A 72089-nucleotide genomic window follows, 5' to 3' on the forward strand; every position below is an offset into this window, starting at 1 on the left:
TCGGTATGGGTGTTTGAAGTTTGAGTGGGCCAGATGAATCTTCTTGCTTTAATGGGTTGAGTGGGCTTTTTTCAAATTGAAAAACCCTCCACATTCAAATTTCATGACCTTGAAAGGCTTGAAATACATCAAATTTCAATCGTCCACGTGGTCATAAAGGTTGCAACTTGCAGTCCTGGTGAGAATTTTGATTTGATAATATATATACATATATATATATATATATATGTATATATAGTTTTCTATATTAAATTTACTAGTTGTTTTTTTTTTAATATATTAGTTGTAATGTATATTTGGGGAATTTTTCATATTTGGGTTATTATTGAGGTCACTCAATTGAGTGGGGTGGCTATCATGTGATTTGGTGGTTTTAGGCTGCGTAAGGGGTGTCAGTAAATTCTGGTGGCTCATATCAGAGTGTAAAATTTTTAGTGGAGTTCTTGATGAAGGGGTGATCTAGTGTTTTGGTTGGTGCAAAGATTTGAATTTTTGCGCACTATATTAAAGATTCAAAATTGATGCCGGACAACCAATTCTCAAATATTTTTACAGAAAAATTGTCTAGAAAAAGAGAGATTACATTATAAATTGCATTTTCTAATTTTGCATAAAAATTAATTTAGTCTTATAATTTGAGTTTCATTCAATTCAGTTCTCTAACTTTTAATTTTCATCAATTTAGTTATTCTATCAACTTCCATTATAGGTTGCTGATAATCCCAAAATGATGTAATTTTTGTATTTTTGAAATTTTAAAATTTAGAAAAAATAATAAAAAATATCGATAAAAAATTAGATTATTTTTCTCTCAAATTAGGAAGAACATTTAGATTTCCCTAAATTTACATCAATATGAATTTTTGTATATATTCAACTTACTACTAAAATTAAAAAATATAGCCACCCAAATTCATCTCTTCTGAGCAACCAAACAAAGCCATAGCATCTAATCAACAAAAATCCTGAGTTAAAAACTTCCAAATTAACCTTAGAACCCACTAATAGCATCATCAACATGTAACTCACAACCCAAATTTGTGGAAACCCGATAACAAAAATTGTTTTTAGCTCTTGAAAATAGGAAGCTCTGGTTAACTCAATCGTATCACCCAAATACCCAACAGACCAACTACCATAAGCAAGATGAACCAAATGTGGGAAGGATCCATCGGCAAGAGCTCAACTAATGTCAGATGAGGTATAAGGCTTTTAGCAAGCCATCACGAAGCCGCGTCGAGGTAGGCCAGGGGGGCAACGACACCACAAGCTTTTTGAAAATTTCATTTACTACCTTAAAAACTTGAAAAATTTTATCTAAATTATCTATAAATTAACTTATTAGTCCCCCCTAGAATTTGATAATAATAATAAAAAAATGTTATGGACTTAGACTTTAGACTGTTTCCCACATATCTTAAAATTTGTTAAGAGAATCCCACAAAAAACCTGGTCTATTCCTTGGCCCATTAGCTCTTCCAAATAGCAAAAATAAAAATCTCTAATGTACATTGGTTGCCGCTGTTGCAGTCTTAACACTGCAACAACTCAACAATTGGCTTTGTTTCTTGTTGTCTTCTCCACTCCAACCTCCATTCGAGTGAATCAACAACCGGTGACCGACTACCTTTGAACCAGTGGTGTATCTCTCTCTCTCTCTCTCTCTCTCTCTCTCTCTATATATATATATATATATATATATATATATATATATATTCTGTTTTATCTATGCCCCTGATATCTCTCTCTATTTGGATAAAGGATCTCTCTAAAAGAAGTGTTCATTACTTTATTTGGCTTGTAAATGACGCTACTTCATTCACAACAACAGATTAGTGGCTTGTAGCTCTAGCACGTTTTTCTATTATTTTATATTATATTTAACGTTTCAGTATAGGTTACTAAACTAGAAATCAAATTTAGAAAATAAATATTGTTTTTAGTATGTGTAATTATAGACTATTGAAGCATTAAGATAAAAACAAATTTACAAAGTTGTTTGCTTTTATTTTTTTTTTTTTAACATAAACAATATTTTACAGTTTTTTTAAGTGAAAAGATTGGCTATATATATATATATTTTTTTTTTTTTTGGTAACCCAGATTGGCTATATAATTACTATATAAAATTCAATATTCAGGTTTTAATATGTGGGTAATTTAATGAGAAAACAATCGATAATTGATGCATATTTTAAGAGAAAAAATATTTAAGATTTGGAGACTACTACACAATTATCTATTTAGAATATTGAAATTTCAAATGTTGCACACCTATAATAGCTCAAAGATATGAATTTAAGGAATATTGCTTGATTTGAATCGTGATCTTAAGTTATAACGAATGATATTGGAATGAGTTTTTGAGTGGTTGTTTACTTGTTTAGTGGCGTGTGTGTGTATATAATATATATATATATATATATATATATATATATATATATATGTTGAAAAATTATTTCAAGATCAGTTATAAATAGTTTTTAAGGTGAGTTTGATTCAACTTTTTTATATTGTGTTATCTGAAACTAGCCTCATCACACGTGCTTCGCGTATGCGATGAGGCTTTTTTTTTTTTAGTGGTCCTATATTTTTTTTTTAAAAAAAAACTCTATTTAATTATTTTATATATATAATTTTTATTTTAAAATTTTAATTTATAAGTGAATAAATCAATTTGAAAATTAATGGGAGAGTTGTTCTATTTTTTAGGTAATGTTTTAGTGGGAGTTAAAGTTACATTTTTATCAGATTGTCCTTTAATCTACTTAAACATAGGATAGGTTGTTTAACTTATTTTTCTATTTAAAAAAAAAAACAATAAATGTATAGTTACTTTGAAGAAGTGGGTTAGTGGAAGAGTGTTCCTATTTTGTAGGCAATATTTTAGTGCAAGTTAGATATGTATTTTTACAAGATTGTCATTTAATTTTGTCTCTACTTAAACATAGGACTGTAGGAGCATTTTTGAACTAAAAAATGAAGAATCCAAATAGAGGAAGCCCCTTAAATAATAGTATAGATAAGATATTGATAGATAACTGGAGGTAAAGTAAAGTAACGTTAAAGACCTAAAGCAATGGAGCACATCTCCTCCTAAACTTATGGCCACGATGGCCGTACTCCTAAAACTAAGACACCACTAACACTAATAACACAATCCAAATACAAATCAAATACTAACAACTTCCTACTCGCACAAATCCCTATCTTAACAAATACCTATAAACATGATAATTCTCGATAAACATGAAACAACTAATAAATAAACATTAATATTATTTCCTAACAAATTAACATACATAACATTCCTTCACCACTGAAATCAGCCTTTGTCCTCAAGGGCTTAATCTAATATTTATTGTTTGATCTTTTCGGGTTGCTTCTCACACGCTACATAACTTCTTGGATGAGAAAAGTCGAGGTGGTACAACTTTTGGTTCAACAAAAATGTCTTCAACCTTATCAAAATATTGCTCCATGAAAACTAAAACTCCAACAATTAGTCTAATGGACCCACAATTCCAAATACATGTACATCTCATTCCTCCCCCCTTAGACTAGACCCTTGTCCATAAGTAATTGATCATTTATATTTTGATCATTAATCAAATTTTCAAAATTACATTTAAAAAGAAAAGGGAAAAAAAAAAAAGAGCTAACATGATACATATAAAAAAAAAATAGAACTCAAAGAAAGTCATTCATAAACTAAAGAAAAGAAAAGAAAAGAAAACAAAGAGGAATTTGCAAAAGATAGAACCTGAAAATTTATTGGAGCCTCTGACAATAAATGTCTTTAATCAAAGAAAATGAAAAGAGGATGTAGAGCTAAACTAAATATCTTCAATCTGAAGAAGAATGAGAGATAGAAAGTGAGATAGAAATTGTAAAATGTACGTGAGTTTGTGGGTTTTAAAGTGTAGGAGTTTTAATTTACATATTTATCCTCGTTAGTTAAAAACTTGTAAGTAGATATGATGAGGGTACTTTAAGTATCCAAAATGTAGAATCTAAATAGGGAAAGCCCCTTAAATAGTAGTATAGAAAATGACAATTTCAAAATGTGTGGTATTAAATTGAGATTTTTAAAAAAGAAGTCTTTTTTTTTTCTTTTTTTTTTTAAGTTGGGTGTTTGGCAATTTGTTAAAATTTCTGTTTGAAGTGTAAATTTCCAAAAAGTACAAGATATATTATTAATTTTATCTCTTCGTTCTTCCTGAATTAAACGTATTTTCTGATCAAACATCTAGACCAATCACAATACATCAAACACAACAACACCACTCTTTCAAGGACTTTGCTACTCAAACACAACCCATAAATCCAGATCTACTCAAGAAAAAAAAATTGCAATCCCAGATTCGCTCAAAAAGAAAAGAAAATGAAATGAAAAAAAATGGTGTGAAATGTGAATGAGTTGGAAGGTCTTTTGAGTGCCGAGATAGAGAGAGAGAGAGAGAGAGAGAGAGAGAGAGAGAGAGTGCTGGTGATGGAACAAAGAAAGGTGAGAGAGTGTTGGATTTAGTGTTTAGGGAAGAAGGGCAAAATTGGGTTTATTGAAAAAAAATGTACGGTTAATTAAAGGACACGATAGAATGTTTTTTGCTGTGCTTTTGTATTGCTTGGTTGTCCAATACGAAAAAGTGACCAAACGCAAAAATTGCAATCGTGCCTTTTGGGCCCAAAAAGCCCATCTATGGGCCTTTGAAGAGTTAAAGTTAACTTGTATAAGAATGTTTTTTTTTTCTTTTTTCTTTTTTAAGAATATGGTTATATCTCTTTTCTTCTTTTCCTCGAAAAAATAAAAGGAAAAAATAAAATGGGTATATTTAGTTTAGCTCCTGAAAAAATTCTTGGTTTCGCCACTATTAGTAAGGTTTTTTGAAATCAACACTAAAATTGCGTTTGGAATTAGAGTTTGAAGTTAGCTTATTTTATTATTTAGTTTATTTTTGCTACTACTCATGGGTCTCACAACACTTTTTTGTACTATTTATAAGTTTCACTGTACTATTTCAGCTAGTTTTTACTTTTATCTACAGTACTTTCAACAAAAAAATTTTCAGTTTCAGCTATGTTGGGTTCTAAGACTTTAGGTTTAAATGTATTAGAACTTCAATTTGTAATGTTGGCAAACCATAATCAAAACGTTTAGTCTTATTTTAGACTTGCTCAAAGTATGTTTAAGTGTAAAGTTGGAATCGAGTGTACTGCAAGATTTACTGTGTAAATCTGCTTAGCTCGATCGATCAAAAATTAGACTCAATCAATCGAACCTCGTGCAGATTTTTTTGCAGAATTTTCTAACTCAGCCCAAGCCCGTTTGACGTGTAGCGTTTTATGTTTTGTCTTAAGTATAAAAGGGAAAACCCCTAACCACGTTTTATGGTTGCTCTTTATGCTGTGTGTGTGAATCTCTTGTGAGATCTGAAGGTATTTGCCTTCACATACACTTAGGGTTATCAAGATCTAGATTGATGTCAAAAGCTTGGTGATCAATTTAGCTGCAGATTCAAGAGCTTAAAGATATACAAGCGGGAGTGCTTGTGCTTGCTGGGAATCCAAGAAAGAAGTGATCCGTGAACTCAGAGCTATCACGTGATCATGGTAGTAAGTTTCCTATTCGAGGTAATAATAGGATGTCAGTGGTCTAAGTCGCTTGGCTTTCCTTGTGTAAACTTCAATTCTTTCATAGTGGATTTATTTTACCTTGAGGATAGCTAAGTTAAATCCTCTCTAAGTTTTTTACCGGCTTGGCTTTCCTGAGTTATCATATCGTTGTGTTCTTTATTTTCTGCACTTTACAATGATATGATATATTTGTGTTAACCTAGATTTAAATAATTTACCTAAGTTAATCACTTACCTAAATAACTAGGTTAATCTGGTTGTGTTTAAGGGGTCTAAAAATGTAAAAACTAAATAAGTTATTCCCAAATGGACTCTAAGCTTCTTTTTTTTTTTTTTTTTGAGAAAAAAATTCAACACTAAGCAATAGAAAATTTAGGAATTCTAGGATTTCTTAAATTGACTCCAGATTATTATTGTTATAAAAAAAATTCTAATAAATCTTTTTTTTTTTTTGGGTAAAATGGACTAATGCTCCTTTCTCCTTCAACTAATATTTTAACCAATTTCATACACAAAAGTTGCGTTTGGTATTGGCTTAAAAAATCAGTATTTAGCTTATTTTTGCTACTATTCAGCTTATTTTTGTTACTATTCAACTTATTTTTGCTATTATTTCATGAGTCTTATTTACAGTACTTTCAGCAAAAAGATTTCAATTTTAACTATATAAACTACTCTCTAATGGACTCGAAATATTCATAAATGGCTACGACAAAAATTTTTAATGTACAAGCTAGCGCTTCCATGCTTGACTTGCTCTTCCCTATACCCACCTACATGCTATCTTCCAAAGTTAAGATCCAGCGAATGCAAACTACTTACCTCAAACTCTATCATTTTTGTACGTACCAGTCCATGATTGTTGACCTCAATGATCTCGCTTGCACTACTACTCTCTTCCTCAATCTCACTCACGCTGCTATGTGTTAAACTGCTTTGTATTCCTGGAAGTTGTAGATGTACTAGCTTCATAACTAAATGTTTGCTTACAAAGCAGTATAAAAGTCTTTTGGACATACGGAACTTGTTAGCTCATTTGGTGTTTAATTATTTCTCTTGTTATTTTATGTTTTGGACACATATTTGGTTATTTTGGGAGAAGAAAATGTATGATTTTTATCTTATGCACATAAATATATTTATTAAGTTAATTATATCTGTGGATATATATAAGGATGATATATATATGTGGGGATGTATAAAAGAGGACCCGAATGGCTAATAGGTAATCTATTCATAAAGATTTAATGGCTCATAAAGTACTCATATAAGGATTACCATATATTATAATACATAGAAGGAAGTACTCATTATAATTAAGGGTATTACCGCTATTATTCATGTATTGGATTTTTTATTTAAATGAGAGCATTTCACAACTAGTTGACATGGGTAATATCATTGCCATATTAAATGAATATCACTTATCAAATTATTTAAATGTCTCATGGGCCAAGTGTGAGAATATAAGATTTTGTGGCCCTAATTTAAGTGAAAAATGAAAACTCATGTCATAAGAATTTTATTTGTGAAAGACGTTATGGTAAATAACAATTTCTAGGTAAATCTCAATTGGTATAACACCTTTAGTTAATAAACACCTTGAAATTACAAGTTTTAAACTCCTTGATGGAAGAATAGTAATGAAACAAATCTTAATCTAAAAGAGCCCCTAATTTGGCTTATATATATAGCTTGTGTCTCCATCAAATGGATATATATATATATATAGAGAGAGAGAGAGAGAGAGAGAGAGAGGGAGAGAGAGAGGGAGAGAGAGAGCTTGAAATTGAGGTATATTTTATTGAACAATGAAGCAGTACGTATATTTTATTTAGCAACTCTAGATTTATCTTACAAATTGAGGTACAAGAATTTTAGCAAGGTTGCTTGAAATCAACACTAAGTTGAATAGAAAACATAAGGAATTATGGGATTTCTTGAATTGACCCTAGATTATTATTCTTTTTTATATAAAAAAATTCCAATAATTATTTTTTGGGTAAAATGGACTAACACCATTAAACTTTAAGGAGGTTGCATTTAGCACTCCCCTCCCCTTCAACTATTCATAAATGGCTGTGATAGATTAAAAAACAAAAGGGAAAAAAATATATACCTATAAATGGCCAAAAAATTCTTCTCTCATCCTTGTTTCCAAATAATTAATGACAACCAGGGGTGGAGCTACATTTTATAGCCGGAAAAAAATAGGTTCTACCACCCCCCCTACCCCATGTGTCCTTGACTTCTTGTTTCTTTTTTTGCTGAATGACTTCTTGTATCATTCAAATATACTTAATTACTTTGACCTTTTTTCCCCAACACGTCGACAAGCCCACAACTTTCATAAGTTTTACGATTTTAATAACTTTTACAAAAAAAAACTACTTTCATCTTTTCAATATGTATTTAATGTTGTACTTTCTGGCCACCTTCCAAGAGCCCTCATCACTTATATAAAGTTGTGATTTACAACTATTTTGTATTGGCTTTAATTTCGTACTAAATTTAATTGTAATTTTGTTCAATTTTATGTACCCTGTATTTTATGTGGGATTTCTTTGTATGAGTTGTGTGTGAGAGAGAGTGTGAAAACTCAAGGCAACATTAAAGATCAAAGAAGTTTTCGCGGGTAGCTCAAGAGAAGCCTTCCCGCAAAGTGAAGCCATGTGCTCAACACATGACTGAAATGCAAAGAGTCATGACAGATGGTGACAACTGGTTTTTGCAAGTATTTTGCGGGTAAGACCTTCCCGCGAGATACCTGCAAAACATTCTGTTTTGCTATTTTGTCATATCTGATACACCATGTCTCTACCCACACTATATATACCCACATTATTCACATATTGTGAGGAGTGCTTTTCAAAGAGAAAACCATAGTCACAATCCTTGAGATATAGAAATTGCCATACCCACAACCCTCTACACAATCCATTGTGGTTTTCCTCAACTCCTACCTCTTCATATCCACATCCTTGAGAGGTTGATAGCCCAAACACTTACCACACCCATTCTAAGTGTCAAATGAGGTTTTGGTGCTACTAAGAAGCATTGGAAGAAGCCAACCTTTGGCGGATGCAATCGGGCACATTGCGAGATCTAGAAAGCTAGACAAGACACTGTTCCAAGAAGCCTTGTTGGAGTAGGAGCTTGGAGGGCTTAGATGTACTGGTTAGATTAAGCTTGGAGGGTCTTTTGATATTCGTGTATCACAACTTATTATTTAGTGGATCGATTTATCGTTTGGAGGGTGGCAGAGAGGTTTTTTGCTGAGTTCTTTAGTTTCATCTTCGATAACACATTGGCGTGTTATCTTATGTTTGCATTTCTCTTCCCTACTCTTTTAACTTTCATTTTATTGCTATGATTTGATAAATATGGCTTAGAGTAGTTTTATTGTTTGTTTGCTCGCATTTACTTTATTCCGCACTTAGTTTAAGTTAGTAAAATCAACCAAGCCGTAATATTTTAATTTAGGGGTCTAAACAAGGTCTTCTGTTTCACACAAATCCGAGTTTTCAACTTATGCAAATGTTCTCATAGTCTTACCGTTACTGTCTTCAATCTTTTCACAATTCTGTTTCTTCATCTCTTTTTTCATTTCTATTTTACTTCCAACTTCTATCCATTTCAATCAAACTTGAATTTCTATTTATTTATTTTGAGGTTGATGATTTTTTTCATTTATTTATAAAACTAATTGATAGTCTATATTCATTATTTTAATCTAGTATGTCATTCTAACATACCCAAACAACCAGATTTAGGTAGAATTTGGTTTGATAAACACATCTAGTGCTATTTGTCTTTATGTTTGACATTTGGAGAAGCAAATCTTAAAATTGATGTTTGAAAATTCAATAGTGGAGGTCATACATTTATGTAATAGAGACACACATATTTTTTATGAATAAATATGATCATTTAGTCTTGACCGGCCCCTAAAGACAATTTTCTAACTCTGTTCCCTGATGACAAGACAACCAATTTGGAAAATTTTGATGATGTTCCTAATTCCAATTCTTCTGTGTCCTAATTTGGCTTTTTTTTAAAAAAAAAATTTATGATTTTTTATATGTGCACAATTATTTTTCATTAATCTTTACTTCTTGTGCATTGTGCATGTCATATATTCTTTAAAACGCACGAAATGAACATGCTTAAAAAATAGATGTGGTGCTGTAGTTAAATTGAAGATGCACAAAATATGAGCTGAATAGATTAAATTTCAGTTTCTAAGAAAATACAAAGTTGGGTCAGTTAGAAATCTAAAGTTGATTGATCCACAGTGTTCAAACACTTTACAACTAGATTGATGATGAAACCAATGACAAAAGTGATTTGTGAATTAGCATTGGTTATTTGCTATGAGGTAGGATTTTTGTGGGGGCTCACATGTGAGTTAGAGGGATGTCTTATATACCTGCATATGAAAATTTCTCCATTGTGAGTAGCAGTACTGGTCTTTGAGTTTTGTTGTCGGTCGGAGGGTGTTTGGCTAAAAATGTGAGGTTGATGATGTTTTTGAAAGAAGATGATAATTCTTGAAAGAAAATTCTAGATGAGAGAGAGAGAGAGAGAGAGAGAGAGAAATAGAAGAAATGAATATTGCATATCTCATAGATTACATCAGGTACAAGTATATATAAGCTAGCTAATCATAACTGAATTATGGCGCCAAACCATCCTAACAGATTTGGATGAAGTCTAATAGAGTAACAGAATACACACACGTGTATAATTGTAACTAACCAATACTTCAAGCACTTAACTATAACTACATACAGTTTTACACTAGACTAAACTATAGGTCATTTAGGCAGATTATGCAGCTGTGCTTTTCTATGAACTGATGCTATGCTAGCTAAACTTCTTGAGGCAACACCATCATCCTTTACATCCCCCCTCAAACTAAGGGGAGGAAGTCCCATGAGTTTGACAAAAAAAGCATGAAAATGAGGAGAAGGCAAGCTCTTGGCAAATAAATCAGCCAATTGATCCAAGGTAGAAATATATTTGAGAACTAAATCTCTATTCAAAACCTTCTCACAAACATAGTGGTAATCGACTTCAATATGCTTAGTGTGGGCATGAAAAATAGGATTAGAAGCTAAGGCAAGAGCTGAGACATTGTCACACCACAAAATGGGAGGATGATACAAATAAATCCCTAAGTCCTTGAGAAGCATCCTTAACCAATAGACCTCAGCAGTGGTAATAGCAAGGGATCTGTACTCAGCCTTAGTAGAAGATCGAGACACAACAGCTTGTTTCTTGGCAGACTAGGTAATAGGTGAAGAACCCAAGAAAACAACCATGTCAGTAATGGATCTCCTATCTAAATGATCCCTAGCCCAATCAACATCACAATAGGCTGAAAGGGAGAGAGGACCAGGCTTGAAGTGAATTCCCAAATGAAGAGTACTTGTTAGGTATCTCAAGATCCTCTTAGTAGCAATGAGGTGATGTTAAGAAGGCTTGCTCATGAACTGACAAGCTTGCTGGACTGCATAAGACAGATCTGGCCTGGTAAAGGTCGAGTATTGTAAAGCCCCAACAAGGCTTCTATAAGCAGTGGGATCTGAGAGTAGAGGACTGACAAAAGCATGAGAATGAGTAGAAGCACATGGATTAGAAGCAGGCTTACAATCCAACATGTGAAATCTAGACAATAGGTCTTTGGCATACTTAGATTGATGCACAAACAGACCAGCAGCAGTATACTCAACTTGCAGCCCTAAGAAGTAACCCAAAGGACCTAAATCCTTAAGGGCAAAGGAAACACCAAGCTGTTTGATAATCTCAGCAACAAAGGCACCATTATTGCCAGTTATAATAATGTCATCCACATACAAAAGGAGGTAAACAACATAAGCTGAATGAATAAGGATGAATAGATTACTGTCAGCACAAGAAGCATGAAACCCCAAGTGAAAATTTGAGATGTAAAGCTATCAAACCAAGCATGAGGGGCCTGTTTAAGGCCATAGATTGCCTTGTGTAACAAACAAACATGATGAGGCTTAGACTTATCTCTATACCCAGGGGGCTGACTCATGTATACTTCCTCTTGCAAAACACCATGTAAAAATGCATTGGAAACATCCAATTGCCTAAAGGACCAACCAAAATGAACAGCCAAAGCAAGAATGATCCTCACAGTAGTAGGCTTCACCACTGGACTAAAGGTCTCAATATAGTCCAAACCATATTGCTGCAAGTAACCCTTGGCAACCAACCTGGCCTTAAACCTAGCAATACTCTTATCACTATGCCTCTTAACCTTATACACCCATTTACATCCCACAACATTCTTATCAAGAGGCAAAGGAACTAGAGTCCAAGTATGCTGCTGTTGCAAACTAGTAAATTCTGAATCCATAGCATCAACCCAATGAGAATACTTAAAAGCAACAGAATATGAAAGAGGCTCAGTACAGCTATAATCAGTTTGAACAGAAAAAGCTTTAGGCTTGAAAATACCATTCTTGGACCTGGTAAGCATAGATGAGCATTTGTGGTCAAAGGAAGAGTAGCTGAAGTGGAACTAGGAGAAATGGAAGGATCACTTGGAACAGACTGAACTGGCTCAATAGAAGAAGAAGCAGGCAAGACAGACTGGACAGGAACCAAAGAGCAAGAAGAAGAATCAAATTGGACAGAAGTAGAACTAGGAGTAGAGGCTAAAGTGATAGGATTAGAAGAATAACCTAAGCGAGATTGAGACACATGAAGCAGGGAAGAAAACCAAAGATCACAAGTAAAAGGAGAAGGAGTAGAGGCAGTGGAGAAAGAATCAGACTTAGGAATAGGAAAAATAGGAAAGATAGATTCATCAAACAAGCAAGGACAAGAGATATACACTCTACCAGTAACCACATCCATGCAAATGTAACCTTTGGATTGAGGAGGATACCTAAGGAATATACACTGACTAGACTTGGGATCAAACTTATGAGAAGCATAAGGTCTTAAGTAAGGGTAATAGGCACAGCCAAAAGTCCTCAAGGTATGAAGGGGTGGTCTATGACCATACAATTTTTCCCAAGGTGAGACAAAGTTCAAAACAAAAGAAGGAATCCTATTGAGAAGGTAAACAGCTATACTAAAAGCATATGACCAAAAAGAACGAGGAAGATTGGATTGATGAAGCATGGACAAACTACTCTCTACAATCTGCATGTACTTTCTCTCAGCAACACCATTCTATTGAGGAGAGTAGGGACAAGAAAACTGATGCTGAATGCCATGCTCTAAACAAAAGGATTTAAAGTTATTATTAACATACTCACCACCACCATTAGACCTCAAGGTTTGGATTTTAGCATTAAATTGAGTTGCAACCAAAGAATGGAAATGCAAGAAGACCTTAAACACATCATACTTTCTTTTCAACATAAATAACCAAGTAAAACGAGTAAAATCATCCACAAAGATCACATAGAATCTGTGTTCAAGAACAGAATTAACAGGAGCAGGACCCTAGACATCTGAATGCACTAATTGGAAAGGAAATTCAGTACATGATACATGTTTAGGAAAAGGAAATTTGTGCATTTTAGCACTTATACAAGAAGTACACTTGGAACAAATATCAGTAACAGAAGAAATCTATACAGAAGGAGAAAAAGACGTAGCTAAATGGAGAATCTTTGCATAAGGATGACTAAGCCTATTGTGCCAAAGTAGAGTCTGTGGAGAAAGGGCAGCAAAACCACCAGAAGTGACATGAGAAGAGGAGGAGGAGGAAGGCAGAGGGGCAAAGACAGGTATAGGGTAGACTCCATCCTTACTCAGCCCTCTATAAAGCACCTTCCTCGTAAGTAAATCCTGAATTAAGAATTGATAGGCATCAAAATAACAAAATGCATTATTTTGAAGACAAAGTTTGTGAACAAAAAGCAAGTTTGAAGCAATTTGAGGAACCCTAAGAATATTGTTCAAAGAAAAATTATGAGAAGGAGTAACAAGCTTACCATTACCAATATGTGTCACAGGTAAATCTTGCCCATTGCCAACTGTGATAGACTCACCTGCTGCAGGTTGTTGAGCAAGAGACAATTGAGACAAGTCTAAAGTGATATGATTAGAGGCACCAGTGTCAGTCAACCAATTCTGATTTTGATTAGCACTTGATGAAGCAACCATTGATCTTGCAGCCATGGTAGCAAGCTTGGCTGGAGCATGTCTTCCTTGGTAAGCAAAGTTCATGCGATGGTAACAATCTAAGGCAAAATGTCCATTCTTACCACAGATTTGACATGTGACCTTTTGCCCTTGAGAAGAAGAGGCCTTGGTTTGTGGAGAATAGGTGAATTGAGAATCAAACATCTGATTATTACCATGATGAAATTGATTACTTCCTCTACCATTACCACGACCCCCTCTATTATTATTACCATTACCATTCCTACCTCTTCCTCTACCTTGACTGTGATTGAACTGATTAAATTGGTTAGCTGCCACAGCTAAAGATAAGGAATCCCTAAGATCAGAAGCAATTGACCTCTTCTTGATTGATCTTTCTTCTGCATTCAAGAGAGTATTCAACTCTTCAAGTGTGATAACATCATTCCTGGTTCTAATTGCAGAGCAGAATGCATCATACTCTGAAGGCAGAGCTTCAAGAACCAGATGAATGAGCTCTTCTTCATCAGCACAGACTACTACAGCCCCAAGTTTATCCCTGACTTCTTTAATTCTTTGAAAGAATGAATCCATAGATTCTGAACCCTTCTTAATACTCATTAGTTCATCTCTAAGACTTAGGACATGAGAGCGTGATATTGATGCAAACATTTTCTCAAGCACCTTCCAAACACCTTGTCCAGACCTTTGGCCTACAGTGAGAGCCAAGATTGATGGAGAGATAGTTGAATTGAGGAAAGTGAACAAAGCTTGCTCACAACTCTTCCATTGGAAAAACTCTGGATTAGCTGCAGTTGTAAAATTTCCTGAGCTATCCTTAAGAAAAGGATCTAAAGCATGATCATCATCACTGATGAAATTGATCATTGAGTATGCTACCAGAATGACTTTAATCTGATGTCTCCACACCATATAATTGTTGTAATCAAGCTTCACGGTAACCATACTTGCCATATTTGACAAGTAATAGAGATGGATTGACACCAAGAGTGATTAATGAATTTGAAGTTGACCCTGTTGTTGCAGAGAACGAAGAGCTAGCAGAGGACGCCATTAATGTGGCTCTGATACCATGAAAGAAGATGATAATTCTTGAAAGAAAATTCTAGATGAGAGAGAGAGAAATAGAAGAAATGAATATTGCATATCTCATAAATTACATCAGGTACAAGTATAACTGAATTATGGCGCCAAACCATCCTAATAGATTTGGATGAAGTCTAACAGAGTAATAGAATACAGACACGTGTACAATTGTAACTAACCAATACTTCAAGCACTTAACTAAAACTACATACAGTTTTACACTAGATTAAACTACAGGTCTTTTAGGCAGATTATGCAGCTGTGCTTTTCTATTGAACTGATGTTGTGCTAGCTGAACTTCTTGAGGCAACACCATCATCCTTTACAGTTTTGTTATCAGTTTTGATTTTGGGAGTGCTTCCGTCAATTGTTTGGCTAAAAGAGTTTATAGTTATATTCTACCCATGAATAGTTTCGATACTAAATTGGGCACAAAAGTCATCAAATACCTAATTTTTCCAATAGGGCCAGAATTTTTTCTTTTGGGGGCCGACCTTTAGCTTTAGGACGACACGGGCATTTAAGACCAAAACACACATACACATGGTGGTACTGGTACATAGTTATGTATGTATTTGCTATTTACTAGAAAGTATGAGTAACTTAATAAATTAAGAATTTTAAATGTGTAACATTGTATTAGAATCACTTCAGAATTTTCATGTATTTTTTTTTTACAAAAGTAATGAATTTAGGGGGCGGGGGACTTTTATAAAATTTGTATAATCTATTTGTAGTCTTGTTATTTTTTAATTGAATTAGAAACACTCAATATTTTTTTTTTTTTTTTTGTGGTGAATCTAGACTTAATGAAATGGAAAAATTGCCTTTTGTATCACTCATGAACAGATTTTTTTTTTGTTGGACAAAGTATGGGTATGGAAATTTTACTACCAACTAGAATTTCGTGTCTATAGATAAAGATTTATTACCAAAAAAAAAAAGACTATATAATACAAAATAACCTAAAGTCCTCTATACATAAAAAAAGTCAAGTACATTATCGTAAGAAATTTCCAATAGCCGAAATCTTTGAGCAACTTGTTTCCCCCAAATGATACCCTTCGGTTTGGACTAATGCAAAGTCTCTCACATAATATTCACAAAAACATAAATATCTAATATAATAGTGTAAATACTGTGCGAAACATTAATTTAATCTATCTTTTTAAGGTCTAAAGGAAAATAAAAATAGCTGATGTTTTTTTAATAATTTAAAAAGAAAAAGAAAAACACACGGATTGAAAAATCAACTTTGACTTTGACTTCTCTTTTTCTATCTCATTTTGGACTATCCTCTTCTGTGTACGAGTCTGCTAGAATTTCATTTACTCTCTAAAATAGATTAATGAAAATTAAATATTGTATCTAACATTAATTATTAATCAATAAATTTAGAAATACACTCAATCTTGTTGTAAAAAAAAAAAAAAAACCTTAAGAAAGAAACTAGACTGAAAGAAACTGGGCTATTATTGAAACAAAAACCTTAAGAAACATCAGCACTTACCAATGGGACAATGTCCTCCGGAATATCTTTAATAACGTGTCTCTATTTGTTAGAAAAATTGTATATGACTTCTAGCCATAATATAAGCTCATAAATTAAAATCAATCTTTCTAATTAATTCAAACAATATACTCTAAACAATTTAGGTATTAATCATCAATATAGATTTATGCATGCATAGAAATTTTTGGTCACTATATTTATTTACTTATTTATGGGGAAAGTTAATCAAGTAGTACGTAATAATGTTGGAGTTTTTTTCAAAAAACAAATTCCAAACTTAAATATATAGTCTAGCTCAAAGTTATTCTCAAAATAATAATAAAAAAAGCTAGTTTGAAGGCAAGTGCATCCCGTTCTCCATGGTTTAGTTTTGATTTTTGCTCAAAAACTAAAATAAAATAAAATAATCTTAATGATTTAATACTCAAATTGATTCAACTCAATTATTACAAAACAAATTTTGATGGTTTATAGTATTCGATTTTCATAGTTGTTTTGCCCCATTAACATCAAATCAAGATTTCCAAGTTTGGTATACATATGGTTTTACCCAAAAAAACCCTTTCTAGTCTACCAAACTAACAAAGTATAGCTCCTATAAACATCCTAAAATGCAAGTCCACAATTTTCTGTTTTGTATGCACCCAGGTATTTGGCTAATTATAAAATTTAGGAGGAGATTCAGGGTTGAAAATTTCTAAAAAATTCAACAAACATCATAATAATATGTAAGTATTCAGCTTGTTCTTTTCAAAACATAGAAAATCATTCAGATTTACATTTTTTTTTAACAAAAAACTCCTAATTATTTAATGAATTTATAGGATAACCTGAAAATTTGTAGAGATTCATTATTTGTGATACCAGTCGGAAAACTTATTGTTTGGGAATTATTATGGAAAAGTTGTGAGCTTATTTATAAATCTTTGTGGAATATTGACAGTATTTTGTTTGAAACCACTCAACAATATGTTGTGCAGTTTAATTATTTTAAACCTATATATAAGCTCTTTATGTTTTATCCTTCTGTGAGATGTTTGTGATTACCCAGCTTGCATGGAACCCTAATCTTTCTGACATTGGTATCTAAGCACCCATCTGTATGACTATTATTGAGTTTTTTTTATGAGATGACTATTAAGTTTCATATATGTGATGTTTATTTTGTCCATGTGGGGGCTAATAAGTTCTATCTGTGTGACAGCAATTGACAAGACCTTGGGTTGGATTATTTTCCTGTTTAGGTTGATGTTGTCGTTGTGATTCACATGTACTATGTAATTTCATGACTTTTATCTAAAAATGCTTTATGCAGTATTATTTTAATTATTTTTGCCACATTATCAATGAAAATTGTTAAGCAAAACTTACCTAGAGAATCCAAATTGTAACATATTTTATAAAAACACAACTAGAAAAATATTTTTTCAAGTCAAGAGCATTGCTTTGTATATATTAATCAATAGTTAGTGGTGGGAGATTTGAACACGGCACGCATGTCTCTATTGAAAATATAAAAAAATGTCAATTAGTTAAGTTACAAGACTCTTATCAAGTTGAGCGCATTGCCGAGCAAGCTAGAGAGAGTCTATTTGTCTTCAATCTCAGGCATGATTAGTGGATGCGAATTAGCGGATCTAGATGGTCTGAAACAACGTAAAGTCTTCAATTACGAAGTCAAGGTGCGTTGTTAGAAGAAATTTGCTATGGCCAAAATTTTCGTGCAACTTTCTTTCCAGACAAAGAATAGAATAATTTAAGATAAGTTTCAAGTCTTCATGGATGACTTCTATTCAAAGATTAATGGTCTATTGAATAAATAGTATATACAAAAAAAATTTGACATCATTTTTCACAGAGTTGATCTACTATTGTTAATTCTAAATTAAGTTACTAATATTACTTTTTTATTTACTATTAACCCTCTATCTCATTAACAATAGTCTTTTTTTTTTTTTGGTCTAAATCAAAAGGACGGTCTTTTTATTATTTTTATATATTTTCAAGTTCAAGTTAGCTGCCAATTTCTAACCATGACAATTTTTTGTTTTTTGTTTAGAAAAATTCTAACAGTAACTTGGCCCTTCCAACACGGCTCACTCGGTCCCTCTCACATTTCCCTCCTTTCTTGGGTTCAAAAAATGTAAAAAAGACCTTACCTTTGAACATCAACACTGCCAGAATTCAAACCCACCTCTCTCTCTCTCTCTCTCTCTCTCTCTCTCAATCTCAAATGGTTCGGCTGATATATCTCTTTACCTTCATTTTCTCCTTCCTAACTCTTTCATATGCCGATGACGCTGCAGCCATGGCCAAGATCCTAGCCTCCTTCGTCCCCGCCCCAAGCGGCTGGTCCGCCACCACATACTGCTGCAAGTGGAAAAACGTTAACTGCGACGGAAGCAACCGTGTCACCTCCATCAACTTAGCTTCTCAGTCTGTCACAGGCACTCTTCCTTCCGATCTTGGCACTATCACCCAACTCACCACTCTCTCTCCAAGGCAACTCTCTCTCTGGACCTCTTCCCTCCCTTGCCAACCTCACTTCTCTCCAAAAACTCTACCTTGACAACAACAATTTCACCTCCATTCCTTCAGGTTTCTTCCAAGGACTCACAAGCTTACAAATCTTAACCTTGAGCCAAAACCTTTATCTTGCACCTTGGACCATCCCCACCGAGTTGAATCAGGCCACTAGTTTAGTCACTTTCTAGGCTAGCAATGCAAACATTATTGGGTCTTTACCAGATTTCTTTGGTTCCTTCCCAAGACTTCAGGATCTCCGACTTTCTTACAATAATCTTAATGGCATTTTACCTAAATCCTTCGGAGGATCCAGGATTCAAATCCTCTGGCTCAACAATCAGCAAAATGGCTTGTCTGGTACCATCGACGTGTTATCTTCGATGACACAGTTGTCCCAAGTGTGGCTAATGAGGAACCAGTTCACTGGTCCCATCCCAGACTTGTCAAACTGTACAAGTTTGTTTGATCTTCAGCTCAGAGTCAACCAATTTACAGGCCTCATCCCAGCCTCACTGATGTCAATTCCCTCACTGAGAAACGTTTCCTTGGATGACAATGACCTCCAAGGGCCTTACCCACAGTTCCCATCTAGCGTGACTACTCACACTCATGGTATCAATAGCTTCTGTAAAAACACCCCAGGTCCTTGTGATCCCCAAGTGACCACATTGCTCGAAATCGCTGCGGCATTTGGGTATCCAATCAAACTAGCCAATACTTGGAAAGGTAACAACGCCTGCACTGACTGGACTTCCATTATCTGCGATTCACAGGGTAATATTACCACTATCAATTTTGCTAAGCAGCAATTCGTTGGGACGATCTCTCCTGTCTTTGCAAAACTCACATCGTTGAGGAATTTGCATCTGAATGATAACAATTTGACGGGTTCCATTCCGGATGCTTTCACCAACATGACAAGCCTTCAGGTTCTTGACGTCTCGAACAATAACCTTACTGGGTTGATACCAAAATTTGGAGATTCAGTGAAGCTAAATACGACCTGTAATCCTTTGATTGGGAAGAATACTCCGAGCTCTGGAAGTGGAGGGAGTGCTCCGCCAGGTTCGAATGGCACATCGCCTAGTGGCAATCCGGCTGGAATGGGGTCAAGTGGTACTTCCATCTTGCCTGGTATGATTGCTAGTATAGTTATTGCTGTGATCATATTTGTTGTGGTCATGTTATTTGTCTCGATTAAATGTTATATTAGTAGAAGGCACAGGCGACCAACAATTTCAGTGAAGATTGAAGTAGTGGAGAATCCTGAAAGTAGAAGTACAAGTGTACGGAATATTGAAATTTCGATCGAAGTTCTAAAACAGGCGACCAACAATTTCAATGAAGATAACATTTTGGGTAGGGGAGGTTTTGGAGTTGTCTACAAAGGAGAATACCATGATGGGACCAAGGTTGCTGTGAAAAGGATGGAATCTGCTGCAATGGGTAGCAAAGGAATCAATGAATTTCAGGCGGAAATTTCAGTCCTTAATAAAGTGAGGCATAGACATTTGGTTTCTCTTTTAGGATGTTGTATCAATGAGAAAGAGAGACTTTTGGTATATGAGTATATGCCACAGGGGTCGTTAACACAACATTTGTTTGATTTGGGTGAGAATGTGTGTTCTCCTCTTACTTGGAAGCAAAGGATTCAGATAGCAATGGATGTGGCACGCGGAATGGAATACTTATATAGTTTAGCACCACAAATTTTCATTCACAGAGATTTAAAACCTTCCAACATACTTCTTGGGAGTGATATGAGGGCCAAGGTTGCAGATTTTGGTTTGGTTAAAATTGCGCCTGACGGAAAGAACTCTGTATGGACGCGATTAGCTGGGACGTTTGGTTATCTTGCGCCAGAATATGGAGGTAATTAAAGCCTAAGATTTTATGTTCTTGTGTCTTAGTTGAATTTGATAAGAGTATAGTGATTAAATGGCCATTCAAAACTTGGACAATCTCCCAAATTACCTGCACAATTAAAGCAAATCACATCACTGAGGTAGTATCAATATGATGTCGGACGAAGCTTTCTAATACTGAAGTCAGTCAACTTTCTTATTTGTGTATACAAATAATATTGTAAATAATCTCTCATACCTGTCATTGACGGAGTGTTATTAGTATTTTAGTATAGCCTTCATATTGCTCCAATTGCTCCTTGATTTTTGTCATTTTATAGAATCAAGGGTGTTATGGGAATGATCGGGCCGCAAGTCCACATTAGTCCACTCTTTTATGTCATTTCCATATCAATCCCCATGCTTCTTAAATCTGCTTATTCTTTTACAACAGTCTATGATCTTCACTTTAATGCATTAGACACCATGCGAGTCTCTTTATTTCATGTTCCTAATCTAAACAAGTTTATAAATATTATTTTCTCCATCCTTACTACCCAACTTGCTATATAAGTTATTGTAGGTCTTAAATTTGACCTTTGGTTTTCGTCATAAACTCAAAATTTAAATAATTAGATAAACAGAGAAACAAATATTGAATTCTATAATTTTTTTTTTGAAGCAATCAATCACTTAGTATGTAACTTTCTAGGCATATTGTTATGTTTTTAACACCAATTTATTTTGACTAATCAAATTATTGAAAAAAACTATATCATGAAGAAATTTCAAAAATATGAACACACATAGAGCAACTAAGTAAATTAATCTAGTGGTAAAATCTTCAATGGTTGTATAAGAGATTTAGGGTTTAATCTCCACCTACACCAAAAACTAATTGGTGTCTTGTTCTAATAATAAAAAGCTATTATCAGGAGTGGAGCCATAGGTTGAAACTCTCTAAAAAAAAAAAAAGTAAATTAATCTAGGAATGAAAAATAAATTACATTTTGCGTTTATATTTTATTTCGTATGATAGTTGCATTATTATACATATTTATGACTCATACATATTAATATTTTTATGATTAATTCTAATAATGTTTTTTAATTTCCTCCAACCTCCCAATTGAAATTTTGACTCTACCACTATATATATATATATATATATATATATATATATATATATATATATATATATATATATGTATAGTCGACCTTGACTAATTTATTAAGAATCTATGAACGACTCAATAATTTGAGACTAGGACTTTGTTATTGTTGTACGTATATAATCTTTTATCTTCATGTGCTTGTGTCATACCAAGTATGTTGACACCAATGTTCACCATGAATAATTAGTTTTTAGTTAGATGTCACTAGTTGAACCATTGCAGGCAAGGTTGTCAAAATCGGGATCTTACGTAGGATCATGGGAGGTAGGTAGGATCGGAGATCGTAGGATCGGATCGTGGATCGTAAAATCCTACTGATTTTCATATTTTAAGCAAAAAACCTATTGATAGTGACTTTGTATATTATATAATCACTTAAAATATGAATCCATCCATTTAAAAAAAAAAAATTGTATCATAAAATGTAATTTGCACGCACTATATCGTTCTTATGTCATTCTAACGAAGCAAAATATATTTAACTTTTGACATAATGTATCTAAAAAGTTCAATACATGTTTAATTAGCAACTAAGTACCAAAATATTATCTACACATATGGAAAATGTTTTCCAAATTCTAAGTTCCAAATCCAAAATAAGTTAGGCTAGTTAGCATATAAAAACTAGCTAACTACAATTTTACAATATGTAATCCAAAAGAGAATTTTCAATCTAAGGTAAACTAGCTAATTAAATAATGAAGATCCTATTTCATAATTTTTCAAATTTTACTTAATTTAGTTAAAAAAATAGAAAAATAAAAACCTTAAAAGTTTTGTCAAAATCATATACACAACACAACAATATGGAATCAAGCTATCAAAGTACAAATAAATGATAAACTACTAATACTAACTACCAAAGCAAATTACCAAAAAGCTTAAAGGCAGCGATGGCTCATGGCAACATCATTGAGATGGTTGAGAGGTGCTGGGTTTTTGACAGAGGAGTGAGGAGGTGTAGGATTAAGGTGCTGGGTTTTTTATTGGGTTTTTTTTTTTTTTTAAATGTTAAAGTTAAATTAAGAAAGCTTAAAGGCAGTGATGGCTCACCATTAATAGGGTTGAGAGGTGCTGGGTTTTTGACAGAGGGCTGAGGAGGTGCGGGACAGAGGTGCGTGCTGGAGCTTTGTGTTTCTAAATAGTTTAGGTTTTGTTTTTGAAAACTTTAAACTTATACCATAGGTTTTTTTTTGAGATTTTATGTTGACATAAGAGCAAATTTGGGACTTCAATTCATTATTGGGCTTCTAAAACCCGTTGGGCTTGTGGGTTTAGGTTTACCCAAATGAATCCCACTTAAAAAAAAAAAAAAATTCAAGCCAAATGGTAGGATCGGTAGGATCCCATACGATCCTACGATCCTACACGATCCTACCTACGATCCTAACATTTTTGCGATCCTACTACGATTTTAAACTTTTTGCTGAGGTGGGATCGTAAAATCGTGCGATTTTACGATCCGGATCGCGATTTTGACAACCATGATTGCAGGTCATCTTGATGAGTTCTTTTCCTTGTCAATAGCTACAGGAAGAGTGACCACCAAAGCGGATGTATATGCATTTGGAGTGGTTTTGATGCAGCTAATTACCAGTAGAAAAGCAGTAGATGATACTCTGCCAGATGAGAACCCTCATCTAGTTACATGGTTTTGTGAGATTCTAAACAATAAGGAGCACTTCCCCATGGCCATTGATCAAACTATTAACCCTGATGAGGAGACCATGGAGAGCATATACAGAGTAGTTGAGCTTGCAGGACATTGCACTACTCACAAACCATACCAAAGGCCAAATATGGAGCATGTAGTCAACATCTTAAGCCCTCTTATAGGGCAGTGGAAACCAACATCTCATAAATTAGAGCACAAATTTCCCACTTTTCATGGAGTAGAGGACATCTCTATGGCTTTGACCAACACATGAGCCTTCCTTTGCAAAGATGGCGAACGATGTAGAACCAACAACTCTAGGATCTAAGCATCTATAAACATGTTAAATTCTTTGTGAAAGAGCCAAATATATGTTTTTCTTTGTGTTTTTAATCTTTGTGAAAGTAATTTTTACACATGGAGAGTGAATTATTATATAGTATCTCTGTGAGAGCTGAGAATTCAAACTTTTATATTTTGCATTGCATGCATTTTCATTAGACGCTCGGCCAATAGAGGTCATACAAAATGTCTTGATAGACACTTGGTCAATTGAGATTCTCAGACATGTTTAAAACATGTATTTTAACGATTTGGTCTTAATTTGCTTTCACTTAGTCATCTGAAACTAAACCCTTTCTCTTCCACACTCTATCAAATTTCAGTTAAACCAAAACTTTTGATTCCAACATCTTTCCCTTATCAATTCAAGGTAATCTCATAATATTTTATTGTAGACTCATATCTAAGTTTAGGAATTGGGTTATTTACAAGTTTTGATATTGAGCTCAAGTTTTTATTTTATTTTATTTTTTTAAGTTCTTTTTGTCAAATGTTTGTACATAATGGGGTTGTTCCCCTTTGGTTTTAAATTTCTTTTTGGACATATTTATGGGTAATCTTTCACTTTATCCATGGCTTTTTTCATATTGCACTCCATGTTTTCAATAAAATGTGTGAGTTAGTATCAAAAAAAAAAAAAAAAACAAAATGTGTGAGTGACATTTTATTGTGTAACGTGTGTCGATCCACTTTTCTTATTTCTTTTATGATCATGGCTTCTAAGGGGCCTCGAACTAGTTCCTCTTCCTTTTGTTTTGATAAGAATAATTTAGGAGCAAGGACTCTGCTAAATCGTTTCATGAATGTCTCGATCATCTCCATATGCACCCCAAGAGACCTACTGACTTTATTTCTTTATTGCACTCCCCTATTGTCGCTTAGATACAACATGAAGCTAAGATTCCAATAGAAATTTTATTCATCATAAGCTTATACCCATTGAAGTAGAATAACACACCGATATAGACCAATAAGATTAAACCTAAATCTAATTGACTAGGGCTAAAGGCCAATTATTAAATTATGAAAATTATATTGACTCAAAGAAATTAACTAACCTATAAAAAAATTAAATAAAATACTAATATGGATTTAGTTAATAAGACCAAATATAAAATCCAAAGTACCAATAGTAAAAACATAATAATAAAAAAATAAAATCAAAACAAAAAAAATCGTTTATTTTGGTATTTTTAAAATTGATGAAGGACAATCAATTCTCAAATATTTTTGCAGAAAAATTGACAAAAAAAAAAAGAAAGAAGAGAGGCTAAATTTTAAATTGCATCTTCTAATTTTGTCTAAAACTCTATTTAGTTCTGTAATTTTAATTCCATTCAATTAAGTTCTCTAACTTTTAAATTTATTCAATTCAGTTATTCTGTCAACTTCCATTAGAAGGGTTACCGATAAATGTCCTAAAAAGACGTTTTGGTATTTTTAAAATTCTAAAACTAAAAATATATTTTAAAAAATTCATAAAATAAAAAGCCAACCATTAGGAAGAACATTTAGATTTCCAAAAATTTAAATCAATACAATTTTTATACAAATTCAACAAAATACTCATTCAAATAAAATGCCAACCAAAAAAATTCATCACTCAACCAAAAAAAAAGGCCTAGATTTGTTTGGTTAAAAACTTCCAAATCAACCTAACATAAAAACTTCCAGATCAAAATTAAAACTCACTAATAGCATTATCAACACACAACTCATAACCTAGATTTGTGAAATTCCAACAACAAAAACAATACTTTGCTCTTGAAAATAGGAAGCTTCAGTTAACTCAATCATTTCACCCAAATACTCAACCCCCAAAGGCAAAAAGACCCAAATTGGCACATCCGATCTGGATAATGGGAAGGGTTCATTGGCAAGAGTCTTGACTAATGCCAATTGGGGAACTAGGGTTTTAGAAAGCTTGCTTGAAATCAACACTATGTCCGAATAGAAAATTTAGAATTTCTTGGAATTAACCCTAGATTATTATTATTATTTAAATATTTTTTGGGTAAAATGGACTAAAACCCTTTAACTTTAAGGAGGATCCATTTAACATCCTCTTCCCCCTCATTCAATTTTCAACGAATTTCATACACAAAACAAAACTATTCATAAAATGGCCTATAAATTCTTCTATTATCCTCGCCTCCAAATAATAAACGACAACATACCCAATTTGGAAATTTTTGATGATGTTCCTATCCCAATATGATCACTCTCTCTCGAACATCACCAGATGGAGCAGAAACAAAATAATTAAATTCAGAAATAGGTATGCATTTGTTTCTGTGTCTTACTTTGGCCTTTTTGCATGTTTGGTTCTATGCGGGTGATTGTTTTTCGTTAATTATCTATACTTCTTGTGCATTGTGCTTGTGATATTCTTCAGAATGCATGAAAACAATCAACTAACATGCTTTTAAAATAGATATGGTGTTGTAGTTAAATTGAAGATGCACGTACAAAATATGAGTTTAATAGATAAAATTTCAGTGTCTAAGAAATTAAAAGAGTTGGGTCAATTAGAAATCTAAATTCTAAAGTTGAGTTATCCACGGACCATGGTCGTACATAGTTTTGTATGTATTTGTTATTTACTTAAAAATGTGAGTAAATTATTAATGTTTTGGGAGGGATAACTAAAATAATGCGTGCAAAGAAATTTTTAATCTAATTTCTTTTCTTAGATTTTTTAATATCAAAATTTTTTTATATATATATTTTATATCATAAAAAATTGAATAAATCATATATAATTTAGTAATTGAAATATTTGCAAGTGTTATATAAAAAATTAAATTTAAATAAAGTATTTATGCGGTATTAGTCATATATTTTTAACTTCACTGAGATAATCTTTGCTTTATTAATAATTTTAACTTTTTTTTTTCTCTAAAAAAAAAATTCTACCTTTTAACCTTATGAAATTTTATTTAGAAAAAATCACTTAATTTACCACTTACGATACTAACAAACCTGAGGAATACACTAAATGGTTAACAATATGTAACAATATTATTTGACCGACAAGTAACAAAGCAGTACAGCAATGAAGAATCATTTGAGAAACTATCATTCTAATTGACATCTAAATAAAAGTAACAAAATACTATAAAATTAGAAAAATAATAATCAATTGAAGAAAAGAAAATGACTACTTAAGAAATTTTTTTTAAAAAAAACCTATGCATATTAAACACATATTTTGAAGTGATGAATTGTTGGAACTTAGTAGACAAAACTTAAAGTACTCCTTAGAGAATATTTATTACATATACCAAATAAGGGGGTGAATCTATACTTATACTTATTGTAATGAAAAGGAAAACTTGACTTCTATATCGGTCATTAGTGGATTTTTTTTTTTTTTTTTTTTTGACAAAGCATGGCTATGGAAATAACGATGCTGCTAGTCAGTCTTTTATAATTTTATTATTAAATAGAATTTCATTAGTTGATGGTGACTATAGATTTAGATTTATAACGAAAAAAAAAAAAACAGACTATATCGATCTAGATAATCCAAAATAACCTAAAGTCTTCTACACGTCAAGAAGTCAAGGACAATCTCCGAAGATTTTTCCAATGGTCGAAATCTTTGCGCAACTTTCAGCGAAAAAAAAAACAGAAAAAAAAATTGAGCAACTTGCTTCCCAACAAAGAATGGTAATATTCTTTCAAAAAAAAAAAAGTAATATTTCTATATATTAAAAAATAAAAAATAGAAAGATTTAAAGTTTCCAAGTCAAGCGTTTGTGTTGAGAGTTTAATGAAAGAGTATTTTGGGTAAGTACACTTTACTACCCTAAACTATATATCAAATTACACTCTGCACCATGCATGGTTAACACTCTAATTAAATTATAATTAACTCATGTTACACTTTGCACTCCACCGTCAATTCTGCTTATGACTTGGATAGAAAACCAAAGTTTAGAATGTAAAGTGTATTGGGAATACAGTTTAAGGCGGTAAGTATAATTTCTCTTTTGTTTTTAAGGAATTGAGAGAATGGGTAATTGTGTCTTTTCATGTGACGTTGTGTTTTTCCGTCCAAGTTAATAGCTCAGTTGACGACATGATGCAAAGTGTAACATGAGTTATAATTTAAAGTTCTAATTGTACATTCTGAAAGGCCAAGGTGTAAAGTATAATTTGAGGAATAGTTTATATATAATGGTAAGTGTAATTTTTCACAATGTATAGGATACATATATATGGGATGAGACCTACATATGTCGTAAGAAGAAGTATCATGAGACTGTCTCATAAAATACTTTTTTTTTTTCAACTTAAACAACACTCAAGTTCGGTCAATATGACCAAGGGCTAGCTTATAGCTTAATTAGTATTTTCTTATGCACAAAATGCTTGGAGTTTAGGGAGAAAATGATTTGAGCTGCACAATTAGTAATATATTATAACTATTTCAAAAAGAAAATTTTGGTCAATATGAGCATGATCTTGATTTGATTTTTATTTTTTTTATGAATAGAAATTCTCTACTGTATTTTGAGTGTTTCACTTCATGTTTTACAAGCTACAATATTCTGTGTCTAATTTTTTATAAGAATTTATTTGGTTTAAAAGAAAAAGAAAAAGAAAAAAAAAGGTAGTCAGCTGGCATATTTTTCTTCATTTTTATATATGTTCATGTTTCATGTTCAGCTCAGCTGCCATTAAACTTGGGTTCATATCAAAATGATGGTGACTTCAAAGATAAAAAAAAGTTTGGTACATATTTATCAAAAAAGAAAGTTTGGTACATATCAAATTGATGGTGACTTAAAAAAAATTATTAATATATCAAAAAGACCGTGACTTAAAAAATAAAAAGTCACCATCATTTTTATTCTTACCAAACTTTAATAGTGGTTAAGCTGACAATGATGGTGCTTCGCTGTTCAACATTTTAAGTATAGAGACGAATGAGGAAAAAAAAAAAAAAATGACACACATTCCATTTGCATCCATTTTTCCTTCGCGTTTTCAAGCTGGTGGTGGTGGGAGTAGACCAAACGTTTTCCTATAAAAATCCACATTCCAGCTCTCCATTCTAAGCAGACATAGATATTTCTTCTCATTAAGAACTATGGGTTGCTTAATAATATGCCTCTCTCAACTCGCTTTCCTCGTTTTTCTCTTGCATTCTCAACCTACTTCATCGTCATCTTTCTCCTCTTCTTCTACACTATTGTGTTCCCAAGAGCAGAGCTCAGTGATGAAGCAGTATCTTGTTGATTTGCTTGGATTCGTCCAGATGGCTCCTAGAAGTACTCTGACGAGCCTCCGGGAGCAGGAATTTACTCAAGTGGTCACCGGTGTGGTGCCTGCCACAACACCTCCGATGATAAAGTCAGTATCGAAGAAGATAATAATTGAAATACCAAAAAAATGATTCAGGTGGTGATGTTTATATGTACCTTGTATTGGTGTTGTGAGGGTTTTATATACCCTTGGGGATTGTAGCCGTTGGAGTGTTAATGACTCCCTGATAACGTCTATGGTGGAGTTATGGATTTTAATGCGTTCCCATCGGTTCGTCCAGCTGGTCTTGTAACGGTTGGAGCTTTATTGGCAGCATTGAATGTCATTAATTCTTTTTGATGACGCGGATACTGGTCATGTTCGTCCGTGAAGGCAGCTTCGTCTATACTTATCTTCGTCAGTTCCGTATTCGTCAGTACCATCAGATGCCCCCGGGCTTTATGGTTGTCAGTGACGATCGTGGAAACCGAACAGTTTTTTTTTTTTTTTGTCCTTTAGGATTTCGTGCCGCATTGAATGTGTTATGGCGGCGTTACGTGGGTTGTGGCCACGTGGCGTGATGTGGTTGGAAAGGGACTGACCCTTGGGTTTCCCGCCGATTTTCGGTTTTCACTTCTATTTGGCTTTTAAACTCCTTTCTCTGCACTTTACTTTTTCATTTCCTTCCAAACTCCAGTTCTTCTCCTCTAAGCATCCCCCCCGTACGTTTCTTTGCTCCTTTTTGGTTGTTTGCTTGGCTATTGGGCTTCTTGCTTTCTTCGAGGTAAGCTTCTTCATCCTCTCTCTTTTTTCTTTTTTTTTTCTTTGCAAGTATCTGATTTTTGTTTTTCTTTTTTTGTGGTTCTCCCTGTTTGTTTCTCCCTTCTTTCTGTGGGAATTTTAGTATTCTTCTTTTTAGACTGGAAGTTCATGGTCAGTAATTTAGAGGTTAGGGAAACCTGTCCTTCAATTTCTTTTCTCTTTGCTCGCTTAGGGGGGTCATTAGGTGCTTTTCCCAATTTGAGGGGTTTTGTTTCTGAGGGTAGCAGTTTAGGTGTTGTTTTGGGTGATTTATTCCCATTGCTCCGAGAGTCCGTCGATTGGTTTGAAGGTTTGGTGAAGAAGCTTCAGTTGATGTCAGAGGTTAGGTCTAGTGACCTCGATACTGGGTTGTCGTCTAGCGACGATCCTATGGAGGGGGATACGGCCGTCTCGACTTTTAGAGAGGTTAGGGCTTTTCATGCCCTCGTGGAGCCGTGCGGGTTAGATTCCGACGCCGTCAGTCGGTTTAGGGATAGGTTTCAATTCCCAGAGCGGGTCCGTGTTCGTCGCCCCACTGACGACGACAGGGCTTGCTCGTTTTTCCCCGGTGAAGTGTGTTTCTACGAGGCCGCTTTCACTTGTGGACTTAGGCTTCCCGTCCACCCGTTTGTGATGGAGCTCCTGGCATATCTGGGGATTGCCCCCGGGCAGCTTATGCCCAATTCGTGGAGAATAGTGGTCAACTGTATGGAAATATGGTTGGCCGCTAACGGGGATATGATTAAGGTAAATGAGCTCGTATATTTATACCGTCTAAAAGAGTCCAAAGAGTACGGGTATTACGAGCTAGTACCTTGGGAGAGAAGAACCAGGATCGTCAAGGGCTTACCTTCGTCCTTCAGGTACTGGAAGTCCAGATTTGTGTTTGTGTCTTGGGACAATTTTGAGACTCCCTCTAGCCAGGACTGGGGTGAGATCCCCAGGTTGCTTCGTTGGTGGGGAACCCCGACCTTAGGTGCGTCAGTCTTCTTTCTCGCCCTTTTTTTTTTTTTTTTTTACATATATATATATTTTTGGGTGATTGTTGCTAATTTCCTTCGTTCTCGTGCAGCTAAACGAAGACCGAAGTTGAAAAGCAGGTACAAGGAGCGCGTCGAGGCGGCCATCACTTATTCCCAGTCCATTGAAAATTGGGACGACTTGGTAGACCCGAGGACACTCGCTTTCTACAACCTCGGCCCCGATCCGTCTCCCTACGTCTTACGGAGCCTTGATATCGAGGGAAAGAAGAGTAAGCTTCTGAGTTCGTCGGTCTCGACCCTGAGGCTGTACTTGTTTAATTTACTCTTTCTCTTACAAAATCTTTCCCTTTTGCAGAGATGACGACGAAATTCAACAAGGGCATGTATGAGAAAATGAGGTCCAAGAAAGACGAACCCTTGTCGAACCTCGGGAAGAAGGTGGTTCGAGTGAAAGGCAAGGTTGCTTCCGTTACTCCGACGGTCTCGACCACACCCGTGGTTTCGGGTGCCGAGACGACGAGGACGGCTTCTCCGGCCACTTCGGTAGAAGAAATCCCGACACCTGCTTCCAAGAGGCCTCGCACATCGAATAAAGGAAAGGAGGCCGCCGGCTCGTCCACTATTTGGGATGACGAGAGGTTGGCAACGGATCGGGCTCATGGGGTCGTGAATGCTGAGGACCTGAAGGTGCTTTCAGGTTTGACTCCAGTTGAGTTGATGGGTCGTCATATCCATAAACTCGTCCAGGTAAATCGTTTGTTTCTCATGACGCCTTTGCATAAATGCCCCTCTCTTTCTTATTTATTCTTTTGCATGCCCCTTTTTTCTTTTTTTTTAGGTGTTGGGGGAAGCCGTCCATTTTTCAGCGGAGTATCAAGCTCAGGAGGCCAAGGTCGAGTCTTCGCTTTCTCGGATCAAAGTCCTGGAGATGGAGAACTCGAGGCTGAAGAGGGATCTAACAACCGCGATGGAGGATGTTCACCAATACAAGGACGAGGTCAAAAAGCTGGGCGACGATCTTAAGGTTGAACAGCAGCTGGTTCTGGAAAAGGACGAGCAGCTCGCAGCCGCGAAGGAAAAAATCAAGGTCGTCGCCTCTAGGGCCATCGAGGGCTTCCAGCAGACTGAAGAGTACAACTCCGTGCTCTTCAGCTGGTACTTTAAGGGGTTTAAGCTCTTGAGGAGGTATTGCATCAAGCATCCTTCCGGGGTGGATTTGGAGGCGCTGGATATGGAGGAGGTCGACAAGGAGATCTCTGCTGACGAGGCTGCCCTAGCCGCCGCCGCCGAAGCTCCTGGGGACGTTCCTGATGCTCGCGTCATCGATGCCCCTGCCCTCGATGCCCCAGCTGAGGACGATGCCGATCCGGATGTCTGAACCTGTCATTAAGAAGTTTTTATTATATTTTTTTTTGAGGTGCTTGACATGTTTTTCAGGCTCAATTTCCTGGACAACTAGAAATTTTCATGTGTATTTTTAGCCCAGTGTTTATGGGTTTTTTTTTTTTTGAACAATGGCCTCTGGTTTTAGGCTTTTATAATATCACATCTACTTGGACATATTCTGCTATAAAAAAATTTTTTTTTTTTGTATCCGTCAGTAATGTTCGCCCACTTGATGGGAACGTTATCACTTAAGCCTTCTCCTATACTTAGGCGTTCTTTTTTTTTTTGCTTTGGTCTTCGTCAGTGATGTGCCTCCGTTTATGCGGAATCTCATTACTTAGACAAAAGTTCTTGGCTTTTGTATTCGTCAGTAATATACTTCCGTCTATGCGGAACCTTATTACTTAGACAAAAGTCCTTTGCTTTTGTCTTCGTCAGTAATGTACATCCGTCGATGCAGAATTTTATTACTTAGACAAAAGTTTTTTGCTTTTGTCTTCGTCAGTAATGTACATCCGTTGATGCGGAATCTTATTACTTAGACAAAAGTTCTTTGCTTTTGTCTTCGTCAGTAATGTACATCCGTCGATGCGGAATCTTATTACTTAGACAAAAGTTCTTTGCTTTTGTCTTCGTCAGTAATGTACATCCGTCGATGCGGAATCTTATTACTTAGACAAAAGTTCTTTGCTTTCGTCTTCGTCAGTAATGTACATCCGTCTGCGCGGAATCTTATTACTTAGACAAAAGTTCTTTGCTTTTGTCTTCGTTAGTAATGTACATCCGTCGATGCGGAATCTTATTACTTAGGAAAATATTTTTATTGTCTTCGTCAGTAATGTACATCCGTCGATGCGGAATCTTATTACTTAGACAAAAGTTCTTTGCTTTCATCTTCGTCAGTAATGTACATCCGTTTGCGCGGAATCTTATTACTTAGGAAAATATTTTTATGGCCTTCGTCAGTAATGTACATCCGTCGATGCGGAATCTTATTACTTAGGCATTTTTTTTTTCTAACTCTCCGATACTTGGTACCTGTATGAACACATCATTTGAACCATCATTTCATTAATTTTGAGTAATTAGTACATTCTTGATCTATATCTGTTGGTGGTACTTCTTCAAGTTTTCTATGTTCCAAGGTTGCGGGAGTTTTTGTCCGTCCAGGGTCTCCAAGTGATAGCTGCCTTGTCGGGAGTAGTGCACGACCTTGTAAGGTCCTTCCCATGTGGGGCCAAGTTTCCCGTGGGCGGAGTCTCTAGTTGCAGTCGTCACCTTACGTAAGATGAGATCGCCAATTTCTAGTCTTCTGAGCCTGACCCTTTTGTTGTAGTATTCAGTCATCTTCTGCTGGTACTTCATCGTCATGTTCGAGGCTTTGTCCCTTACCTCGTCTAAGCAATCCAGATTGATTCGAAGTTGGTCGTCGTTGTTCTCCTCGCGAAAAACTTCTCGCCTGGTGCTGGCCATACCCACCTCGACTGGGATTACTGCTTCAGTGCCATAAGTGAGCTTGAAAGGCGTCTCTCCCGTGGGGGTTCTTGCTGTCGTCATGTAGGCCCACAAGACATTGGGCAATTCTTCTGGCCACGCGCCCTTAGCTTCGTCTAGTCGTGCTTTTATGATCCTGAGCAGTGTTCGATTAGTTACCTCCGTTTGCCCGTTAGACTGTGGGTGCCCAGGCGACGAGAACTTATTCTTGATACCTAGCCCCGAGCAAAAGTCTCTAAATCCCTGGCTGTCGAACTGTCGGCCATTGTCTGAAATGATCGTTTGCGGAATCCCGAACCTGCAAATTATATTTCTCCACACGAAGCTACGAGTTCTCGCCTCTGTGATCGTTTCTATTGCTTCTGCTTCAACCCATTTAGTGAAGTAGTCGATAGCGACGAGCAAGAATCGTACCTGTCCTTTTCCCAGGGGTAATGGGCCGACGATATCGATCCCCCATTGTGCGAATGGCCAGGGGGAGGTAATCGTTGTCATCTTCTCTGCTGGCAGCCTCTGGACGTTCCCGAACCTTTGGCACTTATCGCACCTCTTGACGAGCTCCATAGCGTCTGCCTGCATAGTTGGCCAGAAATATCCTGCTCTAATAACCTTACTTACCAAGGATCTGGGCCCAGCGTGGTCCCCGCAAATCCCTTCGTGGATTTCGTGAAGGACGTACTTAGCTTCTTCCTCGTCGATACACTTCAAATAAGGGAAGGAGAACCCTCTTTTGTATAAGGTATCATTCAAAATTGTGAATCTGGCCGCCCTTGCTTTAATCTTCCTGGCCTCCATTGAGTCATGAGGGAGATGTCCGTCTTGAAGATATGAGACGATCGGTGCCATCCAACCACCTATGTTCTGGATGGGGAATACCGGGACTTCCTCGATGCTAGGGTATTTCTGAATCTCCATGAGAATCTCCTTGTTCGTTGGTTCTTCTATAGACGAGGCCATCTTGGCGACCTCGTCTGCCTCTGCATTCTGGCTTCTCGGGATCCTGACGAAATTCAACTTGTCGAACCCACGAGCTAGATGTCTGACCAACTTGAGGTACTTCTGCATCCTTTCTTCCTTCGCCTCATACTCTTCCCTGATCTGCCCTATCGCTAGTTTCGAGTCACTCTGAATGAGCAAGTTCTTAATCCCGAGAGCATTGCCAAGTCTTAGTCCCGTCAGTATGCCTTCGTATTCAGCCTCGTTGTTGGTTGCTGGGAATTTTAATTGGACTCCATATTGGAGTTTTTCTCCATTGGGGGTGTTTATAATGATCCCTACTCCTCCCCTCTTTTGGGCTGACGATCCGTCAGTCTGAATCGTCCACTGTTCCGCCTCGTCCATGCCGTCACCATCGTCTGGGAGGGTGAATTCTGCTATGAAGTCCGCTAGAGCTTGCGCCTTGATGGTCGTTCTGGGATGGTATTCGATGTCGAACTGGCTGAGTTCGATTGCCCACTGGACCATTCTCCCAGCTGCTTCAGGCTTGCTCATGGATTTCCTAATGGGTTGATCCGTCATTACAAGGATAGGGTGTGCTTCGAAGTATGGTCGTAGCTTTCGCGAAGCCACTATTAGGGCGAAGAAAATCTTCTCAATCCTGGGGTATTTGGCCTCTGCTCCTTGGAAGGCTTGACTGACATAATAAACTGGGAGCTGCTTCTTGTCTTCTTCTCGGATTAAGGCCGCACTGACGGCTGTGGATGAGGCTGCCAGGTATAAATAAAGGCTCTCTCCTGCTTTTGAGGGACTCAAGACGGGCGGGCTGCCTAGGTAGCGCTTGAGTTCTTGAAAAGCTGCCTCACACTCGTCAGTCCAGGCGAACGCTTGCTTCAACGTTTTGAAAAATGGGAGACATTTGTCCGTCGCTTTAGAGACGAACCTATTCAGTGCAGCTATTCTTCCCGTGAGCTTTTGGACTTCTTTGATGGTTTTGGGGGATGCCATGTCGAGTATCGCTTGCACCTTCTCCGGATTTGCTTCTATTCCCCTTTGGGATACCATGAACCCTAAGAATTTTTCCGAAGCTACCCCAAAAACACACTTACTAGGGTTGAGCTTCATCTGGTATTTTCGGAGGGTATTAAATGTCTCTCCCAGGTCGTCCAGGTGAGTCAACTCTTCTTTGCTCTTGACGAGCATATCGTCCACATACACTTCCATATTTCTTCCAATTTGCTTGCTGAACATCTTGTTCACCAATCTTTGGTACGTTGCCCCTGCATTCTTCAGTCCGAAGGGCATTACCTTATAGCAGTAGAGTCCTCGGCTTGTGATGAAAGCGGTTTTTTCCTGATCTTCCTCAGCCATCTTTATCTGGTTGTAACCTGAAAATGCATCCATGAATGTTAGTAATTTATGTCCAGCCGTAGAGTCTACCAACTGATCTATCCTCGGCAGGGGAAAACTATCTTTCGGGCAGGCTTTGTTTAGGTCCGTGAAGTCTACACACATTCTCCATTTTCCATTTGCTTTCTTCACTAACACGACGTTGGCCAGCCATTGGGGATAATAAACTTCTCGGATGAAGTCTGCCTGCAACAATCTGTTAACTTCTTCCATGATTGCTTGGTTTCGTTCGGGGGCAAAGACCCGTCGTTTCTGCTGGACGGGTTTCTTCTCAGGATCTGTCTTCAACTCGTGCTGGATTACCTTGCATGGTATGCCCGGCATATCTTCGTGACTCCATGCAAATACGTCCAAATTTCCTTTAAGGAAACGGACGAGTTCATTCCTCATCTTGGGGCTTATAGTTGTACCTATCCTCGTCACCTTCGAGCTTTCCCCCTCAACGAGTTCCACCGTTTCTAGGGCTTCCATGTTGTCTTCTTTTTCTCTTTCAATCGTCTATGTGTGGTTTTCTCCTGCAGCCAACACGGCTTGGTAGCATTCTCTAGCTAAGACTTGGTCTCCTTTTACCTCACCGACTCCGTCTTCAGTTGGGAATTTTATCTTTAGGCAGTAGGTGGACGTTGCTGCCCTCCATTGGTTGAGCGTGGGCCTCCCAATGATCACATTATACGAAGAGGGGCAGTCTACAACCAGGAAGTCCAGATGACGGGTCTGCTGCTTCGGGTAGGTGCCTATCGTGACTTTTAGTGTCACAATGCCCTTGGGGTATACCCGGTCATCGCTAAAGCTGACGAGGGGGGACTCAAACGGACGCAATCTACCAGGACCTAGTTTCAATTGTTGGAAGGCCGATAGGTACATAATGTCTGCAGAGCTACCGTTGTCGACGAGGATCCTTTTAGTATTGAACCCTTCAATTGTGAGTGCTATCACCAGAGGGTCGTTATGGGGCTGCCTGATTCCCCTCGCGTCCTCTTCGCTGAAGAATATATCTTGGTTCGTCCGTCTTTGTTTCAACGGGGGTTCCATATGGACACTGTTTACTTGTCTCTGGTATGCTTTCTTGAGGGACCTGTACGATCCCCCCATAAAAGGTCCTCCTGCTATCGTGCTTATCTCCCCGATTACTTCTTGTGGTTGAGATCGGCGATTCTCGTTTTTGGACGAGGGCTCTCGTTGGCTCGTGTCGCCCTCTCTGAACCTGCTGGAGTCCCCCTTCTTGACAAACTTCTGAAGTTTTCCTTTCTGTATCAGTTCTTCTATCTGTCCCTTCAGATCTCGGCAATCTTCTGTGTAATGGCCGTGGTCCTTGTGGAATCGGCAGTATTTGCTCTTGTCCCGTACACTTGGTGACGAGTGCAAGGGCCTTAGCCACTTTAGGTGGTGTTGATCCTGGATCTGTGTCAAAATTTTGTCAACAGGCATAATTAGGGGTGTGAATTTTACCGGTCGTGGAGCTTTCTCGTCTTTTCGTCTGTCGGTGTCACCTCCCCGACGGCTCGGACGCTCCCTCTTTTGTCCCCTGCGTTCGTCTTCCTTCCTTCCTTCCGTTTTTAGCTTCCCCTCGTCTACGATGGCTGCCAGTGCGTCCTCAGCATTCATGTACTTTTGAGCTTTCAACAACATCTCTGCCATCGTCCGGGGCGGATTCTTTGCTAACGAGACGACGAATTCTCTGGAATTAAGCCCTGCCTTAAATGTCGTCAGCTGGACCTTATCGTCTGCATCGTCCACCTCTAGAGTCTCCCGAGTGAAGCGTTTTACATACGATCGCAAGGTCTCCCTCTCTCCTTGCTTAATAGTGAGTAGGTGATCCGCTGGTCTTTTGGGACGTTGCCCCCCGACGAAATGGCGCAGGAAAGCACTACTTAACTGCTCAAAGTTGTCGATGGACGAAGTGGGCAATCTCGTGAACCATTCTCGTCCAGCTCCCTTCAGCGTAGTGGGGAATGAACGACACATGATCTCGTCAGGGGGCTGTTGAAGGCCTAAGGTCGTCTTAAAGGTGTTAAGGTGATCTTGGGGGTCCTTGAGCCCGTCAAAAGGCTCAAGCTGAGGTAGCCGAAATTTCGCTGGTACCGGTCGTTCTAGGACTGCCATGGTAAAAGGGGAGTCCGTCGCTCTGACCATTTTATCCAGGCTTCGATCAGTCTTCTCTTTGATGGCGTTTCTTAATTCATCCATCTCCTTCCTCATCTCTTGGAGGATGTCAGAATGCTGCTCTTCTGGGGTTACCGTTCTCCGTCGGTCACTCCTTCCATGGCTATCCCCTTCGTCTTCTTGAACAGCTCTTGACCGGTTCTCTTCTTGCTGTAACCTCTGTCTCATCTCTTGATTCTGTCTTGTAAGTTCTTCGACGGTGGCTGCGAGATTTCGGACTTGCTGTGCCAAGGCCGCTGAGTCCTGGTTGGATTCCATCTGGAGCTGGTAGGAACTGCGTTCTCGTTGTATGAGAAAGTCGAAATTCCCACAGACGGCGCCAAACTGATGAAGCAGTATCTCGTTGATTTGCTTGGATTCGTCCAGATGGCTCCTGGAAGTACTCTGACGAGTCTGCGGGAGCAGGAATTTACTCAAGTGGTCACCGGTGTAGTGCCTGCCACAACACCTCCGATGATAAAGTCAGTATCAAAGAAGATAATAATTGAAATACCAAAAAATGATTCAGGTGGTGATGTTTATATGTACCTTGTATTGGTGTTGTGAGGGTTTTATATACCCTTGGGGATTGTAGCCGTTGGAGTGTTAATGACTCCCTGATAACGTCTATGGTGGAGTTATGGACTTTAATGCGTTCCCATCGGTTCGTCCAGCTGGTCTTGTAACGGTTGGAGCTTTATTGGCAGCATTGAATGGCATTAATTCTTTTTGATGACGCGGATACTGGTCATGTTCGTCCGTGAAGGCAGCTTCGTCTATACTTATCTTCGTTAGTTCCGTATTCGTCAGTACCATCACTCAGCGTTGCTCAAATTTAAGCAACTTCATTCTGATCCAACTTCTTCTTCTTCTTCCAAATATTCTGATGACTGTGATCAAAAGAAAGAGTCTTGGAAAAAGGGCAGAGATTGTTGCTCATGGGGTGGGGTTACGTGTGATACAATGGGGAGAGACGTGATTAGCCTTGACCTTAGTTGTAGTGAGCTTCAAGGCACCATTCATTCCAATAGCAGCCTCTTTCTTCTCCCTAACTTGCAAGAGCTCAACCTTGCTTTCAACTGCTTCAATTCACCGATTTCATCTGGGTTTGGTCAGTTTGCTAAGTTGGAAAAACTTAATCTTTCTTCTTCCCAGTTTTCTGGTCTAGTCCCACATGAACTATCCAAACTCTCCAAACTGTCCTCACTAGATCTCTTTGGCAATAAACAAGTTAGTCTCAATACATCTGTTATGAGGAGGCTTGTTCAAAATCTGACCAAGCTTACAGAACTCCGTCTTGATGCTGTTCAGATGTCACTTGTTTCGCTTGATTCGTTGATGAATCTGTCCTCTTCTTTGACAGTCCTTGGTCTTAACGGTTGTGGATTGCATGGCAACTTACCATATAACATTTTCCGCCTACCAAACCTGAGGGAGCTCAGTTTAATTTGTAATCCTGAACTCAGAGGGGCTTTCCCAACGACAAATTGGAGCAATCCCTTGATGTTTTTGGATGTCTCTACCACAGGTTTCTCAGGTCCATTGCCGAATTCCATTGACAATCTAAAATTCTTAAAGCATTTGGGATTGTCTCAGTGCAATTTCAATGGGTCGGTACCTGCATCATTTGGTAACCTTACGCAAATTACTGAATTAGATTTATCAAGTAACAATTTTGTTGGTGAGTTGCCATCATCACTTTCAAACCTCAAGAAGCTGTCTTTCTTGAATCTCCGATGCAACAAGTTAAGTGGTAAGATCCCATCATCTCTTTCATGTGGGCAACATCCAATCTTTAAAATACTTTTGAATCTAATGGAATTGCAATTTTACAGGATCAATACCCGAGTCCTTTGGAAACCTCACGAAAGTTACTTATTGTCACCTTTCATCTAACAACTTCATTGGCCACATTCCATCATCACTCTCAAATCTAAAGGATCTCACTTTTCTGGACCTCGGAGGCAACAACTTTGAAGGTACACTTCCAGATTTTATGACCAAGCTCACAAAACTCACAAATTTGGACTTAAATTCTAACCACCTTATTGGTCAAATTGGTGAATTCCAACATGCCAAGTCATTGGAGATTCTTTTGTTATATAACAACAGGCTAAATGGCTCTATTCCAAAGTCAATCTCAAACCTTGTGAAACTTCAGAAGCTTGATATTTCTTCAAATAATCTGAGTGGCACTATAGAATTTGATATGTTCTCAAAGCTCAATGAAATCGATTTTCTAGACCTATCCTATAACAGTCTGTCTTTAAGCATCAACAACAATTTAAAGTATACCTTCCCCAAACTTAAATACTTGAAACTAGCATCTTGCAACATAACTAGATTTCCATACTTTTTAAGAACCTTAGAGTTCTTAGACACCTTAGACCTATCTAACAATAGGATCAAAGGCCAAGTCCCAAAATGGATGTTTAAAGTGCTAGGGAGTTTGAAATCATTAAATCTTTCTCATAACTCTCTGACAAGTATAGAGCAAATTCCAGGAAAGAACTTAGAAAATCTTGATCTTCATGCCAACTTTCTTCAAGGAACTTTTCCTGTTCCACCATCTTCCGTGGTTTTCTTTTCTATATCAAACAATAACTTGTCCGGGGAAATCCCTTGTTCAATTTGCAATCTTACATCCCTCCAAATCCTTGATATCTCCTTTAACAATCTAACTAGTACAATTCCACAATGTTTGGGATACTTGAGTGATTTTCTCTCGGTGATCGATTTGCGAACAAATAGATTCCATGGAACCATCCTTGAAATGTTTGCAAAGTGCAAAAGCTTGAGAACTCTTGTCTTTAATCACAATCAATTGGAAGGGTCATTACCACAATCTTTGGTCAACTGTAGAAAGTTGGAAGTTCTAGACTTTGGAAATAACAAAATAAATGATTCATTCCCCTATTGGTTGGAAGCGCTTCCAAAGCTACAGGTTCTTGTCTTGAGGTGCAATAGATTTTATGGTCAAATTGAAAATTTCAAGGCCATCTCATCTTTTGCTATGTTGCGAATAATTGATCTTTCTCAAAATAATTTTATGGGTCATTTAACTTCCAATTTTTTTGAAGGATTGAAAGCTATAAAAACAATCAATGAAAAAGTTCCATTGAAATATATTGGGGAAGACTATTACCAAGACTCAAGAATGGTGGTATGGAAAGGGCAGGAACTTAAGCTAGAGAGAATCTTAACCATCTTCACTACCATTGACCTCTCATGCAACAAGTTCCATGGGCAAATTCCAAAAGTACTTGGAACACTTCAGTTTCTTCGAGAGCTCAACCTCTCCCATAATAGCCTATCTGGCTATATCCCATCATCGTTGGGAAATTTGTTGGTACTTGAATCCTTAGACCTCTCTTCAAATATGCTCAATGGCTCCATTCCAATGCAATTGACAAGGTTAACATTTTTAGCTGTTTTAAACCTTTCGCAAAACAAACTTATAGGACCCATACCTCAAGGTCTACAATTTAATACTTTTCAAAACAACTCATACATTGGGAACAAATGATTGTGTGGATTTCCATTATCAAAGAAATGTATGATTGTTGAACCACCACCATCTGAAGAGGACAACGATTTAAAGTTTACAAGTGGATTTGGTTGGAGGGCTGTGATGATGGGGTATGGATGTGGATTTGTGTACGGGATAGCCATTGGATATCTTGTTTCCAAGTCTAGAAAACCTCAATGGCTTGTAAGCTTGGTTGGGATATCTTGTTTCCAAATCTAGAAAACTTCAATGGCTTGTAAGCTTGGTTAAAGGAGAATAGTATCTAAAGAAGAGAAGGGGGGTAATATTTAAACATCAAGAGGAAGATGAAATTAAAGCAATTAAGGGGTGGTTGATGTGTTTTGAAAAAAATTTCTCTAGAATATTATTGTACTATTGTTTTATATATGCTTGTCTTAGAAGTTGCACAATAATTTGTATGTATAGATGTTTACTTCTTCATAGAATAATTGTGTTCATATATGATGAACATATATATATATATATATATATATATATATATATATATATATATATATTTAATTTACCGGAATTCCATGTTTTGTTTGTTTTTTTAGATTGTGTGGCATGTTGGAATTTAGTTCTGGGATGGTCTTGTGCTGGCTACTAATATTTTCTTTGTATCAATGAATAATTGATTTTATATCAAAAGAAAAAAAATGGAATATTTCAAATCATAATCATAAAAATACTAGAATTCAAAATGAAAAAGGGTTTAGACATGGAAGTTAGATCTAGTCCTTGATCAGGCATGGAAAAGTGGAAAACACACCCTTATTCAAGGAAGGTCGAAGTTTTGTCAGCTGCCACCCTCCCCCACTCACCCCCCCCCCCCCCCACCCCCCCCCAAAAAACAAAAAGGAAAAGAAAAAGACCTACTCTGTAGAAACTTCCAAGGCCCATGAAGGCTTATTTACCTCTTCTTTGCCCAAATTCTCAAGGCCAATATAGTCTGATGTTGGAACTTCCAGCACATATAGAAGGTAGAGCACACAAGTGTGAGAGATTATCATTAGAGTGTGAGCTTTTCTTTCTCCTACCATGGTCATTGAAACCTATTAAAGCAAATATTTTAAAGGTATTTGGGATTATTTCTTAATGCGTTGTTTGAAAGACTTTATTGTTGTGATGGACCTGTTAAATATATTACTGGTAATGGACCTGTTAAATATTGTGTACATTGTTTATGCCTTCTATGTGTTTGATAATTTGTCTCTTATGATACAAAAAAAAAAAGTCATCTGTGAAATTGAAATCCATTAATAACTAAGATTCCATATTACATATGTTCTTAGCTTAGTCTTGATATTTCTTATCGGTAACTTCCATTAACTTTGAGTTGGTAAATCCATTCCTGGTTGACAATATTGATTAAGACTCTTACCAGGAAGTGGTTTGTTTAACCAACATTTTAGACACTTAAACAAATCATCATCCATTTTACCTTCTCAAAAATGTGGCATTTGGCGATCTGCCCACAGGTTTTTTTGTCTTTAGTATGGCTTTGATGTTTCTACAAGCTGTAAGTATCCTAATTTATCGCTAGGATGCCCTTCCTTCAAGTTATTTTTATAACCAATCTAGGCTATTACGTATGGAAACTTGGGTTGAATCTCATGGTGCATACATTGAAATTGAAGTGAGTTGTAGCGATTTTGAGCTATAATGACAAAGCCAGCAACTGACATTTGATATAAAATTAATGTAGGCTGCATTAGTTTTTCTAGCCCTTCTAAGTAACAAAAGAAAGGTGATCTCATGAGCTTTAAATATCAATTGTGTATTTTTACTTCATTTAAGCTACCCCACAATTTCTCTGACCATTTGCCTGGGGAGAGAGAGAATTCTTGCAAGTGACTGTATTTTCTATGTGTAGCCTACATATACTTATGCGTACAAGATTTGCAATTCATCTATATAATACCTAAAAGCTTAAGCATAGTATTTATTATTATTATTATGCTCATGTTGAAACACATCAACATAGCATTTCGGTCTACTTCAATCCAATTGGTACATTCGTTTTATTTCGATCCACTTCAGTCCATCCGGTCCACTTTAGTCCATACAATTTGGTCCACTTCTGACCAATTCGGTCCACGTTGGTCTATTTCAATCTATTTTAGTCCATTTTGGTCCATCGGTCCATTTTGGTCCACTCTAGTCCACTTCGGTACGTTCAATTTACCTCAGTCCATTTTGTCCTCTTTGATGATGTTTTAGGAGGAGAAGATTATGTTAAAAGAGGAGCTATTTAATTGACAATTATGTCAAATTTTTAGTGTAATATTGATAAGTATCTTGACAAAATTATATTTTCTTATGTTATTAAAGTTTTGTATTTTTTTTCCTAATATTATGTGATGGATTTGCTCATACATGCTTCCTTCTTTAGCCATTCAAGACATATAAAGGATGAATCATTTGTATGAAGTACTAGAAAAAAATCCAACCACACATTAATTTATTTACAAAATACCTCGCATTATATAATAATTGAATGTAAAATATATTATATTTTCTTTAAAAAATATACAAAATTTAAAACACTTTCTAATAACAAATATATAGATAGCTTAATTTACAAAATCTAATATATTGTATTGACTATACTTTATTAGAAAATAATTACTTCATTTTAAGAAGGGATTGAGACTAATACTTATAAGTCTCATATACTATTTTAATTTTTTAATTAACAGGAAAAAAAATCATCGAATATTTTTTTTTTAAATCATTAAATTTTTTTGGAGCATAGGGCAAATCTGCTATTAGTGTTTATAAAGCCTGCATGTAACAAAATTACAAAAATATTATTGAACCAGAATTCACTAACCACTTTTCTCAACAAAAAAAAAAATAATAATAATAATAATAATAAAAATCACTAAGCACTAAAAGTGTTTTTAATGGATTAAAACGCCAACACCGCAATAAAAGTAACATCTTATGATTCACATTAAAGGATTATTAGTAGGTAGACAAATCCAAAGTATAGCTCTTGTTAGATCTGATATTTTGATTAATTAAACTAATAAAATAGTTGACTCGCAATATTTTTTAAGACTAATTTGGGAATTTATGGCCAAGAGTCTTGTAACTTAATTGGTTTTTTTAGTATTTCTAACAAAAACATTTAGAGTTTAAATTTTCTATCTCCCATTGTAACTATTGAATTATCAAATAAAAAAAAAACATGTGAACATATGGGTCCAGTTAATGAGTGCACTAGTGCATTCATTAAGGTTGATTTTTTAATTGCAATCGATTTCCTTTTTATAAGTACTCAAGTCACTTCAACCACTTCCTAATACAAGCATTGAGCTAAAAAACAATCATACAAGTGGGATTCGTTTAAAGCCTCCTTAACAAGTGTACAAGAGCATTGATTAACAAGCCAAAAAAAATTTACTTGAATAAAATTTTCTTTGAGAACTTCTCAAATATCTAGTAAAAACTAGAATCCAGACTTCTTTCCCTGAGTTTTCAAGGCTACTGTTAAGCTAGAACGATATCTAGTCTTACTGCATTTCCATTATGCATTCGGTGGTATCAGGGATCTACTCAATCAAAACCATTCTGCATCACCCTCAACCAGTTATCACAAAATGTTGAAGTGAATACTCTTAGCAAAGTTAGCTTAAATAGGAAATTATTGAGGTTTTAGCTAGTTATAGTTTCACTAAATTGTTATTGAGGTTGGTATGAATGGGTTATGAGCTTAGTCGCGGAAAAGGAATAAGTAAATGGGAAGACTAAAAATGCAAGTACAAAGACTAAGACTTAAATTGTTAGTGTTTGTGAGACACCCATTAGAATTCTATCATCTGAAGTGTAGACTTCGATGGCTTTGTTGAAAATGATTGTGAAAGAAAGGAAAACGGAAGAGGTGCCCATTCCATTAGTGCTTCTTGAGTCATTAGCCAAAGTCATGATAGACCATAAGAAATCAACGAACCTGTCCTAAGAAATCAAGGAATCTATGATGGCTTTGTTGAGAACATAAATAAAAATTAGATAATATTAATAAAGTAAAAAAATGAAGATAACAAGTACAACTATGAGGTAGTTATCATCACTCTTTCACATAAAATACACACCTTCCAGCTCTGCTTTAAAGACATAATATATTTGCCTCTGATCTCATTTGGAATTATGAGGTGGTTAATATGGCTCTCTCAACACTTCTACTTCTTACTGCTCTTCTATTGTCTTTTTACTTCATCATCATCATCATCTATTGCCTCTACTTTGAAACCACTGTGCTCCCAAGACCAGTAGTTAGCATTACTCCATTTTAAGCAATTATTTACCTTTTCAGAATTTGCTTCTTATGATTGTAACCTTTTGGGTTATCAGCATTCTTATCCAAAGATGGAGTCTTGGAAAAAGGGCACTGATTGCTGCTCGTGGGATGGGGTTACTTATGATAGGGTGAATGGAAACCTGATTGGCCTTGACCTCAGTTGCAGCTGGCTTCAAGGCACCATCCCTTTAAATAGTACTCTCTTTCTTCTCTCTCACTTACAACATCTCAAGCTTGCTTTCAATGACTTTGAACTTTCGTTGATTTCATCTGGGTTTGGTCAATTTACTAGGTTGAGATATCTTAACCTTTCAGGTTGTGTGTTTTCAGGCCAAGTCCCACTTCATTTATCGCACCTCTCCCTATTGGCCTCACTAGATCTCTCTCAAAATCATTTTGTTAGTCTCGAAACATTTGTTGTTAGAAGGCTTGCTAAAATTTGAAGATGCTAAGAGAACTTTATCTTGATTTGGTTGACATGTCTTCTGTTTCACTTAGGTCTCTGATGAATATTTCTTCTTCATTGACAACCCTTAGTCTCTTTAACTGTGAATTGCAAGGGACGTTACCAGTTGATATTTTTCGCCTACCAAACCTACTTACACTCTTTAACGTCTAATATTGAACTCAAAGGGTTTTCTCCATTGGTAAATTTGACAAGTCCCTTAAGGTTTTTGGATCTCTCTTACACTAATGTCTCAGGAGAATTACCAAAATCAATTGACAATCTAAAATTCTTAAGGAAATTGGGATTACGTCAATGCAATTTTAACGGCCCAATACCTGTATCACTCGGTAACCTTACACAACTCACTGATTTGGATTTATCTGAAAATCATTTTAGTGGTGAGATACCATCATCACTTTCAAACCTCAAGATGCTATCATACTTGGGTCTAGAACACAACAATCTCAATGGTAAGATCCCATAATCACTTTCATTTTACAATGTATAGTTTGTGCAAATTGTTTGAATCTCATAAAATTGCAATTTTGCAGGTTCATTTCCCTCATCAATTGGGATCCTCACAAAAGTTACTCAAATTTTCCTCCGATCTAACTACTTCACTGGTCAAATTCCATCACTTTCAAAGCCAAAGGATCTCAATCTTATTGACTTAAGATTCAACAACCTTAGAGGTAGAATTCCTGATTTTTTGACCAACCTCACAAGACTCACCAAAGTTTACTTGTCTTAAAACCAACTCACAAGTCAAATTGGTGAATTCCAAAGTAGCAATTCCTTACAAATTCTTAGATTGGAAAATAACAGGCTTTATGGTTCTATTCCAAAATCAATATCTAATCTTGTGAATCTTATAGAGCTTGATATTTCATCAAATGACTTGAGTGGCATTGTGGAATTTGATCAGTCTACAAAGCTCAAAGAACTTCAAACTCTTGATCTTCCATATAACAATCAATCATTAAGCATCAAAAGCAAATTTAATGATACCTTCCCTGCTCTTCAATCTTTGAACTTAGTTTCTTGCAACATAACCAAATTCCCAAATTTCATAAAACTGTCAAAAAGATTAGAAAACTTAGACCTATCTAATAATAGCATTTACAGTCAAGTCCCGGAATGGATGTTTGAAATTGGGGAGAATTTGGTATACCTAAATCTTTCTTATAATTTTTTATCAAGTATAGATAGACTTCCATGGAAGAATCTAAGGTTACTTGACCTTCAGGCCAATCTATTGCAAGGAAAGCTTCTTGTTCCTCCATTTTATACAAAAGTTTTTTCTATCTCACACAATAAATTGACAGGGGGTATCCCATCTATGATTTGTAATGTAAGTTCCCTTGCAATCTTTGACATATCTCACAACAATTTGGGTGGGCCACTTCCACAATGTTTGGGAAACTTCAGTTATTCTCTTTTAGTGATGGATTTGCAGATGAATAATTTTCATGGCATCATCCCTGATACTTTTTCATGGGGCTATAGCTTGACAACTCTTGTCTTAAATGGTAATCAATTTGAAGGGCTATTACCAAAATCTTTGGTTCGCTGTACAAGTTTAGAAGTTCTAGACCTTGGAAATAACAGGATAAATGATTCATTCCCTTCTTGGTTGGAAGCTCTATCAAATCTAAGGATTCTTGTCTTGGGATCTAATAGACTCCATGGTCCAATTGGAAATCATAAAACTGATGGGATGTTTTTCTCTAAACTACAAATTCTTGACCTCTCCCACAATGAGTTCATTGGCCTTTTACCAAGAAATTATTTTGAAAACATGAAAGGCATGAGGAGTATCGATGAAGATAAACCTGAACAACAATATTTGGGTGAATATTATCTTCACAAATATCCAACTGCAACTTATTATCAAGATTCAGTAGTGGTAACAGTAAAAGGATTGGGGATAGAAGTACTGAAAATCCTGACCATCTTCACAGCAATTGATTTATCAAGCAACAAATTCCAAGGAGAGATTCCAGAAGAACTTGGAAGGCTTAAATTTCTCCAACTGCTCAACCTTTCCCATAACAGCCTAACTGGACATATCCCATCATCTTTGGCAAATTTATTAGCACTTGAATTGTTAGATCTCTGTTCAAATAAACTCGGTGGGGAAATTCCCATGCAATTGACAAGCCTAACATTTTTGGCCGTGTTAAACCTTTTGCAAATCCAGTTTACTGGATCCATACCTCAAGGTAAGCAATTTGCTACATTTCAAAATGACTCATATAATGGGAACTCGGGATTGTGTGGATTTCCACTGTCATGGAAATGTAGTGCTGACGAGCCTCCACCTCCACCACTAGCATTAAATTTCCAAGAAGACAATAATGATTCAATGTTTGGAAATGGATTTGATTGGAAGGCTGTGTTGATTGGGTATGGATGTGGATTGGTGTTAGGATTAGCTATGGGATATGTTACGTTTAAAATGGGAAAACCGCAGTGGCCAGTAAGGTTGATTGAAGGAGAACAGAATGGAAAGGTGACAATGCCCAACAACCAAAGACCCAAGCGAAGAAGAAGTTAACGTGTGCTCTGAGGTAAGTGTGACAAAATCCTCTTTGAATTTATATTGTGTGGTTTTGAATAAACTTATCTAAGAAGTTAAAACAGTATTTTTGTGAAGTTCATAATCTGTAATTTTTCTCTGTTTTGCATGCAAGGTATTGTAAAAAGTGATGAGGACCCTATTCTCTACTATGAATCAGTCAAGATTACTAGCTTTGACTTACAGGTGTTCATTAGAATGGCAACTATCAAGGAGTGGATCATGCTTGTATGAATTATGGTGTCGTTTCCTTATTCCTCAAAAAATCATTTTCAGATTTTATGTATGTACATTTGAGGGTATTCTATGTGTTTGTTTTAAAATTGTGTCGTGTGTTGGACTTAATCTTGGAGCTGGTGTTGTTCTTAGTTGGCTTATCTTTATGTATGTACTAGTTGCAAATCAATGCGATGCAAAGAAAAACTGTGTTTAAAGGTGTAAGCCGATTTTATTTGTCTCGAGCTCAAACAAATAAACTTAAATTCTTTATATTTTTATCTAATGACTAAAGCCAGAGAATAGAATGCCCTAGACAAAGCCAACTGTGTAAAAATAAAAATAAAATAAAAATTGGTGAAGAAATGGAAAGTCACCACAAAGAAAATAAAAGATAACAAAATGGGAAAGATAGAGAAATATTAAGGTTATAAGCGTGTGAATATCAAGATAGCAAAGTGCTTGTTAATAACTTACTATTATAGAAAATCACCAGAAAACGTAGCGATCTCTCTCTTCCAACTTTATTCCGTCAATCCACCCTATATACATATGCAAAAACTCGTATCTAAAATAATCAAATATAATGAGCACATAGTCAGAGCATTAGTTTTCCAATATTTACAAATAAGTTATAAAAAATCTAACACTAATAGCCATCAAAAGCTATATTAGAGCTTCTCTGTTTCCATATCATTGATAAATTTATCAATGGTTAGTGTCAGAAATCATGAGTACAAATAACGAATAAGTATTGAGGAAACAAAACTGAAAGGGAAATAAATAAAAAAGGACGATGGATTTCAATTCTTACCTAAGCTCACAACAATAGCAATAGTTCATGTCCCTTCGGGGTGTGCATTGGGCATTGTCTGGGAAATGGAATATAAACACCTAGAAAAGCCCCACAAACTCTATATAAAAGCAAAAATAAATCACAAAATTCTAACACACATTTCCACAAACATGTAAAATGCAACAAATGGGAGATCTAGTATCATACAGCTTTTAATAAGAAAACAAACATGGGAAATCCAAAATCTGAGACACAATAACAAACACACACAAAAGCTGTAAATAAAAGAAGCCATTCATTGTTGCTCTTTTAATCACAGTATCTATCACTCTCTATCTATAAACACACTTGGACACGTAAAATAAAAATAAAATTAAAAATAAAAAAAGAAAAATTAAAGAAATAGAAAAAGAAAAATCTTTCGTTTGAATTTTGAATCAAATATGAAGTTTTGGTGTAAAATTTTCTGGTTGCTACCAATCAAATATATGTACTCTCTTTTATATTTCTTTTTTCTATTTGTGTACTCAAAAAAAAAAAACAAAATAAAGGCATGGTGAATACCGTAGCAATATATATACCCTGTGTTACTAAATGAAAAGCTGCAATATAAACGACTGGTCGTATTTGGTTTGGTTTGGAAAGAAATAAGGTATATTTTGAGAAAACTCAGCTGTAATCTTGGATGGAGCGTTAGCGACATTAGAGACTCGGACTCCTCTAACTTCACTTCCTTGTGTTCTCAGATTTCTTCTATACGGTTGTTTGATCCCGTGTTATCGATCTTACTGTGTTCTCTTCTTTGTCAAGTCTATCAAGACCGTATAATATATACAAAAGAGTGGACCCGGGCCGGGTCCGGGCTCGAGCTTACTATCAAAGTTCTTGATAAAATATCTAAAACAAATACATTATTTGGTTCGGCGCCTAATATTCAATTAATTAAAGGCTTAGTAATATATGAGCTAATCATGCAATATTATATTAAACTTACTACCAAGCTGATTCTCAAAAAAAAAAAAAAATTACTACCAAGACTTTTTTTTTTTGGTGCTAAATAATCACTTTATTGAAACAAAAACATGAAGACAAAAAAGATTACAACAAGGAAGAGAATTTGTTACACAAAAAGGATTACTACCAAGCCCATTAATTAACTTAAACTTAGCTTGTTTTCCAATTGAGCCTTATTGTTTACAAGCTTATTTATGAATATATATATATATATATAGATGCTTGGGTTATATGTATTTGTTTTCACAATTAAATTCACAATTTTTTAATAGCTTAAATTTTAGAGATAATAGGTAATTTAATATGCTATAAAAAAAATGTCATGTTAACAGGTGTTCTTAGGGCAATTGTTAATAAATTATTTTAAGGAAATTTTTAGCATCATTTTCTTGGAAAATATTTAAAAAAAATCCTAGAAAAATTAATTATTTTATCATTTTCCTATAAAACGTTTTTTAAAATAATTCCTAAACCAATGCCCTTAAGATATTTATTAACATTTTCAAAAAAAAAAAAAAAGATTCTTAAACTTTCAGAACAATAATTAATTTAACATAATATAAGCAGAAAAAATCCATAAATTTTGGGGAAAATTGGTAATTTAATCAATATTTCAATCAATTCCTCTTTGCTTCCAATAAGTTGAACAATTTATCTTCTTTAGTCGTAAGTTATAACATTTAGTTTATGTATTTGGCACTTTTTAATAAATGGCAAAACATTTTTTTTTTTAGTGGAGCACTCTCATTCAAATAAGCATTAAATGCCAAACATATATTAATGTTGCATATTCTACAAGCTTATTATTCTAACCAGAAATTTGTTACACTCACTTTGGAGCACTCTCTAAATTCAGCAAATTTACGTAGATTGTAAAAAATAAAATAAAATTGCCTTGGCTCCCCAGCAATTTTGTAGAATACGTTTCGCTTGAATTTTTGTTCAGTTCTTTGGGAATGCTCTAAAATGGGATGAAAGACTTGGTGAATATATAATTTAGTAGTCGTAAATATTTTTGAGAAAACATTTTCTACTAATTACTTTGATATCTTTGAAAAGTATCACTAAAATTTCTCGTGATCTAGAGTCAGAGTCGGGGTTTGATTTAGGCCTAAGGCTATAATGATGTATTTTTTTTGTTGTGATATTTAATTTACAGTTTTTTTTTGGTTACATTTTATTTATTACTGATTAAAAATGGAAGCAAATAAGTAAAAGCAAATTCGCTTAAAATAAATTCAGTGGATTTTATAACATCAATAGTGTAAGTGCACAATTGCACCTGGGCCCAAAAGACAATTATGGGCTTAGGCCCAATGAGCCTTAAACAATGAAATTTTGTAGAGTGTGTGCTCGAAATCTAATTTAGAGGTACTAAGAACTTGACAACAAGCTAAGGTATGAAGATACTTGTAAATAAAAGATGATATTTGCAAAGGGACCTCCTGAGACGTGAGCCGAGGACCACTTCTATATTATTTCTCTTTCTCTCTTAAAGGTTACAATTCTTAATTTCTTTCTTGGTAACTGACCGATCCCCTTTTCTTTGGCCTTCTCCTCCTTTAAATACTTCTTCCCTTGGTGCTTTATCCACGTGTTGCTCAAATCTCCTCTCCCCTAGATATTTCTTCTTTTAGTGCTTTGAATAGTAACCAAAAGTTTCGGTATACTGTTCAGGGGTCACTTCCCCATTAATGCGGCCAGGGAGGTAGGTGTAGGGTCTTTAATGTGGAGGTGGCAGCCTTTGCCTATGATATTTTTCTAACACCGGTGTATCTAAAAGGTTCAGGGGTTCCCCCTTTTAACCAACAGTCTTTCCGGAATTCTGCCTTGACCTTCATAGTGAATCTCTGAGCTCTCTTGGGTCTATCCGAGGAGGAACTCACCCTCGGACGTGTCCTCGGACCCTCGGCGTATGGGCCGATTTGTAGTACTAATAGATTCTTAATTTAAGAACAGGTTGGCCCTCCTTGCTAGAGCCTAAAGGCCCAAATGCCTGCTTAGGTCCTTTTACTCCCCACAATAGCCCCTCAAAACTCTATTTTTCAGCATCCGAGGAGAAAAATAGGGTTTTGATCTAACGAGAACTTACCCCACACATTTTGTAAATAACCACACGTGTGGAGATCGTTTCGTGTTCCAGAAGATGTCATTTGGCGGTTTCAATTTCAAAAACGCACGCATTTATGACCGTAAGTTACACCTTGTCCCCCACGTTCAACGGTGAGATGAGCATCTAACGGCCCTTGTTGCCCCCTGAAAATTTGGGCGGGACGAATGCAATTTTAAGGCCGCTTCCCGCACGTCGTGACGCTTTGGAAACATGCGCCTTTATTTATTTTTTCAGAGGCTAATCACATCAAAACATCAGTAGTTGCCTTTTCTCTGCAGAAATCCGTGGAAACTCGCACAACTTCAAACTCGTAAGTTCCTACTTTTTCTTTAATCCATTCTCCTCGGATCTTGTCCTCGGCTCCCACCTTAACCATTCTCCCTTTTAAAACTCAGTCTTTCGTTCCTTTCTAATGGGGAAATTTAAGTGTTTAGTTGACACCGCCGCTGGGATGGAAGGTTTTAGAGCCAAATACCACATTCCCAGCGACGTAGGTTTAAGATACTGTCCGGCAGAAGCCGTGGCTGGGTCTAAAAAAACGGGAGAGGTTATCATCCCCATGATTGCCTTCATAGAAGGTGGGATGACCCTCCCTATGAGAAGCGTGACCAGGGAATACCTCCGCAACCACCGGTTGTGTCCCGACCAGTGTGCTCCCAACATTTTTAGAGTCTTAGGAAGCGTCGACGCTCTAAACGAGCAGATGGGTCTAAACCTTACCTAGCATGACGTCGCGTTTATGTACGAATGCTACAAACTCACTAGGGTAGGTTATTATATCAAATCCCGCTCTAGCGTAGTTAGGTTAATTTCCTGTCTGCCCAAGTCCAATAAAGGCATGAAGGACAACTACCTCATCGCCTCAGGCAACTGGCACGACGACCCCCACTGCCTAGTCAAGTGGGGAGATCCAGGTGTGAATCCTTAGGATCGAACTTCCCACCCCGTAGCTCCATTTAACATCTTGAAACGTTCATTTACATTTACTTAAGCGTTTAACTTTAGTTTATTACATGTCCTACAAATCTGACTATGTTTGTCTGTTTCGATATCTTTCTTTGCAGATAAACAACATGTGCGCCCGCGCTTAAGTCACTGCAACGTTGCAGATTTGAACCGAGTGCTACGCTCAGAGGTCTTCGTGAGTGAAGACTTGCAACTTAGAGCGGCTCATTTGATATTAGGGTACGACCCTATCTCCTCGGACTTCCAGGAGATCGAGAACGCCATCATTGCGGGTGACTAGAGGCGTAGGAGGATCCACGTAGCCAGACCGCACTTCTTAGCCGACCACGACATTCCTGACAACCTCCACACAATATTGTACACACAACCCATCGCGGCAATCCCTCTCGCCACGCACTCTCAGGCAACTGTTGTCCCAGAGGAGCAAGTGTCTTCGTCGAACACGTTGGACAAGGAGATAAACAAGTTTCAACTTGAGGACGTCCAAAGGCCTTGTGGAAACCCATTTGTCGTCCTTTTCGACGAGGAAGAGGAAGCCGCTGAGACCTCTGGGATAACCGGCCTAGTGATAGCACGTCCAGACGACAGCTCTATTAAAGAGGACATGAACGCGCTTAAGGGCCTCCTGACCACAAGAGGCGAGAGAGTTGCTAAAAAGGGGGCGAGGGGATCTCAAGCTCCCCCAGCTTTGCCACCACCCCCTCCTCCAGCCGACCCCAAGCCTCCTGCTGACAATCCGAAGAAGAAAAGGAAGGTGGAGGCCGAGGGGGCTGGTGGCGAGAAGCAAAAAAAATGAAACAGCAACCACCACCAGCTCAGCAGTAGAAGCTGGACAAGGGTAAAGGGCGCGCCCGTTCGGTTGAAAGTGGGGAGATCAGAGATATGGCCGAGGTACGCCGAGCACCGGCTATGTGGTCTCCTGAATTGAGACTGGATGGAGCGCCAATTTCCCTCCAGTCTAACATCAGGGCGTTCTAACAAGGCTATGCCCTCCACCTGGCCGAGGCGTTGGAGCGTCCTCTTCTGCTGCCCAAGGACATGGAAGCTTTAGAAAAGATGAGCCAGCCTCAGCTATTCCTTTCTTTGAAAAAAGATTTAGCTCTGGTAAGCTCCCCTTCGTACTCATACCTTAGGTTCATTTGTATACACTTTACCGCATTTAACCCCCTGACATTTTTCACAGGCCATCCAAGAAGTTTTCGCTGCCGAGAAGTTCATGGAGGATTCTTGGAAGCGAGCTGGAATGGAGCAGGAGATACGGCAAGAGACAGAGAAGTCCCTAAGCCAGGCCCTAGCAGAAAATGGGAAGCTCACATCACAGCTGGCTGATCTAAAAAGAGAGAAGGATGGTGCCGAAGCCAGCTTAAAGACGATGAAGAACCAAGTGGAGGGGCAACGTAAGCTTCTTCACCAAAAGGACGACGAGCTTTCCCAAGCCCAACGAGCATGCTCTGACTTGGAGAAGGAGCTTACGCGAATGAAGGAGGAAGTTCGCACCCACAAGCACTCACTGGAGGCCGCGAAGCAGGCCAGCTATCAGGAGGGAGTGACTGCAACACGGGACCTATTGACAGAAGCTTTCGCGGCCTTGTGCCGAGAATACTGTCAACAGGTCTGGAGAGAGGCCTTGAACGCAGCAGGGGTTCCTCAAGCTTCCGAGCTGAGGAAGCCCGAGAACGTTTGGCTTCCCTAGACATACAGGAGATAGAAGACCCTCATATTGTTGCCTCTCCTGCCCTTCCTTCCGTGGTGCCAGAACTCGTTCCTGATCCTACAGAACCTGAAGGTTCCCATAAAGAGAAGGACGGGTGTGAAGCTGCCGAGAAGGAGCAAAGCCAGAATGTGGAGCCCATCCTTCCTCCAACAGACAAAGGGAAACATGTCTTGTCTGCCTTTAAGTTGGAGTTGAAGAGCACCGAGGCTGGCAGCACTTCCCTTCAAGACCCACCTCCCAAAGCTTAGGGCCTAGCATAGGACTTTTTTGTATTTTGCAGTTTCTTTACATAATAATGTATTTTACTTACAATTAATGAAGAACAATTTTTATTCAATTTTCATTCAAGTTGTATTTATTTTACTTTATCTTTTTTGTGCTTGTCATGAAAGTTCTCACTAACACGTAGCTAAAGAAAGAACAGATTAAATAATTCTAACTCCAACAGTTAAACAATTATAACTTTTAAATAGCCATATGCACACTTTCTTTGCAGAGTATGTCATTCAAGAATCTGGCAAAAACTAACTTAGTTTGGATGGTATACAGTGCCTTACTTAGAAAGCCTATATGATAGTTAAGCTTTGTAATTTGAGATATCAATTTTAGTAGAGTGTAAGGTCCGAGGACCATACCTTACAAAACCTTTGTTTTAATATTTACAGTTGTACACCTTAAGATCCAATTTAACAGATGGTAAGGCATTGACTTCCACAATGTGTGTGATAATAATAAGAACAATGGCTGAATAATAAGACATCAATTTCCACAGGATCTGTGGTCCGAGGACCATACAAAACCTAGTTCCTGTTTGATACTCAATAACAGTAACTTCAAATGTTAATTTCCCCAAAGTAGAATGCCCGAGGACCCGACATAACTAAGGTTCTGTTTAACAAATGATAAGATATCAATTTCCACAAGGATTGTGGTCCAAGGACCATACTTAACCAAGTTTCTGTTTGACCCTTAAGAATAGTAATTTCAAATGTTAATTTCCCCAAAGTAGGAGGTCCGAGGACCCGGCATAACTAAGGTTCTGTTTAACAAATAAGAAGATATCAATTTCCACAAGGTTTGTGGTCCGAGGACCATACTTAACCAAGTTTCTGTTTGACACTTAAGAATAGTAACTTCAAATCCCTAATGTATTCATAACTTTGAACTGCTAATTAACAAAAGCACATTTTATTAATAATAATACCTTCGAAGGTTATTTACATTTCATGGACGTTGTACAATTCTTTCATCTAGGTCAGCTAGCCGATACGACCCTATGCCTGCTACTAAAACAATGCGATAAGGACCTTCCCAGTTTGGTCCTAGCTTACCCCAAGCTGGGTTTTTAGCAGTGCCAACAACTTTTCTTAGTACAAGATCCCTAGGTGCGAGTGGCCTTAGCTTCACGTGGGCATCATATCCCCGCTTGAGCTTCTATTGATAATAAGCCATTTGGACCATAACGGCCTCGCGCCGTTCCTCAACTAAATTCAGGTCTTTCTCTAGGAGGCCATCGTTATTCTCCAGGCTAAAAGAACTCGTCTTTAGGGTGGGAAAATCAGATTCCAGAGGTATCACTGCCTCGGCTCCATAAGTCATAGAGAATGGAGTTTCTCTAGTGGACCTGCGCGATGTAGTCCGATACGTCCACAGAACATGTGGTAGTTCTTCTACCCATCTACCTTTCGCATCGTCCAACCTTTTCTTGAGCCCACTGACTATGACCTTGTTAACGGCCTCGGCTTGCCCATTTCCCCGAGGATAAGCTGGGGTGGAGTATCTATTTATGATGCCCATGTCACCACAATATTTCCTAAAAACCTTGCTGTCGAATTGAACCCCATTGTCAGAAATAAGTGTGTGTGATATACCGAATCTGGTGACGATGTTTTTCCAAACAAACTTCTTGGAATCAACGTCTCTGATATTCGCTAAGGGCTCAGCCTCGACCCATTTAGTGAAATAGCCTGTCCCCACGAGCAGCCATCTTTTTTTTCCTGCAGCCCTCGAAAATGGCCCCACTATGTCCAATCCCTATTGTGCAAAAGGCCAAGGACTGGAGAGAGGGTTGAGAACCCCTCCAGGTTGATGAATATTAGGGGTGAAACTCTGACATTGATCACATTTTCTAGCATAGTCCTGAGCCTCCCTCTGCATATTGGGCCACCAATAACCCTGAGTTAGGGCTCTATGGGCTAAGGACCTTCCCCCAGTGTGGCTCCCACAAATCCCTTCATGCAGTTCTTCCAGAAGCGCTTCCGTTGATTCAGGGTGCACACATAACAAGTATGGTCTTGAGAAGGATCGTTTATACAGTTTCTGATCCTCGGACAACTAGAAACGTGGCGCCTTTCGACGTATCTTATCTGCTTCAGACTTGTCCTTAGGGAGGATGTCGTTCTTAAGAAAAGATATGACCAGGTCAATCCAACTAGGTCCAGGCCTTATCAGATGGATGCGAGCCGCGTTGACAGTGGTAAGAGTTGGCTCTAGCAAATCCTCTACGAGGATGATCCTGGGCAAACCCTGAGCCAAAGACGTTGCTAATGTGGCCAAAGAGTCTGCATGGGTGTTTCCACTCCTAGAGATGTGAGATAAGACAAAGGAATGAAACTTAGCTTGCTGACGTTTGACCTGGGCCAAGTATTCTTGCATTCTTGGGTCCCTAGCCTCCATGGTCCCCGTGACCTAGCCGACCACTAACTGAGAATCCGAGAACACATGAACTTCCTTTCCACCCATCCTATGTACCATGTTCATGCCCACCAAGACTGCTTCATACTCGGCCTCATTATTAGTAGCCGAGAACACTAGTCTTAAAGATTTTTCGAAGATAATTCCCTCAGGGGATATTAGGACAAGTCCAACACCAGACCCTCTTTGATTAGCTGCCCCATCCACATACACTTTCCAAGTCGGAGGTGCTGCGGCTGTGATCACACCAACTGATTTTTCATCCATGTGTGCTTCTTTCAGAGTTTCTTCTAGCAATGGTTCGGCGAACTCTGCCACCAAATCAGCAAGGACCTGGCCCTTCACCGAGGTGCGAGGCATGTATTTAATGTTAAAGGCCCCTAAAATGGTTCCCCACTTTGCCACCCTGCCAGAGTAATTGGCGCTGCGTAACACCGCCTTAAGAGGCAATTGGGTTAGAACCACCACAGTGTGGGACTGGAAATAATGAGGGAGCTTCCGCGTGGCATGAACTATGGCCAAAAGTGCTTTCTCCAAGAGTAGATAGCGCACCTCGGCCTCATTCAAGGACTTACTAATGTAGTAGACCGGTCTCTGCATCCCACTTTCATCCCTTATGAGGACCAGGCTAACCGCGTGGACAACCACTGCCAGATAAGCAAACAGGACCTCGTCCGCCTCGGGGCGAGACAAAATGGGTGGCCGAGAGAGATATTGCTTAAGCTGTTGGAAGGCTAACACACAGTCCTCGGTCCATTGAAACCCTTTCCATTTATTCAACAATTGGAAGAAAGGACGGCACCGGTTAGCTGACTGAGAGATAAATCTGCTCAGTGCAGCAATCATTCCGGTCAATTTCTGGATCTCTTTTGGGTTCCGGGGCGGCTGCAAGTTCTGAATAGCCTTGATCTGCGCTGGGTTTACCTCTATACCTCTATGAGTAATCATATAACCCAAGAACTTTTCAGAACCCACGCCAAAAGAGCACTTTGAGGCGTTAAGGCACAACTTGTGCCTCCTGAGCACCTGGAAGGTGTCAGCCAAATCTTTAACGTGCGAAGGTATCGTTTTACTCTTTACCACCATATCATCCACGTATACCACAATAGTCTTCCCAAGTTGCTGTTCGAACATTCTGGTCATCATTCTTTGATAGGTAGCCCCAGCATTCTTCAATCCAAATGGCATGACCTTATAGTGGTAGTTCCCTGTTGGAGTAATGAAAGCTGTCTTCTTTTAATCCTCCAATGCCAATGGAATCTGGTGGTAACCCTAGAAGGCATCCAAAAAACTCATACGAGGATGTCCGACAGTGGCATCCACAAGCTGATCAATACGTGGCATTGGGAACGAATCCTTGAGGCAGGCTTTGTTTAAATCCGGGAAGTCCACACCTACTCTCCACGTTCCATTCTTCTTTTTTACCACAACCGTATGCGCCAACCATTCGGGGTAGAAAACTTCTTTAATAGCCCCGGCCCTCTTGAGCTTGAGCACCTCCTCCTTAACAGCCTCGGAATGTTCCTTGGAAGAACGCTGAGGTGGCTGTCTTCTCGGAACAATGGCGGGGTTGACATTCAAATGATGACAAATGAAGCTCAAGTCTATGCCCGGAGCCTCATAAGGGTCTCATGCAAAGACATCAATGTTGTCCTTCAGAAACCCCAACAAATCCATCTTCTCCTGGTGTGGCAAGCGTATGCCAACTTGGAAGAATCTCTTAGGGTCATCAGCTATCAAAAACTTCTCTAAATCCTTACAAAGAGCCTCCTCTCCTATCACCGCATCGGGCGTATTCGGAGCTGTTAATTGCTATAAGTCTTTGATGATCAAAGCCGAAGACTCGGCTTCTGTCTGATGCAGCACTGCAGCCGATATGCATTGCCTGGCCACCGATTGACTACCGAGGATCTCTTCAACATATTCCCCCGAGGGGAACTTAACCTTAACATGCAAGGTAGAGGAGACAACACCCAAAGCATGCAGCCATGGCCTGGCAAGGATGGCTGTATATAGGGAATACGCGTCAACCACAATGAAATCCACCTCAACCGTTTTTGAGCCAAATTGAACGGGCAGACGAATCTGTCCCTTCGGTACAACGGCCTTTCCTTCAAAGCTTATAAGCGGCGAATCGTAAGGAGTAAGATCCTCCAGCTTCAACCTTAGCCCCTTAAATAAATCATGGTACATAATATCTGCACCGCTGCCCTGATCAATCATCACCCTCTTTACGTCATAATTTCCTATCCTAAGAGTGACCACAAGAGCATCGTCATGGGGTTAGATGGTACCAACTTTATCCTCCTCTGAAAATCCCAAGACGGGTAAATTCACCTTCAACCTCTTCGGCCTGCAGCCTGCCTCCTCGGTTTGAGAATGTGAAACTGCCATCACTCTGGTGGGACCCGAGCTTGTCCTGCCAGGTGCAGCAAAGATAACGTTAATCGTTCCCAATACTGGCCGAGATGAATTATTCTTCTGGTTGTTTGAGCCGGATTGATGGCTTTGCCCGTTAGGTTGATAAAGGTGCTGCTTCAGTTTTCCTTCACCGACAAGCTGCTCCAAGTGGTTCCAAAGGGTCCGACAGTTCTCGGTAGTGTGGCCCACGTCCTGATGGTATTGACAAAAGAGGTTCTGATTCCTCTTCGCAGGGTCTCCCGCCATCTTACTAGGCCACCTGAAGAAGGGCTCCTTACGAACTTTCTCCAGTAATTGGTGTACTGGTTCTCGGAACACAGTATTCACGGTCTAAGGGGCTGCCGAGCCAAAATGCCCGATGTAATCTCTTCTCGACTTGTTGTTGTGGTATCTGTCCGACCTGAAATCCCTTCTCTCCTGCGGGATAACCTTCTCCTTACCCTTTCCTTGCTGCTGGTCTTCCTCTACCCTTTTGTATTCATCAATACGATCTATGAGGCGACGTACGCTGCGGACGGGCTTTTTGGTCAAGGACTTCCTCAAGTCGTGATTAGTAGGAAGGCCTACCTTGAAGGTATTGAGTGCCACCTCATCAAAATCACCATCTATCTCATTAAACATCTCCCAATACCGGTCGGAATATGCTTTCAACGTCTCCCCTTCCCTCATGGCCATGGATAACAGTGAGTCTAATGGTCGAGGCACTCTGCTACATGTGATAAACCACGATGCAAATGCTCTAGTAAGCTCCTCAAACGAACCTACGGACCCCGATTTAAGGCCGTTGAACCACCTCATAGCAACAGGTCCCAAGCTAGAGGGGAAAACTTTACACATCAGGGTCTCATTATGAGAGTGCACCGCCATCATCTGGTTAAAGTGACTCACGTGCACCACCGGATCCGTCCGGCCATTGTAAATGGTAAAGGTGGGCTGGGTGAACCTCCTGGGGAGCCTCCCCTTCTCAATCCTCCGTGAGAATAGCGATTTGGAGAGTTGATGCAACGCCCGACTCATAGCATCGTTCCCCAAGCCCCTGGAAGGGAGTTTCTTGTGCCTGTGAGCTAGCGGGTCGTCCTTCTCATAAGAGGACGTTGCGCTGGGGGGCGACCATGACCTCGAGCTGTAACTACCTCCCCGGACCTCCACTGAAGAAGGATTAGATGAGGACGGTGAATGCTTACGTCTGGCACGGCGCAGTTTTCTTTTCAAATGATTAATCTCCTTCTGCATGGCTTTAGCATCATCCTCGTGGGTGGTGCTGCCCCCGCCATAAGTATGGCTCACCCTAGGGTATTCTGTATGAACGCTTCCCTCTCGATCCATTCAATGCTCAAGACGCTCGAAAAGATCCTCAGGTTGTGATCCTTGAGATTCTGCATGGTGTGAGCCTAGGCCTGCCATAGTATCCCAGCTCCTTTCAGACTAGATTTCCCACAGACGGCGCCAATTGTAAGTACACAATTGCACCTGGACCCAAAAGACAATTATGGGCTCAGACCCAATGAGCCTTAAACAATGAAATTTTGTAGAGTGTAGGCTTAAAATCTAATTTAGAGGTACTAAGAACTTGACAATAGGCTAAGGTATGAAGATACTTATAAATAAAAGATGATATTTGCAAAGGGACCTCCTCGGACGTGAGCCGAGGACCACTTCTATATTATTTCTCTTTCTCTCTTAAAGGTTACAATTCTTAATTTCTTTCTTGGTAACTAACCGATCCCCTTTTCTTTGGTCTTCTCCCCCTTTAAATACTTCTTCCCTTGGTGCTTTATCCACGTGTTGCTCAAATCTCCTCTCCCCAAGATATTTCTTCTCTTAGTGCTTTGAATAGTAACCAGAAGTTTCGGTCTACTATTCAGGGGTCACTTCCCCATTAATGCGGCTAGGGAGGTAGATGCAGGGTCTTTAATGTGGAGGTGGCAGCCTTTGCCTATGATATTCTTCTAACATCGGTGTATCTAAAAGGTTCAGGGGTTCCCCCTTTTAACCAACAGTCTTTCCGGAATTCTGCCTTGACCTTCATAGTGAATCTCCGAGCTCTCTTGGGTCTATCCGAGGAGGAACTCACCCTCAGACGTGTCCTCTGACCCTCGGCGTATGGGCCGATTTGCAGTACTAATAGATTCTTAATTTACAAACAGGTCGGCCCTCCTTGCTAGAGCCCAAAGGCCCAAATGCCTGCTTGGGTCCTTTTACTCCCCACAAATAGTTGAGGAGCTCATCCCTTATTTCTCTATTTTAGATTTTGCGGAGTAGTAGGTTTATCGTTGAGGTGGTTTGCGTATAACAGAAATCAAAGAAACAAAAAGAAGAAGCTAGATCAAAAATGAAGGCTAGACGACAAGTAGCTTAAGTAGTTTTGATAAAAGCTACATGTAGTTTAACTTTGGGTAGTGAACACGTGAGCAGCATGTGTGTGATTAGTTGTACAGTGTATTTAGTTAGTTAGAAGTTAGTTATCTGTTAGTTTTTCCCTCTCTTTGCTTTGTATATAAAGATCTGTGTAATCGTTATTTTCCAAGTTAATGAGAATTCACTCTTAACCAAATCTTCATAGTGTAAGAAGATTATTACAATTTGCATTAATTTTTTTTTTTTAGCTTGCATTAATAAATGTTAGACACTTCACACTAGTGTTCAGTGATTTATTTCTAACCGTAATGATTTTCTAAGAAGTTTATTTCTGTCATTTTTTGTGATGTGGCTTAACATTGGATATTTGGCAAAGTCGGTGGCCTTTAGTTTGCTCTGGTGGAAGTAGGAAACGATGTCCCATTTGGTTTTCGAGGTATACATCACCGCACAAAGAAAATCAAGTCCTAGTTGTAATAGGAATCTAGGATACATTAGCCGACTTTGGTAGTATATATATACTATGTTAGGGCTTGAGGAATTGTATTGTGTGAGAAAGTGTAGTGTTACAAGACTAATGCAAATACAATAGGTTGTTGCTATTGTGCTACTATAATAATGTTCTTATTTTATAGTGGAATTTTCTTTGTTGGAGGTAGGCATATTGCTAAACCATGTAAATTTTCTTTATTTATTTTTCATCTCTCTTCTTTAATTTGGTGTTAGTGAGTCTATTTTCACAACAGTTGTTGATATTGAAGATTAGTCAATGCTAAACTTATAATTTTTGTTTTTTTGTTTTGTTTTGTTTTTTTTTTTTTTTTGAGAATAGTCAAAGGAATTTTAATTTGTTATTGAGTGTTTTTTAGAGAATAATTATTAAACTTTAGTGGAGCCTTGCACACTTGTGAATATTTCTTGATGTTTGGCCGTTGTTTTGTGTCTATCTCATATATTGGGTTGATATATATATTAGAGTAATTTATCTAATTCACATAAATTACATTAGTTCTTTTTTTTTTAATTCATTGTTTTTAGAGAGATAAGTAAGATTCAAATTACAGACATAAGACACTTCAAAAAAAAATGTCGTTTACTCATTACTACTTAACTATCATTTTAACCCTCTTTTACCTTCTAAAACAATGCATGGACTGAAATAATCTTGTTTCTCATATTAAGTCAGAGATACACAACATATACTTCTTCTTCTTTTTTTTTGATAAAGTACACAACATATACTTAGTGGTGGGTATTTAGCATTTTCCTAGTTAATGAAAACATAAAAATATTGTAGATGCTCATTTTTTTAAGAAGCCCAGCAAGAGGAAAAGCCCAAAGAAATGGGCAGAAGAGAGTGGGATGGAAATGTCATTAAAGCCCAAGTGGCAGGAATAATAGATCATGGGTCCATAAAGCAAACAAATGGACCTTGAAGAAGTAAATGGGCCTAAGAAGGCCTGGAAGAAAGAAATAGCAAACCCCTGGGCTATATGGATGTAAAAACGTGAGAATGAGCCACAACTGTCACAGTAGGCCCAAACCAATGTAAGTAAAGAAAGTAAGGGGGTAGTGGAGAATCCATGAGCCCCAAGGATGAAGTAAGAAGCACTTGGGCTAAGAAAGCCCAAGGAGTTAGAAAAAGCCCGTGGGAAGCATAGAATTGGAAAGGATGCCCCAAGAAAGTAAACGGGCCGAGGATGGCCAAAGGAAAGCAGGCAGGACAAGGGAGCCCGCAAGTAGTAAAGAGCCCAATAAATTTATTGGGCCATCAGAGAAGAAATGAACAGTAAAGCCCAAAGAGGCCCAACGGCCCTGGTTAAGCAAATCTCACAGCAGGCATAACAGAATGGTGTGGCAAGAAACAAATAACAAAGGTTGAGAATAAAAGCGTGGAACAGCCCATAATCTGGCAAGGGCCAGTCCCTAAAAGAAGTAAGTCATAAACGAGAAGTCAAAGAAAGCAACCCACGCCATAAGAGGTAAAAAATGAGCGGCAGATTGGACAGATTGACCTTCAGACCGCAGTAAACACATGAGCAGCGGGCAGAATTTGGATGAGCATGGAGATAAGGCACACACAAGGCCCAGGCACTACCAGCCTGTACTCAGCCAATATAGGAAATGGTGAGGTCATGAGTCAGACGTAAGAGAGCATGGTTAGGCGGTGAAGAGGGGGAAAAACTCATTTTCGTGTTTCCTGCTCAAGTTCTTTTAGAGGCAATGTCCTGCTGGGATGACATACCACCCAAAAGAGGCAAAACTGAGTTGGAACCACTAGGTGCATGCCATGAGGGACGGAGAGAAGGAGAGTACTTACATCGTGGCAGGTAAGAGTGCCACGGCAAGCAAGCAAACAAAAAAGTCTTCTTTGTCTAGTGAGGTGGAGTGACGCGGCCAATGGTGAGTAGCGCTGGTTGGGTGACTAACCAGTCAGTGATGGTTAGCAAGGACACCCACACCAGACAAAAAACAGTTAAGGGCTAAAATGGTAAAAGCCAAGCACGGCTGGCACTATATAAGGGGCCTTTGCTGTGCACGGCAGGGAGAGCCTTGGGGGGAGGATAATCGCTAAGAATTAAAAAGATAGCAAGAGAAAAAGAAAACCAAAGAAAAAAAGAAAGAAAGAATTAAGAGAGAATGGAAAGGAAGGAACTATGGGATAGAGAGAAGAGTGAAAAAACCGAGAGAACGGAGAGAACAGAGCAAAAGGCATGCACCGAATGGGTCAATCTCCCTCTCCCTCTCCAACCTATGCTTTCTGGTAACGGAGAAAGATCTCATAAAATACAAACCATTTAGGCCCGCGCCTTCAAAGCAGCTACTTTCCCCTTTCATAGAGATTAGTCGCATTGAAGAGGTGGTTCCCTTTCTTGGCTTAGACCTGGCAACGTGACTTAATGCGGCAGGCTGACATTTATTTCTTTTAATAAGCCTGCTTGTTCATTCAATACTTACTATTTTGTTGCTACTTTGTAAAACGGGCATTACTTATCAAAGCCCACTACTTATTTTATCTAAATCCTAAAGGAATTTCCATTATTGTCCTTATTGTATCTGCCTGCTGTAATTAATGTAACAATTCTGCTTGCTATGGGCATGTGATCAAATCCTGATTAACAGGGGCATTGTTTGCGCACAAGCCGGTCCAAGGAAGGTTGCTCTTGGACAGGTCCCAACTCCCTGATCCAGAAATCTTTGGGCCTAGTGTAGTGGCAGGCGGCCCAGCCCAGCATTTGCAAAAAAGGCCCACACAAATATTTACTTACCAGATTCTCAAAAAAGAAAACATATAAATTTTATTGAAATGGAAAAACATGCCTCCTTTAATTCACTGCATCATGCATCTAATAGATTTTTGCAGTTTTAACAAACATTAACAAGTTTCTTTAATGATTTTTTTTTTATTATTATCCACGTGAATTTCATGACTAAAATTGAAGGGGACTACTTAATTTAGAGTTTTAGACACAGGTTACTAGTTATCAATCGCCAAAAACCTTTTGTGTAATTTTCTTCTCAAAAATATTAGGTAGAGATCCAAGTTACACCATTTGAAGTCAAGTCTTTATTAAAAATTTAGGTAGAGATTCAAGTTTCACCATTAGGTAGAGATACAATGGCGCTTAAATAAATGTGTTGTGCCTCGACACAATGATAACTCTATCAAGACCCCGATAGTAGACATGATATTATCTTTACCCTAAGGTGATATAGGGTTGATGAGTTCACATTGGGATGTTTTTATTTAGCAAAAAAAAAAAAAAAAGAGTAAAGTGACTTAAAATGCAAGTTAGTTGAATCGAGACTTGGTAAATTGCATGGTCCATTCACACAATGATGGGACTACTATTTCCCTGCTTTAGTCTTCAACAACCACCCTTTTTCTCGTGCATGTTTTCAAAGGAGCTGTTTCTTTCACACATACTACCTAATTTCTTTAATATTTTATGTTAAAGAGTTTCCCCCCTAACTTCTCCTAAAGCAAGTTACAGTGTGTTGTCTTCATAATCACGAGGCTCCTCATCACAATTTTTGTCCCCCATTTTGCACAAAAAAATACACAGATATTTTGCAAAAAAGAGAAACTACATCACAAATAGATAGAGTCCTCTGTCAATGTGAATTTTATGACTGAATGGGGACTAGACGATTTAAACAAGCGTCACTGGTTAATAAGTGGTTATCCATCCCCAAAATTCTTTTGTGCAACTTTCTTCCCCAAAAAAAGAAAAAAAAAAGGTAGAGATGATGAGATATACAAGTTACAACGGAGCCTCTGGAATCACAAGGTCTTCTTTATTTTGGGGCTCTGATTCCTTTCTTTTTCTTTTTCTTTTTTTTGGTGGGCCCCTAATTCCTTTCTTAAAAAGACTTAAAATGCAATTTAATTAATAGAGTCAACTCAAGTTTTGGTAATTACATGACCCTTTTTTCAAGGAAAGGACACCCATGTTTTTCCCTCAAAAAAAGTTACGGTATCTAGCAAAAAAAATAAAATATAGGAAACATTAATGGATAAGCATTTGGGTATTTAAAAAATATTTATTTTAAACATTTAAAAGATATTTTTATCTATTTTACCATCTTATTTTATAATTTAACTAACATTTCAATTCTTGTTTTTTTTTTAACTCAATTCATTTATTTAATCATTTCTTTCTCTTCCTCCCCGCTCTTTCTCTCTTTTCCACTCCTTTTCTATCCCATCCTTTAAAACAAACCAAATAAAATAAACTATTTTTGTTTTACAACCATGGTACAGTAGTTTGTATATATACAAAGTACAAACTTACTGCTCATAATTGCTAGAAAGTTTTAGCAATAACAACCAGATAAAGCATGTTTTGTACCTCTAAGAATGTAAAATAGCAATTTGGAGGGTTTTACACCTCCAATGCTAATACTTTAAGAGAACTTGTATATGTGCTTGTATAATATATATATATATATATATATATATATATATATATATATATATATATATATCACATTTTAGCCAATTAAGCTAAAAATTTATCAACATCAAATCATGTGAAATTGTGTAAAAATATATAATTGCTATAGTAATTATATAAACTCGTCGAGGACCGGCGCAATGTGCAGATAATGTTATAAACTGCTATATGAGAAGGATACGTAGAATGTATAAGATATGTTAAAATAATAACATTAACACCTTTTTTCCAATTCACAAAAATAAATTCAATTAAATTTACCAAAATTTCTCATGATCTAGCGTCAGAGTCGGGGTTTCTTTTAGAACTAAGGCTAAAATGATGTTTTTTTTGTGATATTTTATTGACAGTTTTTTTTTTGTTACATTTTATTTATCACTGGCTTAAAATGTAAACAAACAAGTAACGGCAAATTCGCTTAAAATATAATTCATAGTGGATTTTTTTAACATCATTAGCATGTTACACTTTTAGAGTCAAGTCCGAAATCACATGGTGGATTTTCTTATTTTGGCACCCTTAGTTGATTCTTTTGTTAAAGGAGTATGTTTAAAATGCAAGTAACTTGTGTCAAGTCTTGGTAACTCGATTTTCCTTTTCCACTTTTCAAAGAAAATATATCTACCGACTTGTCCAAAAGCAACAAGGTACAGATTCAAGTCTTCGTAATCTTCTCCTTTTTTTTTTCTAAGAATCAAGTCTGCGTAATTACATGGCCCTGTTTACGGTTTTCATTGGAAAACTTATGTGTTTGGCCTTGCAATTTTTTCAAAAAACGCAGCTATAGAGTGCGTTTTTTGTAGTGTCACATTCTCCACCAATATTTGCATTTTCATATGAATTTGATCATTTTCAATTTTCATTTACAGTAATACATGCTCTCTTTTCATTTTTAAGAAAATAATCTAAGTCTATTAGAATCTCAAAATCTTATTGATCATCTGATATCAATTTTATCAGTCACATAAGTTGGCTGAAAATTTTGATATTTGGAATTTATTGCAAATTATATTTTATTTTTCTTATTAATCTGAAATACAATTTTTAAGTATATGATATTTATCTTATGAATAATTTATTTATTTTACTTGTATATATGCTTGATCATGCAAATTCAGATTGGTTGCCTGCTTATTCTCAATAAAAAATAAAAAAATTGGTTACTTGCTTTGTTGGGGAGCTCATCCCTTATTTCTCTATTTTAGATTTTGAGGAGTAGTAGGTTTGTCGTTGAGGTGGTTTGTGTAAGAAGATTTGCATTAATAAATGTTTTTTTTTTTTTTTTGAGCTCGCATTAATAAATGTTAGAGACTAGTGTTTAGTGATTATTGGATTGTTTAAAAATTGAAGTTTTCTAACTGTTTTGATTTTCTAAGAAATTTACTTTTGTTGTTGTTGTGATGTGGACGTAAATTTTCTTTGTCTATTTTTCTTCTCTCTTCTTTAATTTTGCGTTAATGAGTTTATTTTCACAATAGTTGGGTTAGTGTGGACGCAAACTTTTAATTTTTGTTTTTTTGAGAATATTCAAAGGAATTTTAATTTGTTATTGTGTTTTTTTAGAGAATAATTATTAAAGTTTAGTGGAACCTTGCACACTTGTGAATATTTCCTGATGTTTGGAGCCTTGCACCTTTTTATTAATTGCCAAAAAAAATTGTGCAATTTTTGATAAATTACCAATTGTCTTAAAAGTTTAAGTTATTAGGAAATATTAAATTTAATTACTTAATTATAATTCTAATACTCTTCCTAACATATGGCCTCAAACCCTCCTTAATAAGTGAGGCTCAACACGTGGAATTTTTAAGATTGTACATTTGAGGTAGAGAGGAGACTGGAGGCAAAGATTGAACTTAAAATATCTTGCTCTAATACAATGATAAATTATTGATTAACCCAAAATCTTTAAGTTGTTTGGAAATGTTTCACTTAACTATAAGTTTCACAATTTTCTTTTCAAAAAAATTGGGTAGAGATGCAAATTACACTATTTGGAGTCAAGTCTATGAAATCACAAGGCCCATTTTCTTTATTTTGGGCCCCTGGTTCTTTTGTATTAAAGGCAACCTAAAATGCAAGTTACTGGAAACGGGAAATTCTTACCTAGTCCCGGACTACAAGGTCACCAAGCTGACCTTGTAGTCCCAGCCAATAGCAAAATACCACATCAATAAATATTCTGCTGACATCATTTAATGAGGACAGCTCATTAACCACATCAATAAATATTCTGCTGACATCATTTAATGAGGACAGCTCATTAACCATGGCAGCCCACCAACGTGACTACAAGGTCACCAAGCTGCCCTTGTAGTCCCAGCCAATAGAAAAATACCACATCAATAAATATTCTGCTGACATCATTTAATGAGGACAGCTCATTAACCATGGCAGCCCACCAACGTTCATCTTCAAAAAATAAAAAATGTCACAAACGTCAGTCATCAGTTAACGTTACCTTCAATAAAAAAAATAAAATATAAGAAGAGCCAGCCAGCTGTACTCCAATTTAGCTTAGGACAAAGAGAACCTTTAGGGTTTTCACTATTGTAAACAAGCCACAAGGTTTTACTCAGTGCCGACAAAAACCAAGTGCACTGTGTGACCACACACAAAATGTTACTATGAGTGATTTTTAGTAAAATCAAGTGAAAAGTTTAAGTGTAAAGAGATAAAATCTTGTTCACATTAGCATGGAAGAACCCAATTTTCAAAGTAATGGAGGTATAGTTTATTTTGTCTTGTTGTGTTTTGTTTCATTTTTTAAAGAATGTATTATGATTTGTTGTGATATGTTTGCTCCTAAATAAAATATATAAAAATGTAATAAGGCATGAATTTAATGCTTTTTTCTTTTGTGAAAAATTTAATGTTTTGTTGTGGTATGTTTGCTCCCAAATAAAATATATAAAAATGTATTGAGGTATGAATTTAATGCTTTTTTTGTGAAAAATTTAAGGCTTTGTTGTGATATTTTTGAGGTATGAATTTATTGTTTTGTTGTGACAAGTTTGCTCCCTGCTCCCAAATAAAATATATAAAGGTGTTTGCTCCCAAATAAAATATATGTAGTGATATTGGTAACTATGTCTAATTTCTAATTATATTTGTGCCTAGAAATAGGGAAGCTTTGTAATAAAGCATACCATAGGCCTTTAAGAACACATAAAAAATTGCACACATAAGATAATTATTGTATTGTAAATTCCTTAATTTATTTCTAACAATTATATTTTTCATAAAAATTATTGTAGTTTGCAATTCAAGTGATGTTGAAGGAATTGAAGATTGTTTGTTTGTTGAACGACTAGAAAATAGTGATGACAATTTGTTGGATAAGGTGGCATATACTGAAAATGAAGCATACAATTTATACAATAATTATGCATTACAAACAGGTTTTAGTATACGGAAAGGAAAGCCTAGATATTTTAATGGGACAAAGAACATAAGGCAACGTGAATTTCTATGTTCTAAGGAGGGTTTTAAAATAGATGAAGATGCTTGTGAAGAGAAAAATTGGAAGAAACTAGAGACTAGAACTGGCTGTAAAGCATTTATTCGTTTCACAGTTGAAAATGATGTGTGGAGGGTTACTGCATTTATAATGTGTAATCATAATTTTGGTCATTGACGTAATAT

The 72089-nt window shown here is 37.1% G+C and overlaps 2 pseudogenes; both read left to right on the plus strand.

Annotated features, from left to right (window-relative positions):
• The first annotated feature begins 18680 nt into the window (after positions 1 to 18680).
• On the plus strand, positions 18681 to 42183 carry LOC142641074 (uncharacterized; annotated as a pseudogene).
• A 3834-nt stretch (positions 42184 to 46017) lies between these two features.
• LOC142638853 (receptor-like protein 6) lies at positions 46018 to 49173 on the plus strand (annotated as a pseudogene).
• Positions 49174 to 72089: the final 22916 nt, after the last annotated feature.

Source organism: Castanea sativa, chromosome 6 (genome assembly GCF_040712315.1).
Source record: "Castanea sativa cultivar Marrone di Chiusa Pesio chromosome 6, ASM4071231v1".
In the NCBI taxonomy this organism is placed as follows: Eukaryota; Viridiplantae; Streptophyta; class Magnoliopsida; order Fagales; family Fagaceae; genus Castanea; species Castanea sativa.